Source organism: Salvelinus alpinus, chromosome 24 (genome assembly GCF_045679555.1).
Source record: "Salvelinus alpinus chromosome 24, SLU_Salpinus.1, whole genome shotgun sequence".
NCBI classification, from domain to species: domain Eukaryota; kingdom Metazoa; phylum Chordata; class Actinopteri; order Salmoniformes; family Salmonidae; genus Salvelinus; species Salvelinus alpinus.
Window position 1 is genome coordinate 47,874,272 of NC_092109.1, and position 71,336 is coordinate 47,945,607.

Sequence of the window (71,336 nt, forward strand, 5' to 3'; positions counted from 1 at the left end):
CCTTTTTACCCCTGAGGTGTGTGTGTTGTAGGCCAGACAGAGAGAGGAGACCATCAACATGCTACATCAACCTTTTTACCCCTGAGGTGTGTGTGTTGTAGGCCAGACAGAGAGAAGAGACCATCAACATGCTACATCAACCTTTTTACCCCTGAGGTGTGTGTGTTGTAGGCCAGACAGAGAGAGGAGACCATCAACATGCTACATCAACCTTTTTACCCCTGAGGTGTGTGTGTTGTAGGCCAGACAGAGAGAGAGACCATCAACATGCTACATCAACCTTTTTACCCCTGAGGTGTGTGTGTTGTAGGCCAGACAGAGAGAGGAGACCATCAACATGCTACATCAACCTTTTTACCCCTGAGGTGTGTGTGTTGTAGGCCAGACAGAGAGAGGAGACCATCAACATGCTACATCAACCTTTTTACCCCTGAGGTGTGTGTGTTGTAGGCCAGACAGAGAGAGGAGACCATCAACATGCTACATCAACCTTTTTACCCCTGAGGTGTGTGTGTTGTAGGCCAGACAGAGAGAAGAGACCATCAACATGCTACATCAACCTTTTTACCCCTGAGGTGTGTGTGTTGTAGGCCAGACAGAGAGAGGAGACCAACAACATGCTACATCAACGTTTTTACCCCTGAGGTGTGTGTGTTGTAGGCCAGACAGAGAGAAGAGACCATCAACATGCTACATCAACGTTTTTACCCCTGAGGTGTGTGTGTTGTAGGCCAGACAGAGAGAAGAGACCATCAACATGCTACATCAACGTTTTTACCCCTGAGGTGTGTGTGTTGTAGGCCAGACAGAGAGAGGAGACCATCAACATGCTACATCAACCTTTTTACCCCTGAGGTGTGTGTGTTGTAGGCCAGACAGAGAGAGGAGACCATCAACATGCTACATCAACGTTTTTACCCCTGAGGTGTGTGTGTTGTAGGCCAGACAGAGAGAGGAGACCATCAACATGCTACATCAACCTTTTTACCCCTGAGGTGTGTGTGTTGTAGGCCAGACAGAGAGAGGAGACCAACAACATGCTACATCAACCTTTTTACCCCTGAGGTGTGTGTGTTGTAGGCCAGACAGAGAGAGGAGACCATCAACATGCTACATCAACCTTTTTACCCCTGAGGTGTGTGTGTTGTAGGCCAGACAGAGAGAAGAGACCATCAACATGCTACATCAACCTTTTTACCCCTGAGGTGTGTGTGTTGTAGGCCAGACAGAGAGAGGAGACCATCAACATGCTACATCAACCTTTTTACCCCTGAGGTGTGTGTGTTGTAGGCCAGACAGAGAGAGGAGACCATCAACATGCTACATCAACCTTTTTACCCCTGAGGTGTGTGTGTTGTAGGCCAGACAGAGAGAGGAGACCATCAACATGCTACATCAACCTTTTTACCCCTGAGGTGTGTGTGTTGTAGGCCAGACAGAGAGAAGAGACCATCAACATGCTACATCAACGTTTTTACCCCTGAGGTGTGTGTGTTGTAGGCCAGACAGAGAGAGGAGACCATCAACATGCTACATCAACCTTTTTACCCCTGAGGTGTGTGTGTTGTAGGCCAGACAGAGAGAGGAGACCATCAACATGCTACATCAACCTTTTTACCCCTGAGGTGTGTGTGTTGTAGGCCAGACAGAGAGAGGAGACCATCAACATGCTACATCAACCTTTTTACCCCTGAGGTGTGTGTGTTGTAGGCCAGACAGAGAGAGGAGACCATCAACATGCTACATCAACCTTTTTACCCCTGAGGTGTGTGTGTTGTAGGCCAGACAGAGAGAGGAGACCATCAACATGCTACATCAACCTTTTTACCCCTGAGGTGTGTGTGTTGTAGGCCAGACAGAGAGAGGAGACCAACAACATGCTACATCAACCTTTTTACCCCTGAGGTGTGTGTGTTGTAGGCCAGACAGAGAGAGGAGACCAACAACATGCTACATCAATGTTTTTACCCCTGAGGTGTGTGTGTTGTAGGCCAGACTGTGAGAGGAGACCAACAACATGCTACATCAACCTTTTTACCCCTGAGGTGTGTGTGTTGTAGGCCAGACAGAGAGAGGAGACCATCAACATGCTACATCAACCTTTTTACCCCTGAGGTGTGTGTGTTGTAGGCCAGACAGAGAGAGGAGACCATCAACATGCTACATCAACCTTTTTACCCCTGAGGTGTGTGTGTTGTAGGCCAGACAGAGAGAGGAGACCATCAACATGCTACATCAACCTTTTTACCCCTGAGGTGTGTGTGTTGTAGGCCAGACAGAGAGAAGAGACCATCAACATGCTACATCAACGTTTTTACCCCTGAGGTGTGTGTGTTGTAGGCCAGACAGAGAGAAGAGACCATCAACATGCTACATCAACGTTTTTACCCCTGAGGTGTGTGTGTTGTAGGCCAGACAGAGAGAGGAGACCATCAACATGCTACATCAACCTTTTTACCCCTGAGGTGTGTGTGTTGTAGGCCAGACAGAGAGAGGAGACCATCAACATGCTACATCAACGTTTTTACCCCTGAGGTGTGTGTGTTGTAGGCCAGACAGAGAGAGGAGACCAACAACATGCTACATCAACCTTTTTACCCCTGAGGTGTGTGTGTTGTAGGCCAGACAGAGAGAGGAGACCAACAACATGCTACATCAACCTTTTTACCCCTGAGGTGTGTGTGTTGTAGGCCAGACAGAGAGAGGAGACCATCAACATGCTACATCAATGTTTTTACCCCTGAGGTGTGTGTGTTGTAGGCCAGACAGAGAGAGGAGACCAACAACATGCTACATCAACCTTTTTACCCCTGAGGTGTGTGTGTTGTAGGCCAGACAGAGAGAGGAGACCATCAACATGCTACATCAACCTTTTTACCCCTGAGGTGTGTGTGTTGTAGGCCAGACAGAGAGAAGAGACCATCAACATGCTACATCAACCTTTTTACCCCTGAGGTGTGTGTGTTGTAGGCCAGACAGAGAGAGGAGACCATCAACATGCTACATCAACCTTTTTACCCCTGAGGTGTGTGTGTTGTAGGCCAGACAGAGAGAGGAGACCATCAACATGCTACATCAACCTTTTTACCCCTGAGGTGTGTGTGTTGTAGGCCAGACAGAGAGAGGAGACCATCAACATGCTACATCAACCTTTTTACCCCTGAGGTGTGTGTGTTGTAGGCCAGACAGAGAGAAGAGACCATCAACATGCTACATCAACGTTTTTACCCCTGAGGTGTGTGTGTTGTAGGCCAGACAGAGAGAGGAGACCATCAACATGCTACATCAACCTTTTTACCCCTGAGGTGTGTGTGTTGTAGGCCAGACAGAGAGAGGAGACCATCAACATGCTACATCAACCTTTTTACCCCTGAGGTGTGTGTGTTGTAGGCCAGACAGAGAGAGGAGACCATCAACATGCTACATCAACGTTTTTACCCCTGAGGTGTGTGTGTTGTAGGCCAGACAGAGAGAGGAGACCATCAACATGCTACATCAACCTTTTTACCCCTGAGGTGTGTGTGTTGTAGGCCAGACAGAGAGAAGAGACCATCAACATGCTACATCAACCTTTTTACCCCTGAGGTGTGTGTGTTGTAGGCCAGACAGAGAGAGGAGACCATCAACATGCTACATCAACCTTTTTACCCCTGAGGTGTGTGTGTTGTAGGCCAGACAGAGAGAGGAGACCATCAACATGCTACATCAACCTTTTTACCCCTGAGGTGTGTGTGTTGTAGGCCAGACAGAGAGAGGAGACCATCAACATGCTACATCAACCTTTTTACCCCTGAGGTGTGTGTGTTGTAGGCCAGACAGAGAGAGGAGACCATCAACATGCTACATCAACCTTTTTACCCCTGAGGTGTGTGTGTTGTAGGCCAGACAGAGAGAGGAGACCATCAACATGCTACATCAACGTTTTTACCCCTGAGGTGTGTGTGTTGTAGGCCAGACAGAGAGAGGAGACCATCAACATGCTACATCAACCTTTTTACCCCTGAAGTGTGTGTGTTGTAGGCCAGACAGAGAGAGGAGACCATCAACATGCTACATCAACCTTTTTACCCCTGAGGTGTGTGTGTTGTAGGCCAGACAGAGAGAGGAGACCATCAACATGCTACATCAACCTTTTTACCCCTGAGGTGTGTGTGTTGTAGGCCAGACAGAGAGAGGAGACCATCAACATGCTACATCAACCTTTTTACCCCTGAGGTGTGTGTGTTGTAGGCCAGACAGAGAGAGGAGACCATCAACATGCTACATCAACCTTTTTACCCCTGAGGTGTGTGTGTTGTAGGCCAGACAGAGAGAGGAGACCATCAACATGCTACATCAACCTTTTTACCCCTGAGGTGTGTGTGTTGTAGGCCAGACAGAGAGAGGAGACCATCAACATGCTACATCAACCTTTTTACCCCTGAGGTGTGTGTGTTGTAGGCCAGACAGAGAGAGGAGACCATCAACATGCTACATCAACAGAGGAAGAAGAGGATCCAGGTGAAACACACACACACACACACACACACACACACACACAGTGTGGTATTACTATACTTGTGAGGACTTTTTGGCGACCAACAATTGATTCCCATTCAAAATCCTATTTTCCCGAACCCTAAACCTAACCTTAAACCTAACCCTAATTCTAACCCTAACCCCTAAGCTTAAAATATATATATTTTTTCTTGGTTTACTATTCTTGTGAGGACTTTTGTGAGGACTTTTTGTCCTCACAAGAATAGCACTAAAGTACACACACACGAACACACTACCACAACGTACAGCACATGAAATCACTGAATGTTCAGGTCACATGACCCTGTTTGCCTGCTGGGTGCAAAGCTTATGCAAGGCTTTAGGGCTCCAGACAGAATAACATAAACCTCTGTGTATGTGTATTTGTCTTTGTGTGTCCGTGTGTGTCCGTGTATGTCTCTGTATGTGTGTGTGTGTTTGTGTGTATGTGACAGAGGGAAACAGTCTCGCTCCTCTACAAGCCCAGGCAGAGGGACAGGAGTGAGAGGTACGTGACACTGTGTGTGTGTGTTTGTGTGTTTGTGTGTGTTTCGCTGAAGCTGCAGAGTAAATCAGTGTGTGTGTGTGTGTGTGTGTGTGTGTGTGTGTGTGTGTGTGTGTGTGTGTGTGACAGGCTGGCTCTTAACCCCCCAGAGGAAACAGACGTGGAGGAGGTCCGAAGGCTTCAGTAACACACAGACCTCGGCGTCAGTACAGAACCAGCTTCAGTAACACACAGACCTCAGCGTCAGTACAGAACCAGGTGGATCCATGCCTGCAGGACTTCCTGTTTTTATAAAGTCTGTCTGTCTATGATTAACTGGTGGGAAATATTTTTCTTTTTTGTATAAAGGAGATGTTATCTTTAAGAGAGAGGGATGTCCGTTCTTTAAATTGTCCGTTGTTTTAAAAGAGCGGGATGTCAAAAGTTTGGACACTGCAGACGTTTTCATGAGAAGACCGATTGTCGGGATGTCTCGTGGTCTGACAAATACCACTGTAGGTTGGCCACCTTTCACTGCAGATGCGGAAGTCCAACATAGACGGATGTGGTGGATTGAGACTCAGCCCATGAAAAAACAGATATCTCTAGCTCTAACTTACGAAAATGTCTGTCGTTCTCTGTTTCTCTGTCTGTCCATCTGGCAATTCAATTCAATAAATGCTTTGCCACTGTTACCAAAGCATTGTCTATGAAGTATAACATGAATTAACAATATGTTTGAGCAACTATAAAAATATACGCTACATGACCAAAAGTATCTGGACACCTGCTAGTCGAACATCTCATTCCAAATCATGGGCATTAATATGGAGTTGGTCCCCCCTTTGCTGCTATAACAGCCTCCACTCTTCTGGGAAGGCTTTCCACTAGATGTTGGAACATTGCTGCTATAACAGCCTCCACTCTTCTGGGAAGGCTTTCCACTAGATGTTGGAACATTGCTGCTGTAACAGCCTCCACTCTTCTGGGAAGGCTTTCCACTAGATGTTGGAACATTGCTGTCGGGACTTGCTTCCATTCAGCTACAAGAGCATTAGTGAGGCCGGGCACTGATGTTGGGTGATTAGGCCTGGCTCGCAGTCGGCGTTCCAATTCATCCCAAAGGTGTTCGATGTGGTCAGGGCTCTGTGCAGGCCAGTCAAGTTCTTCCACACAGATCTCGACAAACTATTTCTCTATGGACCTCGCTTTGTGCACTGTCATGCTGAAACAAGAAAGGGCCCCAAACTATTGCAACAGAGTTGGAAGCACTGAATTGTCTAGAATGTAATTGTATGCTGTAGCGTTAAGATTTCCCTTCATTGGAACTAAGGGGCCGAGCCCGAACCATGAAAAACAGCCCCAGACCTTTATTCCTCCTCCACCAAACTTTACAGTTGGCACTATGCATTCGGGCAGGTAGTGTTCTCCTGGCATCCACCAAACCCAGATTCGTCCGTCGGACTGCCAGATGGTGAAGCGGGATTCATCACCCCAGACAACGCGTTTCCACTGCTTCAGAGTCCAATGGCAGTGAGCTTTACACCACTCCAGCAGGGCAGAAAGGGCAGAAATTTGACAAACTGACTTTTGACGCAGGTATTCCCAAACTGGGGTATGGGGGTACGCGCAATGCCGTCGAGGGTACGCCACATAAAAATGCGATTCACTTTTTTTTTTAAACAAGTAGCCTCGTTTCACAGACAAATCTAGTGTTCAGCGAAATAACAAAACAATGTCAAATACAGGTAGCCTAGTCAAATAATTAACAGTCAAATAATTAACATCCAATCACATTAACCGTTACTCTCTCGGTCCATATGTCCATAGAGACACATACCAGCTCTACTGGTAGTACTTCTACTACCAGCAGTACTACACCTGCACCTGTCGACGACACAAGTTGTTCTGCTTCCACGAGCACAACCAACTCTAGCATCAGTAATCCTACTTTTGTTGTTAGCCCAGCTAGCATGGACACTGACAGTTGTGAATCTGATGCAGCCGAAGAGCTACTGCCCCCTTACCCAGGAAAGCACCGAACAACAGACAGGGACGTTGGACCATCGAAGAGGAGCAATAATGATGAGAACTACATTGATTTGGGGTTCCTTTATATTGGGAGTAGTGCCTTTCCTCAGACACAGTGTGTTATATGTGCAAAAGTACTATCTCACAACTTGATGAAACCTTCACTCTTGCGCAGACATTTAGAAACAAAACATGCCAATTTTAAAAATAAGCCACAGGAGTTTTTTGAGTGAGAATTAAGATGACTTCGAGTAGTAAGACATGTATAAAAGCAACAGATACCATTAATAAGAAGGGACTAGAAGTGTCTTATATGGTGAGCTACAGAGTGGCTAGGACAGACAAGCCCCATACTATTGTGGAGGACTTAATTATTCCTATTGTTGCGGATATGGCTGGGACAGTGCTGGGGGGGAAAAGGTCCAAAAAACTATACAGAGAATGCCTTCATCAAACAACACTGTTTCACGACGCATCAGTGACGTGGCAGGAGATGTTTTGAAACAATTACTGCGTCGCATACAAGCCAGTGAATTCTATGCGTTACAGCTGGATGAGTCAACAGACATGGCGGGCCTGGCACAGCTACTGGTATATGTCCGTTACGTTAATGGGGGGGTCAATTGAGGAAGACCTCTTCTGCAAACCACTGGAAACCTGGACAACAGGAGAGGATATTTTTAAAGTACTGGACAGCTTTGTGACATCAAATGGACTTTGGTGGTCAAGATGTGTTGGTATCTGTACTGATGGCGCAAAAGCCATGACAGGGAGACATATTGGAGTGGTAACGCGCGTATAAGCAGTAGCTCCCGACGCCCCTGGCGTTTTCATACTACTACTATCATTGGGTACACTGCAGCATCCACCGAGAGGCTCTTGCTGCCAAGGGAATGCCTGACAGCTTGAAAGACGTTTTGGACAGTTCAGTGAAAATGGTTAACTTTGTTAAAGCAAGGCCCCTGAACTCTCGTGTATTTTATGAGCTGCAATGATATGAACAGCGACCATGTAACGCTTTTACAACATACAGAAGTGCGCTGGTTATCAAGGGGCAAAGTATTGACACATTGTTTTAAAATTGAGAGACAAGCTTTTCTTTACTGACCATAATTTTCACTTGTCTGACCGCTTGCATGATGACAAGTTTCTCACACGACTGGCCTATCTGGGTGATGTTTTTTCTCGCCTGAATGATCTGAATCTAGGATTACAGGGACTCTCCGCAACTATATTCAATGTGCGCAACAAACTTGAGGCGATGATTAAGAAGTTGGAGCTCTTCTCCGTCTGCATTAACAAGGACAACACACAGGTCTTTCCATCATTGTATGATTTTTGTGTGTGCAAATGAACTCAAGCTTACGGACAATGCCAAATGTGATGTTGCGAAGCACCTGAGTGAGTTGGGTACGCAATTACGCAGGTACTTTCCCGAAACGGATGACACAAACAACTGGATTCGTTATCCCTTTCATGCCCTGCCTCTAGTCTACTCACCGATATCTGAACAAGAGAAACTCATCGAAATTGCAACAAACGGTTCTGTGAAAATTGAATTTAATCAGAAGCCAACTGAGTCAGGTTGCTCGCACAAGCTTTTTCAGTTCTGCCCACAAATTTTCTATAGGATTGAGGTCAGGGATTTGTGATAGCCACTCCAATAACTTGACTTTGTTGTCCTTAAGCCATTTTGCCACAACATTTTGGAAGTATGCTTGGGGTCATTGTCCATTTGGAAGACCCATTTGCGACCAAGCTTTAACTTCCTGACTGATGTCTTGAGATGTTGCTTCAATATATCCACATAATTTTCCTACCTCATTATGCCATCTATTTTGTAAAGTACACCAGTCCCTCCTGCAGCAAAGCATCCCCATAACATGATGCTGCCACCCCCGTGCTTCATAGTTGGGATGGTGTTCTTTGGCTTGCAAGCCTCCCCCTTTTTCTTCCAAACATAACAATGGTCATTATGACCAAACAGTTACATTTTTGTTTCATCAGACCAGTGGACATTTCTCCAAAAAGTACAATCTTTGTCCCCATGTGCAGTTGCAAACTGTAGTCTGGCTTTTTTATGGAGGTTTTGGAGCAGTGGCTTCTTCCTTGCTGAGTGGCCTTTCAGGTTATGTCGATATAGGACTCGTTTTACTGTGGATATAGATACTTTTGCACCTGTTTCCTCAAGCATCTTCACAAGGTCCTTTGCTGTTGTTCTGGGATTGATTTTCACTTTTCGCACCAAAGTACGTTCATCTCTAGGAGACAGAACGCATCTCCTTTCTGAGCGGTATGACGGTTGCGTGGTCCCATGGTGTTTATACTTGCGTACTATTGTTTGTACAGATGAACATGGTACCTTCAGGCGTTTTTGAAATTTCTTCCAAGGATGAACCAGACGTGTGGAGGTCTACAATTTTATTTCGGAGGTCTTGGCTGATTTCTTTTGATTTTCCCATGATGTCAAGCAAAGAGGCACTGAGTTTGAAGGTAGGCCTTGAAAGACATCCACAGGTACACCTCCAATTGACTCAAATGATGTCAATTAGCCTATCAGAAGCTTCTAAAGCCATGACATAATTTTCTGGAATTTTCCAAGCTGTTTAAAGGAAGGTGAAATAATCTGTCTGTAAACAATTGTTGGAAAATTACTTGTGTCATGCACAAAGTAGATGTCCTAACCGACTTGCCAAAACTATAGTTTGTTAACAAGAAATTTGTGGAGTGGTTGAAAAACGAGTTTTAATGAGTCCAACCTAAGTGTATGTAAACTTCCGACTTTAACTGTACATAAAAGTGGATCTTCGTGATTGTATTATCCTTATTTTTTAGACCGCATAGTCGTAATAAAATACATAAAATGGTAGGCTAACCGCTGAGTCTCTCTCTCTGTGGTGTTTTAAAGATGAGTAAAGTTAAGGCCTCAACATCTATCTGAATGTATCTGATCTAACATCTATCTGATCTAACATCTATCTGAATGTATCTGATCTAACATCTATCTGAATGTATCTGATCTAACATCTATCTGAATGTATCTGATCTAACATCTATCTGATCTAACATCTATCTGAATGTATCTGATCTAACATCTATCTGAATGTATCTGATCTAACATCTATCTGAATGTATCTGATCTAACATCTATCTGAATGTATCTGATCTAACATCTATCTGATCTAACATCTATCTGAATGTATCTGATCTAACATCTATCTGAATGTATCTGATCTAACATCTATCTGAATGTATCTGATCTAACATCTATCTGAATGTATCTGATCTAACATCTATCTGATCTAACATCTATCTGAATGTATCTGATCTAACATCTATCTGAATGTATCTATTCTAATATCTATCTGAATATATCTGATCTAATATCTATCTGAATATATCTGATCTAACACCTATCTGAATGTATCTGATCTAACATCTATCTGAATGTATCTGATCTAACATCTATCTGATCTAACATCTATCTGAATGTATCTGATCTAACATCTATCTGATCTAACATCTATCTGAATGTATCTGATCTAACATCTATCTGATCTAACATCTATCTGAATGTATCTGATCTAACATCTATCTGAATATATCTGATCTAACATCTATCTGAATGTGAATGTATCTGATCTAACATCTATCTGAATGTATCTGATCTAACATCTATCTGAATGTATCTGATCTAACATCTATCTGAATGTATCTGATCTAACATCTATCTGAATGTATCTGATCTAACATCTATCTGATCTAACATCTATCTGAATATATCTGATCTAACATCTATCTGAATGTATCTGATCTAACATCTATCTGAATATATCTGATCTAACATCTATCTGAATGTATCTGATCTAACATCTATCTGAATGTATCTGATCTAACATCTATCTGAATGTATCTGATCTAACATCTATCTGAATGTATCTGATCTAACATCTATCTGATCTAACATCTGAATGTATCTGATCTAACATCTATCTGATCTAATATCTATCTGAATGTATCTGATCTAACATCTATCTGAATATATCTGATCTAACATCTATCTGAATGTATCTGATCTAACATCTATCTGAATGTATCTGATCTAACATCTATCTGAATGTATCTGATCTAACATCTATCTGAGTGTATCTGATCTAACATCTATCTGATCTAACATCTATCTGAATGTATCTGATCTAACATCTATCTGAATGTATCTAATCTAACATCTATCTGAATATATCTGATCTAACATCTATCTGATCTAACATCTATCTGAATCTATCTGATCTAACATCTATCTGAATGTATCTGATCTAACATCTATCTGAATGTATCTGATCTAACATCTATCTGAATATATCTGATCTAACATCTATCTGAATGTATCTGATCTAACATCTATCTGATCTAACATCTATCTGATCTATCTGATCTAACATCTATCTGAATGTATCTGATCTAACATCTATCTGATCTAACATCTATCTGATCTAACATCTATCTGAATGTATCTGATCTAACATCTATCTGAATGTATCTGATCTAACATCTATCTGATCTAACATCTATCTGAATCTATCTGATCTAACATCTATCTGAATGTATCTGATCTAACATCTATCTGATCTAACATCTATCTGATCTAACATCTATCTGAATGTATCTGATCTAACATCTATCTGAATGTATCTGATCTAACATCTATCTGAATGTATCTGATCTAATACCTGTCTGAATGTATCTAATCTAATATCTGATCTAACATCTATCTAAATGTATCTGATCTAATATCTATCTGAATGCATCTGATCTAACATATATCTGAATGTATCTGATCTAACATCTGATCTAACATATATCTGAATGTATCTGATCTAACATCTATCTGAATATATCTGATCTAACATCTATCTGATCTAACATCTATCTGATCTAACATCTATCTGAATGTATCTGATCTAACATCTATCTGAATGTATCTGATCTAACATCTATCTGAATGTATCTGATCTAACATCTATCTGAATGTATCTGATCTAACATCTATCTGAATGTATCTGATCTAACATCTATCTGATCTAACATCTATCTGATCTAACATCTATCTGAATCTATCTGATCTAACATCTATCTGAATATATCTGATCTAACATCTATCTGAATGTATCTGATCTAACATCTATCTGATCTAACATCTTTCTGAATGTATCTGATCTAACATCTATCTGATCTAACATCTATCTGAATGTATCTGATCTAACATCTATCTGAATCTATCTGATCTAACATCTATCTGAATGTATCTGATCTAACATCTATCTGAATATATCTGATCTAACATCTATCTGAATGTATCTGATCTAACATCTATCTGATCTAACATCTATCTGATCTAACATCTATCTGAATATATCTGATCTAACATCTATCTGAATGTATCTGATCTTTTATTTTTTTATATTTTTTATTTCACCTTTATTTAACCAGGTAGGCTAGTTGAGAACAAGTTCTCATTTGCAACTGCGACCTGGCCAAGATAAAGCATAGCAGTGTGAACAGACAACACAGAGTTACACATGGAGTAAACAATAAACAAGTCAATAACATGGTAGAAAAAAAGAGAATCTATATACAATGTGTGCAAAAGGCATGAGGTAGGCAATAAATCGAATAATTACAATTTAGCAGATTAACACTGGAGTGATAAATCATCAGATGATCATGTGCAAGAAGAGATACTGGTGTGCAAAAGAGCAGAAAAGTAAATAAATAAAAGCAGTATGGGGGGTGAGGTAGGTAAATTGGGTGGGTAGTTTACAGATGGACTATGTACAGCTGCAGCGATCGGTTAGCTGCTCGGATAGCAGATTTTTAAAGTTGTTGAGGGAGATAAAAGTCTCCAACTTCAGAGATTTTTGCAATTCGTTCCAGTCGCAGGCAGCAGAGAACTGGAAGGAAAGGCGTCCAAATGAGGTTTTGGCTTTAGGGATGATCAGTGAGATACACCTGCTGGAGCGCGTGCTGCGGGTGGGTGTAGCCATCGTGACCAGTGAACTGAGATAAGGCGGCACTTTACCTAGCATAGCCTTGTAGATGACCTGGAGCCAGTGGGTCTGACGACGAACATGTAGCGAGGGCCAGCCGACTAGGGCATACAGGTCGCAGTGGTGGGTCGTATAAGGTGCTTTAGTAACAAAACGAATGGCACTGTGATAAACTGCATCCAGTTTGCTGAGTAGAGTATTGGAAGCTATTTTGTAGATGACATCGCCGAAGTCGAGGATCGGTAGGATAGTCAGTTTTACTAGGGTAAGTTTGGCGGCGTGAGTGAAGGAGGCTTTGTTGCGGAATAGAAAGCCGATTCTTGATTTGATTTTGGATTGGAGATGTTTGATATGAGTCTGGAAGGAGAGTTTGCAGTCTAGCCAGACACCTAGGTACTTATAGATGTCCACATATTCTAGGTCGGAACCGTCCAGGGTGGTGATGCTAGTCGGGCGTGCGGGTGCAGGCAGCGAACGGTTGAAAAGCATGCATTTGGTTTTACTAGCGTTTAAGAGCAGTTGGAGGCCACGGAAGGAGTGTTGTATGGCATTGAAGCTCGTTTGGAGGTTAGATAGCACAGTGTCCAAGGAAGGGCCGGAAGTATATAGAATGGTGTCGTCTGCGTAGAGGTGGATCAGGGAATCGCCCGCAGCAAGAGCAACATCATTGATGTATACAGAGAAAAGAGTCGGCCCGAGAATTGAACCCTGTGGTACCCCCATAGAGACTGCCAGAGGACCGGACAACATGCCCTCCGATTTGACACACTGAACTCTGTCTGCAAAGTAGTTGGTGAACCAGGCAAGGCAGTCATTAGAAAAACCGAGGCTACTGAGTCTGCCGATAAGAATATGGTGATTGACAGAGTCGAAAGCCTTGGCCAGGTCGATGAAGACGGCTGCACAGTAATGTCTTTTATCGATGGCGGTTATGATATCGTTTAGTACCTTGAGCGTGGCTGAGGTGCACCCGTGAACGGCTCGGAAACCGGATTGCATAGCGGAGAAGGTACGGTGGGATTCGAGATGGTCAGTGATCTGTTTGTTGATTTGGCTTTCGAAGACCTTAGATAGGCAGGGCAGGATGGATATAGGTCTGTAACAGTTTGGGTCCAGGGTGTCTCCCCCTTTGAAGAGGGGGATGACCGCGGCAGCTTTCCAATCCTTGGGGATCTCAGATGATACGAAGGAGAGGTTGAACAGGCTGGTAATAGGGGGTGCGACAATGGCGGTTTCAGAAATAGGGGGTCCAGATTGTCAAGCCCAGCTGATTTGTATGGGTCCAGGTTTTCCAGCTCTTTCAGAACATCTGCTATCTGGATATGGGTAAAGGAGAAGCTGGGGAGGCTTGGGCGAGTAGCAGCGGGGGGGGCGGGGCTGTTGGCCAAGGTTGGAGTCGCCAGGAGGAAGGCATGGCCAGCCATTGAGAAATGTTTGTTGAAGTTTTCGATTATCACGGACTTATCAGTGGTGACCGTGTTACCTAGCCTCAGTGCAGTGGGCAGCTGGGAGGAGGTGCTCTTGTTTTCCATGGACTTTACAGTATCCCAGAACTTTTTGGAGTTAGAGCTACAGGATGCAAATTTCTGCTTGAAAAAGCTGGCCTTTGCTTTCCTGACTGACTGCGTGTATTGGTTCCTGACTTCCCTGAACAGTTGCATATCGCGGGGGCTCTTCGATGCTATTGCAGTTCGCCACAGGATGTTTTTGTGCTGGTCGAGGGCAGTCAGGTCTGGAGTGAACCAAGGGCTATATCTGTTCTTGGTTCTGCATTTTTTGAACGGAGCATGCTTGTCTAATATGGTGAGGAAGTAACTTTTAAAGAATGACCAGGCATCCTCAACTGACGGGATGAGGTCAATATCCTTCCAGGGTACCCGGGCCAGGTCGATTAGAAAGGCCTGCTCGCAGAAGTGTTTTAGGGAGCGTTTGACAGTGATGAGGGGTGGTCGTTTGACCGCGGACCCGTGGCGGATACAGGCAATGAGGCAGTGATCGCTGAGATCTTGATTGAAGACAGCAGAGGTGTATTTGGAGGGCAGGTTGGTCAGGATAATGTCTATTAGGGTGCCCATGTTTACGGATTTAGGGTTGTACCTGGTGGGTTCCTTGATGATTTGTGTGAGATTGAGGGCATCAAGCTTGGATTGTAGGACTGCCGGGGTGTTAAGCATATCCCAGTTTAGGTCACCTAACAGAACAAACTCTGAAGCTAGATGGGGAGCGATCAATTCACAGATGGTGTCCAGGGCACAGCTGGGAGCTGAGGGGGGTCGGTAGCAGGCGGCAACAGTGAGAGACTTATTTCTGGAGAGATTAATTTTTAAAATTAGAAGTTCGAACTGTTTGGGCATAGACCTGGAAAGTATGACAGAACTTTGCAGGCTATCTCTGCAGTAGATTGCAACTCCTCCCCCTTTGGCAGTTCTATCTTGACGGAAAGTGTTATAGTTGGGTATGGAAATCCCAGAATTTTTGGTGGCCTTCCTAAGCCAGGATTCGGACACGGCAAGGACATCAGGGTTGGCAGAGTGTGCTAAAGCGGTGAGTAAGGCAAACTTAGGGAGGAGGCTTCTGATGTTGACATGCATGAGGCCAAGGCTTTTTCGATCACAGAAGTCAACAAATGAGGGTGACTGGGGACATGCAGGGCCTGGGTTTACCTCCACATCACCCGAGGAACAGAGGAGTAGTAGGATGAGGGTGCGGCTAAAGGCTATCAAAACTGGTCGCCTAGAGCGTTGGGGACAAAGAATAAAAGGAGCAGATTTATGGGCGTGGTAGAATAGATTCTGGGCATAATGTGCAGACAGGGGTATGGTGGGGCACGGGTACAGCGGAGGCAAGCCCAGGCACTGGGTGATGATAAGAGAGGTTGTATCTCTGGACATGCTGGTCTCAATGGGTGAGGTCACCGCATGTGTGGGGGGTGGGACAAAGGAGGTATCAGAGGTACGGAGAGTGGAACTACGGGGTCCATTGCAAACCAAAACAATGATAATGATAACTAGCCTGAACAACAGTATGCAAGGCATATTGATATTTGAGAGAGACATACAATAAGGCATAAAGTGATTGCAGGTCTTGATTGGGAGAGCTAGCTAAAACAACAGGTAAGATAACAGCAGCAATAACAGGGTGCTAGTCTAACACAGCAACAACAGGTAAAAATGGCGACGACTAGGCAGAGAGGGTCGGATTAACTACACACAGATCCTGAGTTAAAGCACAGAGCCGACAGATAAAACACAAATAAACAGAATGGAGTACCGTGAATTAATGGACAGTCAAGCAGGCATCAGCTATGTAGCCAAGTGATCATAGTGTCCAGGGGGCAGCCGTAGATGGAGCAGGGAGGCCTCCACTAAGCTAGCACGCGGCGTTTAAAGTTAGTAGCCCGGGGGGTGGTCTGCTCAGACGGAGGGGGTCTGCTCAGACGGAGGCCGGTTGAGGGCACAGCGGGTGGGGTATTCGTCTGCAGACCAGACGTGGTCGTGTCGACAGAGAATCCAAGCCGGATGGCGATGGCGAAAGAGAGGTTGTGAATTGTAGAATTGTGTTTGCTAACTGGTGCTAGCTTCGTGGCAGTGGCGCTAGCTGCGCTAGCTGCAAGCTAGCTGTGAGGATCAGAAGTAGTGGCTCAGGGATTACGGCAGGAATCCGGCGTTGTTGTCGAGAGACAGTCCGATGCTGGTAAATTGGTGAGTAATATCCAGGCTAATAACAGGGCTGGTGTCTGTGCAGAAGGTAAAAGCTGCTAGCAGCGGCAAAAAATGGCTAAATTAGCTTGTAGCTGATTTAGACCAGTTGTGATGGATAGGCAGGGCTCTGTGTCGGCAAAAAAAGGTCCAGGCCAATTGGCAAAATATGTATTGTAGCACAAGAATTAGCCGGAGGACCTCTTCGGCTAGCCGGGAGATTGGCCTAGCTCGAGGCTAGCTCAAGGCTAACTGTTGCTTGCTTCGGGACAGAGACGTTAGCCAGGAGTAGCGACTCAGATTGCAGCTAGCTATCTGATCCGGTGTAAAGGTCCAGAGCTTGCGGTAGTAATCTGGAGATTTGGTAGAGAAAAAGCAGTCCGATATTCTCTGGGTTGATATCGCGCTGTGCAGACTGGCATGTATTGACCAAGCTGAGAATGGCTGGTGTCCGAGTTAACGGTAAATGATCCATATCTTATATCCACTTGATGTTGGAACATTGCTGCAAAAACTTGCTTTCATTCAGCCACAAGAGCATTAGTGAGGTCGGGCACTGATGTTGGGCGATTAAGCCTGGCTCGAAGTCGGCGTTCCAATTCATCCCAAAGGTGTTCGATGGGATTAAGGTCAGGGCTTTGTGCAGGCCAGTCAAGTACTTCCACACCGATCTCTACAAACGATTTCTGCATTGACCACGCTTTGTGTCATGCTGAAACAGGAAAGGCCTTTCCCTAAACTGTGTTTTTTTTTTGGGGGGGGGGTAGATTGTAGCTTTCATCAATATAGTTGTCTGCATCATTACCAATCCCCAAAATATATTTTTGGATTAAGTGTGTATGTGTGTGTGTATACAGTTGAAGTCGGAAGTTTACATACACTTAGGTTGGAGCTGTTGTAGACTTCCAACCTGTGGCACCTCCCAGCGTATTGAGCTGTTGTAGACTTCCAACCTGTGGCACCTCCCAGCTTATTGAGCTGTTGTAGACATCCAACCTGTGGCACCTCCCAGCGTATTGGGCTGTTGTAGACATCCAACCTGTGGCACCTCCCAGCTTATTGAGCTGTTGTAGACTTCCAACCTGTGGCACCTCCCAGCTTATTGAGCTGTTGTAGACATCCAACCTGTGGCACCTCCCAGCTTATTGAGCTGTTGTAGACTTCCAACCTGTGGCACCTCCCAGCTTATTGGGCTGTTGTAGACATCCAACCTGTGGCACCTCCCAGCTTATTGAGCTGTTGTAGACTTCCAACCTGTGGCACCTCCCAGCTTATTGAGCTGTTGTAGACATCCAACCTGTGGCACCTCCCAGCTTATTGAGCTGTTGTAGACTTCCAACCTGTGGCACCTCCCAGCTTATTGGGCTGTTGTAGACATCCAACCTGTGGCACCTCCCAGCGTATTGAGCTGTTGTAGACATCCAACCTGTGGCACCTCCCAGCGTATTGAGCTGTTGTAGACATCCAACCTGTGGCACCTCCCAGCTTATTGAGCTGTTGTAGACTTCCAACCTGTGGCACCTCCCAGCTTATTGAGCTGTTGTAGACTTCCAACCTGTGGCACCTCCCAGCGTATTGAGCTGTTGTAGACTTCCAACCTGTGGCACCTCCCAGCTTATTGAGCTGTTGTAGACTTCCAACCTGTGGCACCTCCCAGCGTATTGAGCTGTTGTAGACTTCCAACCTGTGGCACCTCCCAGCTTATTGGGCTGTTGTAGACATCCAACCTGTGGCACCTCCCAGCGTATTGAGCTGTTGTAGACATCCAACCTGTGGCACCTCCCAGCGTATTGAGCTGTTGTAGACATCCAACCTGTGGCACCTCCCAGCTTATTGAGCTGTTGTAGACTTCCAACCTGTGGCACCTCCCAGCTTATTGAGCTGTTGTAGACTTCCAACCTGTGGCACCTCCCAGCGTATTGAGCTGTTGTAGACTTCCAACCTGTGGCACCTCCCAGCTTATTGAGCTGTTGTAGACTTCCAACCTGTGGCACCTCCCAGCGTATTGAGCTGTTGTAGACTTCCTGCCTGTGGCACCTCCCAGCTTATTGAGCTGTTGTAGACATCCAACCTGTGGCACCTCCCAGCGTATTGAGCTGTTGTAGACTTCCAACCTGTGGCACCTCCCAGCGTATTGAGCTGTTGTAGACTTCCAACCTGTGGCACCTCCCAGCGTATTGAGCTGTTGTAGACATCCAACCTGTGCCACCTCCCAGCTTATTGAGCTGTTGTAGACTTCCAACCTGTGGCACCTCCCAGCTTATTGAGCTGTTGTAGACTTCCAACCTGTGGCACCTCCCAGCGTATTGAGCTGTTGTAGACATCCAACCTGTGGCACCTCCCAGCTTATTGAGCTGTTGTAGACTTCCAACCTGTGGCACCTCCCAGCTTATTGAGCTGTTGTAGACATCCAACCTGTGGCACCTCCCAGCTTATTGAGCTGTTGTAGACTTCCAACCTGTGGCACCTCCCAGCTTATTGGGCTGTTGTAGACATCCAACCTGTGGCACCTCCCAGCGTATTGAGCTGTTGTAGACTTCCAACCTGTGGCACCTCCCAGCTTATTGAGCTGTTGTAGACTTCCAACCTGTGGCACCTCCCAGCTTATTGAGCTGTTGTAGACTTCCAACCTGTGGCACCTCCCAGCGTATTGAGCTGTTGTAGACTTCCAACCTGTGGCACCTCCCAGCTTATTGAGCTGTTGTAGACTTCCAACCTGTGGCACCTCCCAGCGTATTGAGCTGTTGTAGACTTCCTGCCTGTGGCACCTCCCAGCTTATTGAGCTGTTGTAGACATCCAACCTGTGGCACCTCCCAGCGTATTGAGCTGTTGTAGACTTCCAACCTGTGGCACCTCCCAGCGTATTGAGCTGTTGTAGACTTCCAACCTGTGGCACCTCCCAGCGTATTGAGCTGTTGTAGACTTCCTGCCTGTGGCACCTCCCAGCTTATTGAGCTGTTGTAGACATCCAACCTGTGGCACCTCCCAGCGTATTGAGCTGTTGTAGACTTCCAACCTGTGGCACCTCCCAGCGTATTGAGCTGTTGTAGACTTCCAACCTGTGGCACCTCCCAGCGTATTGAGCTGTTGTAGACTTCCAGCCTGTGGCACCTCCCAGCTTATTGAGCTGTTGTAGACTTCCAACCTGTGGCACCTCCCAGCGTATTGAGCTGTTGTAGACTTCCAACCTGTGGCACCTCCCAGCTTATTGGGCTGTTGTAGACTTCCAACCTGTGGCACCTCCCAGCTTATTGAGCTGTTGTAGACTTCCAACCTGTGGCACCTCCCAGCTTATTGAGCTGTTGTAGACATCCAACCTGTGGCACCTCCCAGCGTATTGAGCTGTTGTAGACATCCAACCTGTGGCACCTCCCAGCTTATTGAGCTGTTGTAGACTTCCAACCTGTGGCACCTCCCAGCTTATTGAGCTGTTGTAGACTTCCAACCTGTGGCACCTCCCAGCGTATTGAGCTGTTGTAGACTTCCAACCTGTGGCACCTCCCAGCGTATTGAGCTGTTGTAGACTTCCAACCTGTGGCACCTCCCAGCGTATTGAGCTGTTGTAGACTTCCTGCCTGTGGCACCTCCCAGCTTATTGAGCTGTTGTAGACATCCAACCTGTGGCACCTCCCAGCGTATTGAGCTGTTGTAGACTTCCAACCTGTGGCACCTCCCAGCGTATTGAGCTGTTGTAGACTTCCAACCTGTGGCACCTCCCAGCTTATTGGGCTGTTGTAGACTTCCAACCTGTGGCACCTCCCAGCTTATTGAGCTGTTGTAGACTTCCAACCTGTGGCACCTCCCAGCGTATTGAGCTGTTGTAGACGTCCAACCTGTGGCACCTCCCAGCTTATTGAGCTGTTGTAGACTTCCAACCTGTGGCACCTCCCAGCTTATTGAGCTGTTGTAGACATCCAACCTGTGGCACCTCCCAGCGTATTGAGCTGTTGTAGACGTCCAACCTGTGCGTGGCAGTAATGATTGATTTGACAAATAGGAATTTTTAAGGTTGCTTGTACAATTTGATTTTTTGACCGTAAGTAAATGAAAATAGTTGCTCAGCAAAACTTGATATTTGGTGATCAACTAACGTATTTTGACACTATAACGCAGAGCTGGTGAATGTGAGTTTAAGCCTGAGCTTTCTGAGGTCTCTAACACAAAGACATTGGTTCAAGTTAATTTCTATTTATACAACGGGTCTAATGCTGATTGGTTAAAAGTTCTAATCCCCAAGTTGCCACCGGCTAAATCTATGACGTTCAAATGCCCATTTACTCTCTTCCATCTGACTGCGCAATCCACTGTCTCATCAGCCCAGCCAGGCAATTTATAAACTTGATCTCCACTATAAAAAACATCTAGCCACTCACATTTCTTTTTGACTAACATTTAGTGTTCAACAGAGGAGATTTGTATATATATATATTATATATTTTATATTTATATATTGTATAAAACCGTCTGTCTCTGACATCTGCAACATTGTTCCAATATTCAGATTGGATCTCCAGCTGTTCCATAGTAATGAACATGTCGGGGTCGGGAGTCGGGACGAGACAGGCAGGCAGCGTATCTCAGACAGTCTAAATCATTCATTAGCTGGCATCATGTTTATGGACAAAGAAATGTATATTGAGAAAAGATCAAATGAAAAGAGGTGCAGCTAGTTTGCAGTCTTTCCAGCTTCAGTTTGAAGTGATTGTGTTAGCTGTGTGGTTGGCTGTGTGGTTGGCTAGCTCCTCTGAACAACAGTGTCCTGACGAGTGAGCACATTTTCTACGCCAGGTGAAATCACGCCTCATTAGCTCATTGTTATGGATTTATCCAAATAAATGTCACTAGAAAAAAGCTTAAACAAATGCAGCTCCTGTTGTTATTCTGTCGGCACTGTAAGTTAGCCGTAGTTGGCTAGCCTGTTACTGTTACTAGCCCGGGGCTGTAAAGGCTAGCTAGCAAGCAAGGGAGAAGAATGTTGCCAGCCAGTATGGCAACGGAACATGTAGAACGAACGACTGGGTCGCGTTTCAATATATCCTCCAAACACCGGCTTCTCGGATATTATCACATAAAGTATGATTAACGTTACAACTGAATATTTGTAACCAATAGCTTGTTTGTTTACATGTTCAGTGCTTATAATGTCATAACTTTACCAGCATATTACATCAGACGCTCGTTTTGTCCAAATGATCAGTGACAAAAAATCTCCTCCTCGTTAGTTGTCGCATCCCAGTCTGCTGACAGACGCTACAATAGCAGTTAAACTACTGTCAGTAGTGTGTCTGTAGTCTAGTCAGCGTTTAGAACCAGTAGCACTCTGCTGATTAGATCACTCCTTCTTCTCCGATCAATAACTAACATCCCCCTCCTCATCATTAAAACTACTCTTAAAAGATTACATCCACTCTCTCTCTACCAGTGGTTCAGTGTGTGTAGGGAGAGTCTCTCTGTAGTAAGCCTGGTCTCTTTTATCTTGAGTAGTTGGTAGCCTGTACAGTAGTGCGTTGTTAAAGCCTGTGTATCTGACTTCGGGGCTTCAGTTGGTCAGTTCTCTGATGGAGGTAAAGAAGAGAAGGAGGAAGGACCAGATGGTGAATCTGGTGGTTGTGTGTTTGCTCCAGTCTGCTGCGGCCAGCCTTATCACCGGTAAGTGAGACACACACACACCAAATCAAACTGTATTTGTCACATATGTTGAATACAACTGGTATAGACTTTATCGTGAAATGCTTGTTGAAGCGATGCAGAGTTTAAAAATAGTACTGAAAAAACTAAAAAAAATAGTAACACGAGGAATTAAAAAAAATACACAATGGATCTATATACAGAAAGTACTAGTACCAGATCAATGTAGAGCTATATACAGGAAGTACTATTACCAGATCAATGTAGAGCTATATACAGGAAGTACCAGATCAATGTAGAGCTATATACAGGAAGTACCAGATCAATGTGGAGCTATATACAGGAAGTACCAGATCAATGTGGAGCTAAAAACAGGGAGTACCAGATCAATGTGGAGCTATATACAGGGAGTACCAGATCAATGTGGAGCTATATACAGGAAGTACTAGTACCAGATCAATGTAGAACTATATACAGGGAATACCAGTACCATATCATTGTGGAGCTATATACAGGAAGTACTAGTACCAGATCAATGTAGAGCTATATACAGGAAGTACCAGTACCAGATCAATGTAGAGCTATATACAGGAAGTACCAGTACCAGATCAATGTGGAGCTATATACAGGGAATACCAGTACCATATCATTATGGAGCTATATACAGGGAATAACAGATCAATGTAGAGCTATATACAGGAAGTACTAGAACCAGATCAATGTAGAGCTATATACAGGACGTACCAGATCCATGTGGAGCTATATACAGGAAGTACTAGTACCAGATTAATGTAGAGCTATATACAGGAAGTACTAGTACTAGATCAATGTAGAGCTATATACAGGAAGTACTAGTACCAGATCAATGTAGAGCTATATACAGGTAGTACTAGTACCAGATCAATGTAGAGCTATACAGGGAGTACCAGTACCAGATCAATGTGGAACTATATACAGGGAGTACCAGCTCAATGTGGAGCTATATACAGGAAGTACCAGTACCAGATCAATGTAGAGCTATATACAGGGAGTACCAGCTCAATGTGGAGCTATATACAGGAAGTACCAGATCAATGTGGAGCTATATACAGGAAGTACCAGATCAATGTGGAGCTAAAAACAGGGAGTACCAGATCAATGTGGAGCTATATACAGGGAGTACCAGATCAATGTGGAGCTATATACAGGAAGTACTAGTACCAGATCAATGTAGAACTATATACAGGGAATACCAGTACCATATCATTGTGGAGCTATATACAGGAAGTACTAGTACCAGATCAATGTAGAGCTATATACAGGAAGTACCAGTACCAGATCAATGTAGAGCTATATACAGGAAGTACCAGTACCAGATCAATGTGGAGCTATATACAGGGAATACCAGTACCATATACAGGGAGTACCAGATCAATGTAGAGCTATATACAGGGAGTACCAGATCAATGTAGAGCTATATACAGGAAGTACCAGATAAATATAGAGCTATATACAGGGAGTGCCAGATCAATGTGGAGCTATATACAGGAAGTAGCAGTACCAGATCAATGTGGAGCTATATACAGGGAGTACCAGATCAATGTAGAGCTATATACAGGGAGTACCAGTACCAGATCAATGTGGAGCTATATATAGGAAGTACCAGATAAATATAGAGCTATATACAGGGAGTGCCAGATCAATGTGGAGCTATATACAGGAAGTACCAGATCAATGTGGAGCAATATACAGGAAGTACCAGATCAATGTGGAGCAATATACAGGAAGTACCAGATCAATGTGGAGCAATATACAGGAAGTACCAGATCAATGTAAAGCTATATACAGGAAGTACCAGATCAATGTGGAGCTATATACAGGGAGTACCAGTACCAGATCAATGTAGAGCTATATACAGGAAGTACCAGTACCAGATCAATGTGGAGCTATATACAGGAAGTACCAGATCAATGTGGAGCTATATACAGGAAGTACCAGATCAACGTAGAGCTGTATACAGGAAGTACCAGTACCAGATCAATGTGGAGCTATATACAGGGAATACCAGTACCAGATCAATGTGGAGCTATATACAGGAAGTACCAGTACCAGATCAATGTGGAGCTATATACAGGGAATACCAGTACCAGATCAATGTGGAGCTATATACAGGGAATACCAGTACCAGATCAATGTAGAGCTATATACAGGAAGTACCAGATCAATGTGGAGCTATATAAAGGGAGTACCAGTACCAGATCAATGTAGAGCTATATACAGGAAGTACCAGTACCAGATCAATGTGGAGCTATATACAGGAAGTACCAGATCAATGTGGAGCTATATACAGGGAGTACCAGATCAATGTGGAGCTATATACAGGAAGTACCAGATCAATGTAGAGCTATATACAGGGAGTACCAGATCAATGTAGAGCTATATACAGGAAGTACCAGATCAATGTAGAGCTATATACAGGGAGTACCTGTCACGATCGTCGTAGTGAGGAGACCAAGGCGCAGCGTGAGAGAAATACATTCTTCTTTTTAATAACGAAGAACACTTAACAAACAATACAAAATAACAAACCGTGACCACTATAATACTGAGTGCAAACATGCAACATCACGTAGACAATTACCCACAACAGCCCAATGCCTATGGCTGCCTTAAATATGGCTCCCAATCAGAGACAATGAATGACAGCTGTCTCTGATTGAGAACCATTCAGGCAACCATAGACATACCTAGACACCTACACTCAACACAACCCTATACACTCTACCAAAACAACCCTAGACACTACAACCACCCAAGACAAGACACATACACACAAACATCCCCCCTGTCACACCCTGACCTAACCAAAATATTACAGAAAACAAAGATAACTAAGGCCAGGGCGTGACAGTACCAGATCAATGTGGAGCTATATACAGGGAGTACCAGATCAATGTGGAGCTATATACAGGAAGTACCAGTACTAGATCAATGTGGAGCTATATACAGGGAGTACCAGATCAATATGGAGCTATATACAGGAAGTACCAGTACCAGATCAATGTGGAGCTATATACAGGAAGTACCAGTACTAGATCAATGTGGAGCTATATACAGGGAGTACCAGATCAATATGGAGCTATATACAGGAGGTACCAGTACTAGATCAATGTGGAGCTATATACAGGAAGTACCAGTACTAGATCAATGTGGAGCTATATACAGGGAGTACCAGATCAATATGGAGCTATATACAGGGAGTACCAGTACCAGATCAATGTGGAGCTATATACAGGGAGTACCAGATCAATGTGGAGCTATATACAGGGAGTACCAGTACCAGATCAATGTGGAGCTATATACAGGGAGTACCAGATCAATGTACAGCTATATACAGGGAGTACCAGTACCAGATCAATGCGGAGCTATATACAGGGAGTACCAGATCAATGTACAGCTATATACAGGGAGTACCAGTACCAGATCAATGCGGAGCTATATATAGGGAGTACCAGATCAATGTGGAGCTATATACAGGGAGTACCAGATCAATGTACAGCTATATACAGGGAGTACCAGTACCAGATCAATGCGGAGCTATATACAGGGAGTACCAGATCAATGTGGAGCTATATACAGGGAGTACCAGATCAATGTGGAGCTATATACAGGAAGTACCAGTACTAGATCAATGCGGAGCTATATACAGGGAGTACCAGTACCAGATCAATGTGGAGCTATATACAGGAAGTACCTGTACCAGATCAATGTGGAGCTATATACAGGGAGTACCAGATCGATGTGGAGCTATATACAGGAAGTACCTGTACCAGATCAATGTGGAGCTATATACAGGGAGTACCAGATCGATGTGGAGCTATATACAGGAAGTACCTGTACCAGATCAATGTGGAGCTTTACACAGGGAGTACCAGATCAATATGGAGCTATTTGCAGGGAGTACCAGTACCAGATCAATGTGGAGCTATATACAGGAAGAACCAGATCAATGTGACGCTATTTACAGGAAGTACTCGTACCAGATCACCGTTGAGCTATATACAGGAAGTAGCAGATCAATATGAAGCTATATACAGGAAGTAGCAGATCAATATGAAGCTATATACAGGGAGTACCAGATCAATATGGAGCTATTTACAGGGAGTACCAGTACCAGATCAATGTAGAGCTATATACAGGAAGTACCAGATCAATGTGGAGCTATATACAGGGAGTACCTACACTCAACACAACCCTATACACTCTACCAAAACAACCCTAGACACTACAACCACCCAAGACAAGACACATACACACAAACATCCCCCCTGTCACACCCTGACCTAACCAAAATATTACAGAAAACAAAGATAACTAAGGCCAGGGCGTGACAGTACCAGATCAATGTGGAGCTATATACAGGGAGTACCAGATCAATGTGGAGCTATATACAGGAAGTACCAGTACTAGATCAATGTGGAGCTATATACAGGGAGTACCAGATCAATATGGAGCTATATACAGGAAGTACCAGTACCAGATCAATGTGGAGCTATATACAGGAAGTACCAGTACTAGATCAATGTGGAGCTATATACAGGGAGTACCAGATCAATATGGAGCTATATACAGGAGGTACCAGTACTAGATCAATGTGGAGCTATATACAGGAAGTACCAGTACTAGATCAATGTGGAGCTATATACAGGGAGTACCAGATCAATATGGAGCTATATACAGGGAGTACCAGTACCAGATCAATGTGGAGCTATATACAGGGAGTACCAGATCAATGTGGAGCTATATACAGGGAGTACCAGTACCAGATCAATGTGGAGCTATATACAGGGAGTACCAGATCAATGTACAGCTATATACAGGGAGTACCAGTACCAGATCAATGCGGAGCTATATACAGGGAGTACCAGATCAATGTACAGCTATATACAGGGAGTACCAGTACCAGATCAATGCGGAGCTATATATAGGGAGTACCAGATCAATGTGGAGCTATATACAGGGAGTACCAGATCAATGTACAGCTATATACAGGGAGTACCAGTACCAGATCAATGCGGAGCTATATACAGGGAGTACCAGATCAATGTGGAGCTATATACAGGGAGTACCAGATCAATGTGGAGCTATATACAGGAAGTACCAGTACTAGATCAATGCGGAGCTATATACAGGGAGTACCAGATCAATGTACAGCTATATACAGGGAGTACCAGTACCAGATCAATGTGGAGCTATATACAGGAAGTACCTGTACCAGATCAATGTGGAGCTATATACAGGGAGTACCAGATCGATGTGGAGCTATATACAGGAAGTACCTGTACCAGATCAATGTGGAGCTATATACAGGGAGTACCAGATCGATGTGGAGCTATATACAGGAAGTACCTGTACCAGATCAATGTGGAGCTATATACAGGGAGTACCAGATCAATGTGGAGCTATATACAGGGAGTACCAGATCAATATGGAGCTATTTGCAGGGAGTACCAGTACCAGATCAATGTGGAGCTATATACAGGAAGAACCAGATCAATGTGACGCTATTTACAGGAAGTACTCGTACCAGATCACCGTTGAGCTATATACAGGAAGTAGCAGATCAATATGAAGCTATATACAGGAAGTAGCAGATCAATATGAAGCTATATACAGGGAGTACCAGATCAATATGGAGCTATTTACAGGGAGTACCAGTACCAGATCAATGTAGAGCTATATACAGGAAGTACCAGATCAATGTGGAGCTATATACAGGGAGTACCAGATCAATGTAGAGCTATATACAGGAAGTACCAGATCAATGTGGAGCTATATACAGGGAGTACCAGATCAATGTGGAGCTATATACAGGGAGTACTAGATCAATATGGAGCTATATACAGGGAGTACCAGTACCAGATCAATGTGGAGCTATATACAGGAAGTACCAGATCAATGTTCAGAGGTACGAGGTATTTCAGGTAGATATGTACATGAAGGCAGGGTAAAGTGACTAGATATCAGGATAGATAATAATAAGGTATTAGAGGTAGATATGTACATGAAGGCAGGGTAAAGTGACTAGGCATCAGGATAGATAATAATAAGGTATTAGAGGTAGATATGTACATGAAGGCAGGGTAAAGTGACTAGGCATCAGGATAGATAATAATAAGGTATTTGAGGTAGATATGTACATGAAGGCAGGGTAAAGTGACTAGGCATCAGGATAGATAATAATAAGGTATTTGAGGTAGATATGTACATGAAGGCAGGGTAAAGTGACTAGATATCAGGATAGATAATAATAAGGTATTTGAGGTAGATATGTTCATGAAGGCAGGGTAAAGTGACTAGATATCAGGATAGATAATAATAAGGTATTTGAGGTAGATATGTTCATGAAGGCAGGGTAAAGTGACTAGATATCAGGATAGATAATAATAAGGTATTTGAGGTAGATATGTTCATGAAGGCAGGGTAAAGTGACTAGATATCAGGATAGATAATAATAAGGTATTTGAGGTAGATATGTTCATGAAGGCAGGGTAAAGTGACTATGCATCAGGATAGATAATAATAAGGTGTTTGCGGTAGAAATGTACATGAAGGCAGGGTAAAGTGACTAGGCATCAGGATAGATAATAATAAGGTATTTGAGGTAGATATGTACATGAAGGCAGGGTAAGGTGACTAGGCATCAGGATAGATAATAATAAGGTATTTGAGGTAGATATGTGCATGAAGCCAGGGTAAAGTGACTAGGCATCAGGATAGATAATAATAAGGTATTTGAGGAATATATGTACACGAAGGCAGGGTAACATGACCTCATGTTACTTTACCCTGCCAGAATAATAGTAGAGAGAATGATTTATTTCAGCTTTTATTTCTTTCATCACATTCCCAGTGCGTCAGAAGTTTACATACACTCAATTAGTATTTGGTAGCATTGCCTTTAAATTGGTTAACTTGTGTCAAACATTTCAGGTAGCCTTCCACAAGCTTCCCACAATAAGTTGGGTGAATTTTGGCCCATTCCTCCTGACAGAGCTGGTGTAACTGAGTCAGGTTTGTAGGCCTCCTTGCTCGCACACGCTTTTTCAGTTCTGCCCACACATTTTCTATGGGATTGAGGTCAGGGCTTTGTGATGGCCACTCCAATACCTTGACTTTATTGTCCTTAAGCCATTTTGTTACAACTTTGGAAGTATGCTTGGGGTCATTGTCCATTTGGAAGACCCACTTGCAACCAAGCTTTAACTCCCTGACTGATGTCTTGAGATGTTGCTTCAATATATCCACATAATTTCCCCCCCTCATGATGCCATCTATTTTGTGAAGTGCACCAGTCCCTCCTGCAGCAAAGCACCCCCACAACATGATGCTGCCACCCCCGTGCTTCACGGTTGGGATGGTGTTCTTCGGCTTGCAAGTGGTAGTGATGGGGAAACTGAGGTTACTGGTGGTGATGGGGAAACAGAGATTACTGGTAGTGATGGGGAAACTGATGTTACTGGTAGTGATGGGGAAACTGAGGTTACTGGTGGTGATGGGGAAACAGAGATTACTGGTAGTGATGGGGAAACTGATGTTACTGGTAGTGATGGGGAAACAGAGGTTACTAGACTGATGGGGAAACAGAGATTACTGGTAGTGATGGGGAAACAGATGTTACTGGTAGTGATGGGGAACAGAGGTTACTGGACTGATGGGGAAACAGAGGTTACTGGTAGTGATGGGGAAACTTAGGTTACTGGTAGTGATGGGGAAACAGAGGTTACTGGACTGATGGGGAAACAGAGGTTACTGGACTGATGGGGAAACAGAGGTTACTGGACTGATGGGGAAACAGAGGTTACTGGTAGTGATGGGGAAACTTAGGTTACTGGTAGTGATGGGGAAACAGAGGTTACTGGACTGATGGGGAAACAGAGGTTACTGGACTGATGGGGAAACAGAGGTTACTGGACTGATGGGGAAACAGAGGTTACTGGTAGTGATGGGGAAACTGAGGTTACTGGTAGTGATGGGGAAACAGAGGTTACTGGTAGTGATGGGGAAACAGAGGTTACTGGTAGTGATGGGGAAACAGAGGTTACTGGTAGTGATGGGGAAATAGATGTTACTGGTAGTGATGGGGAAATAGAGGTTACTGGTAGTGATGGGGAAACTGATGTTACTAGACTGATGGGGAAACAGAGGTTACTGGTAGTGATGGGGAAACAGAGGTTACTGGTAGTGATGGGGAAACAGAGGTTACTGGTAGTGATGGGGAAATAGATGTTACTGGTAGTGATGGGGAAATAGAGGTTACTGGTAGTGATGGGGAAACTGATGTTACTAGACTGATGGGGAAACAGATGTTACTGGTAGTGATGGGGAAACAGATGTTACTGGTAGTGATGGGGAAACAGATGTTACTGGTAGTGATGGGGAAACAGATGTTACTGGACTGATGGGGAAACAGATGTTACTGGTAGTGATGGGGAAACTTAGGTTACTGGACTGATGGGGAAACAGATGTTACTGGTAGTGATGGGGAAACTTAGGTTACTGGTAGTGATGGGGAAACAGAGGTTACTGGTAGTGATGGGGAAACAGATGTTACTGGTAGTGATGGGGAAACAGAGGTTACTGGTAGTGATGGGGAAACTGAGGTTACTGGTAGTGATGGGGAAACAGAGGTTACTGGTAGTGATGGGGAAACAGAGGTTACTGGTAGTGATGGGGAAACAGATGTTACTGGTAGTGATGGGGAAACAGAGGTTACTGGACTGATGGGGAAACAGAGGTTACTGGTAGTGATGGGGAAACAGATGTTACTGGTAGTGATGGGGAAACAGATGTTACTGGTAGTGATGGGGAAACAGAGGTTACTGGACTGATGGGGAAACAGAGGTTACTGGTAGTGATGGGGAAACAGAGGTTACTGGACTGATGGGGAAACAGAGGTTACTGGTAGTGATGGGGAAACTTAGGTTACTGGTAGTGATGGGGAAACTTAGGTTACTGGTAGTGATGGGGAAACTTAGGTTACTGGTAGTGATGGGGAAACAGAGGTTACTGGTAGTGATGGGGAAATAGATGTTACTGGTAGTGATGGGGAAACTGATGTTACTAGACTGATGGGGAAACAGAAGTTACTGGACAGATGGGGAAACAGATGCTACTGGTAGTGATGGGGAAACAGAGGTTACTGGTAGTGATGGGGAAACAGATGTTACTGGTAGTGATGGGGAAACAGAGGTTACTGGACTGATGGGGAAACTGAGGTTACTGGTAGTGATGGGGAAACAGAGGTTACTGGACTGATGGGGAAACAGAGGTTACTGGACTGATGGGAAAACTGAGGTTACTGGTAGTGATGGGGAAACAGAGGTTACTGGACTGATGGGGAAACAGAGGTTACTGGTAGTGATGGGGAAACAGAGATTACTGGTAGTGATGGGGAAACAGAGGTTACTGGACTGATGGGGAAACAGAGGTTACTGGTAGTGATGGGGAAACAGAGGTTACTGGACTGATGGGGAAACAGAGGTTACTGGTAGTGATGGGGAAATAGATGTTACTGGTAGTGATGGGGAAACAGATGTTACTGGTAGTGATGGGGAAACAGAGGTTACTGGTAGTGATGGGGAAACAGAGGTTACTGGTAGTGATGGGGAAACAGAGGTTACTGGACTGATGGGGAAACAGAGGTTACTGGACTGATGGGGAAACAGAGGTTACTGGACTGATGGGGAAACAGAGGTTACTGGTAGTGATGGGGAAACAGATGTTACTGGTAGTGATGGGGAAACAGAGGTTACTGGACTGATGGGGAAACAGAGGTTACTGGTAGTGATGGGGAAATAGATGTTACTGGTAGTGATGGGGAAACAGAGGTTACTGGTAGTGATGGGGAAACAGAGGTTACTGGACTGATGGGGAAACTGAGGTTACTGGTAGTGATGGGGAAACAGAGGTTACTGGACTGATGGGGAAACAGAGGTTACTGGACTGATGGGAAAACTGAGGTTACTGGTAGTGATGGGGAAACAGAGGTTACTGGACTGATGGGGAAACAGAGGTTACTGGTAGTGATGGGGAAACAGAGATTACTGGTAGTGATGGGGAAACAGAGGTTACTGGACTGATGGGGAAACAGAGGTTACTGGTAGTGATGGGGAAACAGAGGTTACTGGACTGATGGGGAAACAGAGGTTACTGGTAGTGATGGGGAAATAGATGTTACTGGTAGTGATGGGGAAACAGATGTTACTGGTAGTGATGGGGAAACAGAGGTTACTGGTAGTGATGGGGAAACAGAGGTTACTGGTAGTGATGGGGAAACAGAGGTTACTGGACTGATGGGGAAACAGAGGTTACTGGACTGATGGGGAAACAGAGGTTACTGGACTGATGGGGAAACAGAGGTTACTGGTAGTGATGGGGAAACAGATGTTACTGGTAGTGATGGGGAAACAGAGGTTACTGGACTGATGGGGAAACAGAGGTTACTGGTAGTGATGGGGAAATAGATGTTACTGGTAGTGATGGGGAAACAGAGGTTACTGGTAGTGATGGGGAAACAGATGTTACTGGTAGTGATGGGGAAACAGAGGTTACTGGTAGTGATGGGGAAACAGAGGTTACTGGACTGATGGGGAAACAGAGGTTACTGGACTGATGGGGAAACAGAGGTTACTGGTAGTGATGGGGAAACAGAGGTTACTGGTAGTGATGGGGAAACAGATGTTACTGGTAGTGATGGGGAAACAGAGGTTACTGGACTGATGGGGAAACAGAGGTTACTGGTAGTGATGGGGAAACTTAGGCTACTGGTAGTGATGGGGAAACAGAGGTTACTGGTAGTGATGGGGAAATAGATGTTACTGGTAGTGATGGGGAAACTGATGTTACTAGACTGATGGGGAAACAGAAGTTACTGGACAGATGGGGAAACAGAGGTTACTGGTAGTGATGGGGAAACTGAGATTACAGGTAGTGATGGGGAAACAGAGTATACTGGACTGATGGGGAAACAGAGGTTACTGGTAGTGATGGGGAAACAGAGGTTACTGGACTGATGGGGAAACAGAGGTTACTGGTAGTGATGGGGAAACAGAGGTTACTGGACTGATGGGGAAACAGAGGTTACTGGTAGTGATGGGGAAACAGAGATTACTGGTAGTGATGGGGAAACAGAGGTTACTGGTAGTGATGGGGAAACAGAGGTTACTGGTAGTGATGGGGAAACTGATGTTACTAGACTGATGGGGAAACAGAAGTTACTGGACAGATGGGGAAACAGAGGTTACTGGTAGTGATGGGGAAACAGAGTATACTGGACTGATGGGGAAACAGAGGTTACTGGTAGTGATGGGGAAACAGAGGTTACTGGACTGATGGGGAAACAGAGGTTACTGGTAGTGATGGGGAAACTGAGGTTACTGGTAGTGATGGGGAAACAGAGGTTACTGGTAGTGATGGGGAAACTGAGGTTACTGGTAGTGATGGGGAAACAGAGGTTACTGGACTGATGGGGAAACAGAGGTTACTGGACTGATGGGAAAACTGAGGTTACTGGTAGTGATGGGGAAACAGAGGTTACTGGACTGATGGGGAAACAGAGATTACTGGTAGTGATGGGGAAACAGAGGTTACTGGTAGTGATGGGGAAACAGAGGTTACTGGACTGATGGGGAAACAGAGGTTACTGGTAGTGATGGGGAAACAGAGGTTACTGGACTGATGGGGAAACTGAGGTTACTGGTAGTGATGGGGAAACAGAGGTTACTGGTAGTGATGGGGAAACTGAGGTTAGGGTTAGAGGGTTTCTGTACCAAATATTAAGTTTTGCTTTTCTGATGTATCAAATACTTATGTCATGCAATAAAATGCAAATTAATTACTTAAAAATCATACAATGTGATTTTCTGGATTTTTGTTTTAGATTCCGTCTCTCACAGTTGAAGTGTACCTATGATAAAAATTACAGACCTCTACATGCTTTGTAAGTAGGAAAACCTGCAAAATCGGCAGTGTCTCAAATACTTGTTCTCCCCACTGTATATACCATAAACACGCACCAATTTATATCCACTAAATTATATAAATTCACCTATAGACCGATAAGCATGACCAATCAAATAGATTTACAGTTCTGTGCAAATGTTTTAGGCGGGTGTGAAAAAATGCTGTTAAGTAAGAATGCTTTCAGAAATAGGCACGTTAATAGATTATATTTATCAATTACCACCCTTTGCCTTCAAAACAGCATAAATTATTCTAGGTATATTTGCACACAGTTTTTGAAGGAACTCTTCAGGCAAGCCCAAACATCTTGGCTAACTAACCACAGTTCCTCTGTGGATTTAGGCAGCCTCAGGTGCTTCTCTTTCTCCATGTAATCCCAGACAGACTCGACGATGTTGAGATCAGGGCTCTGTGGGGGGGCCGTACCATCACTTCCAGGACTCCTTCTTCTTCTTTATGCTGAAGATAGTTCTTAATGACTTCGCTGTATGTTTGGGGTCGTTGTCATGCTGCAGAATACATTTGGGGCCAATCAGATTCCTCCCTGATGGTATTGCATTTTTTAAAGATGATGATTTAAAGATGATCTTTTAAACCTTTTTTTAACTAGGCAAGTCAGTAAAGAACAAATTCTTATTTACAATGACGGCCTAGGAACAGTGGGTTAACTGCCTTGTTCAGGAGCAGAACGACTGATTTTTACCTTGTCAGCTCGGGGATTCAATCTAGCAACCTTTCGGTTACTGGCCCAACGCTCTAACCACTAGGCTACCTGCCGCCCCTCCACTCTAACCACTAGGCTACCTGCCGCCCCTCCACTCTAACCACTAGGCTACCTGCCGCCCCACTAGTCTACCTGCCGCCCCTCCGCTCTAACCACTAGGCTACCTGCCGCCCCACTAGCCTACCTGCATGATGGATAAGTATCTACCTGTACTTCTTAGCATTGAGGAGACCATTAATTCTGACCAACCTCCCCAACTCCATTTGCAGAAATGCAGCCCCAAATTTGCAAGGAACCTCCACCATGCTTCACTGTTGCCTACAGACACTCATGTGTGTACCACTCTCCAGCCCTTCGGCGAACAACCTGCCTTCTGCTACAGCCAAATATTTCAAATTTTGACTTATCAGTTCAGAGCACCTGCTGCCATTTTTCTGCACCCCAGTTCCTGTGTTTTCGTGCATAGTTGAGTCGATTGGTCTTGTTTCCACGGAGATATGGTCTTTTGGCTGCGGGTCTTCCATGAAGGCCACTTCTGACCAGACTTCTCTGGACAGTAGATGGGTGTTACCAGGGTCCCACTGTTTTCTGCCAATTCTGAGCTGATGGCACTGCTGGACATCTTCAGATTGCAAAGGGAAGTAAGCATGATGTGTCTTTCATCTGCTGCAGTAAGTTTCCTTGGCCGACCACTGTGTCTACGGTACTCAACGTTGCCCGTTTCTTTGTGCTTCTTCAAGAGCTTGGACAGCACATCTGGAAACCCCTGTCTGCATTGTAATGTCTGCCTGGGAGAGACCTTGTTGATGCAGTATAACTACTCTGTGTCTTGTTGCTGTGCTCAGTCTTGACTTTTGACAGTAAACTGTCTTCAGCAACCTCACCATGTTAGCTGAGTTTGGCTGTTCCTCACCTAGTTGTATTCCTCCTACACAGCAGTTTCTGTTTCAGTTAATGATTGTGTTTCAACCTACATATTGAATTGAGGATCATTAGCACCTGTTTGGTATAATTGTTTAATCATACACCTGACTATATGCCTACAAAACCTCTGACTTTGTGCAAGTGTACCTACAGGAATAGATGCTGTTTTGAAGGTAAAGGGTGGATTTGATGTAGATGTTTCTTCTGTTCACTCACTTTGCATTTAATTCATTGATAAATATAATCTATTAACACGTCTATTTTTGAAAGCATTCTTAATTTACAGCATTTTTTCACACGTGCCTTAACCTTTTGCACAGTACTGTACATTGACTGGTATTGCCATCAGTGAAGAGGCTGGGATGTTTTCTTCTCCAGGGCAACTTGCCTGCGCCAATTTTATCAATTGGCTTTTCTATTTTTTTATCGGCCAAAAACCAGCTATCAAAAACCCTGCCTCACACACACACACACACACTTTTTATATGGCCTTGTAAGCGTAACAAGCCTCACTATACAGACAGTGGTGTTACAGTACGCTGTTAATTAATCCAGACAGTGATTCTGCTGTAGCCTCATCATCCTATACGTTTTGCCAGAGCAGAAATGCTGCATTAAGCTCATCACAGACAGCTATGGTTGACAGTGAGGCTGCTGCAGTATCCTAGAGACTCTTCCTCAGATACAGACAATGGTTGGTTCTCTATAATCAGATACAGACAGTGGTTGGTTCTCTATAATCAGATACAGACAGTGGTTGGTTCTCTATAATCAGATACAGACAGTGGTTGGTTCTCTATAATCAGATACAGACAGTGGTTGGTTCTCTATAATCAGATACAGACAGTGGTTGGTTTTCTATCATCTCTGTTAATTTTAGTCATTTAGCAGACACTCTTATCCAGAGTGATTTACAGTAGTGAGTGTCTACAGTACATTTTCATACTGGTCCCTCGTGGGAATCAAACCCACAACCCTGGCGTTACAAGTGCCATGCTCTACCAACTGAGCAACTCTGCCTCAGATGCAGATTGTGGTTGGTTCTCAATCATGTCTGTTCCTCAGATAAAGACATTGGTTGGTTCTCTATCACGTCTGCTCCTCAGATACAAACAGTGATTGGTTCTCTAGCATCTCTGCTCCTCAGATACAGATAGTGGTTGGTTCTCTAGGATCTCTGTTCCTCAGATACAGATAGTGGTTGGTTCTCTAGGATCTCTGTTCCTCAGATACAGATAGTAGTTGGTTCTCTATTATCTAAGTCCCTCAGATACAGACTGTGGTTGGTTCTCTCTTAGGCTTGTGAGGGACACCATATATACTGGGTATATCCACGGGATGGTTTTTTTAATACCATTGAAACTATTTCTTTGAATTTTTTTAAACAATTAGAATATTTTTTGCTACTTTTTAAGTGTTGTGCAGCATGCGCTAGGTGATCTAATTACAGTATGGAATTCGTAATTAAATGTTTGCCAGCTAGATATCTTGTAGCTATTAAGATAACGGTCTAAAATGTGCAAAATGTTCTGCAGTTGTGGATTTGGTTTGCTAATTTACAGTGTCGTAGCTATTTAGCTATCTTCCAAAATCAAGCATTCGCTTGGTAACAGCAGATAATCCCCTCCTGGATCAGGAGCCTTCATGTCTAATATTAGTTATGTGCAGCAAAATGTGAGTAGCATTTTTGAGTTAATTGTATACTTGTATAGTTTAGGTCAGACACTATAAAATGTTCACTATACACACATTAGCATTTAGGTAGCATTCTCTATGGGATTATACATGCACTTGTTAGCATTGCTAACCTTTGGATTACAGATGATCAGTGGGGTTTTAAAACAGCACCCCTTGTGTCCAGTGCCGGTAGTACTGAATATCCCGGTATGGCACAAGGTCGGTATGAAGATATGACAATCTGGGTACCGCCCTAGCCCAGTCTCTCTCATCTACATCAGAATGTTGTTGATGTTATTATATTGGAAGGCTGTGTAAGTGATGTCACTGTGGATGGGGTTTCATTTAACACAGAAATATAACATAAAATAACATGACATTAACTGGCCCCTCTCTCTCTCTCTCTCTCTCTCTCTCTCTCTGTCTGTCTGTCTGTCTGTCTGTCTGTCTGTCTGTCTGTCTGTCTGTCTGTCTGTCTGTCTGTCTGTCTGTCTGTCTGTCTGTCTGTCTGTCTGTCTGTCTGTCTGTCTGTCTGTCTGTCCCTCCCTCCATAGCGGAGTTGTTTGAAGTCAGAGGTGAGGTGCACGGTTGTTTATTAACCAGTATGAATAAAAAATGGCTGGCCCAGTTTAGCTAGTTATTACTAGTGTAAATTTCCCCATCGATGTACGTAGCATTAGTAACAGTGTGTGTGTGTGCGTGTGTAGGCCAGCGTGTGTGTAGGGTGGATCGGGGCCGGCCCTGCTATAAGCTGGCGTATTTTTCTGACCCTGGACGGCGGCTCAGCTTCCTGGAGGCGAAGCTAGCGTGTCGCCGTGACGGAGGGGAGCTGCTGAGCGTTGAGTCACCGGCCGAGCAGCGAATCATAGAGCAGCTAGTCACGGAGCTCCGTCCTTCCGACGGAGACTTCTGGATTGGCCTACGTCGTAACCATGGTGACACGGAAAACGTCGACGACTGTCCCTCACAGTACTACTGGACCGACGGGAGCCACGCCTCCTTCAGGTGGGTCTGCTCTAAGCCACACCTCCTTCAGGTGGGTTTACTTTAAGCCCCGCCTCCTTCAGGTGGGTTTACTTTAAGCCCCGCCTCCTTCAGGCGGGTCTACTTTAAACCCTGCCTCCTTCAGGTGGGGCTGCTCTAAGCCCCGCCTCTTTCAGGTGGGTCTACTTTAAGCCCCGCCTCTTTCAGGTGGGGCTGCTCTAAGCCACACCTCCTTCAGGTGGGTCTGCTTTAAGCCCCACCTCCTTCAGGTGGGGCTGCTCTAAGTCCCGCCTCCTTCAGCTGGGTCTGCTTTAAGCCCCCTCAAAGCACACACATCCCTGGGTCGCTCCTCTTTTCAGTTCGCTGCAGCCAGCGACTGGAACGAGCTGCAACAAACACTCAAACTGGACAGTTTTATCTCCATCTCTTCATTCAAAGACTCAATCATGGACACTCTTACTGACAGTTGTGGCTGCTTCGTGGGATGTATTGTTGTCTCTACCTTCTTGCCCTTTATGCTGTTGTCTGTGCCCAATAATACCTCATTGCCTGCATCTGTAATGGGTCAGCGGTCAAACGACCTCCACTCATCACTGTCAAACGCTCCCTGAAACACTTCAGCGAGCAGGCCTTTCTAATCGACCTGGCCGAGGTATCCTGGAAGGATATTGATCTCATCCCGTCAGTAGAGGATGCCTGTTTTTTTTTTTTAAATGCCTTCCTCACCATCTTAAATAAGCATGCCCCATTCAAGAAATTTAGAACCAGGAACAGATATAGCCCTTGGTTCTCTCCAGACCTGACTGCCCTTGACCAGCACAAAAACATCCTGTGGCGTTCTGCATTAGCATCGAATAGCCCCCGTGACATGCAACTTTTCAGGGAAGCTAGAAACCAATATACACAGGCAGTTAGAAAAGCCAAGGCTAGCTTTTTCAAGCAGAAATTTGCTTCCTACAACACAAACTCAAAAAACTTCTGGGACACTGTAAAGTCCATGGAGAATAAGAACATCTCAATAAGAACAACTCAACAAACTGGATGCAGTTTATCACAGTGCCATCCGTTTTGTCACCAAAGCCCCATATACTACCCACCACTGCGACCTGTACGCTCTCGTTGGCTGGCCCTCGCTTCATCCTCGTCGCCAAACCCACTGGCTCCAGGTCATCTACAAGACCCTGCTAGGTAAAGTCCCCCCTTACTCAGCTCGCTGGTCACCATAGCAGCACCCACCTGTAGCACGTGCTCCAGCAGGTATATCTCACTGGTCACCCCCAAAACCAATTCTTCCTTTGGCCGCCTCTCCTTCCAGTTCTCTGCTGCCAATGACTGGAATTAACTACAAAAATCTCTGAAACTGGAAACACTTACAGTGGGGCAAAAAAGTATTTAGTCAGCCACCAAAAGTGCAAGTTCTCCCACTTAAAAAGATGAGAGAGGCCTGTAATTTTCATCATAGGTACACTTCAACTATGACAGACAAAATGAGAAAATAAATCTAGAAAATCACATTGAAGGATTATTTATGAATTTATTTGCAAATTATGGTGGAAAATAAGTATTTGGTCACCTACAAACAAGCAAGATTTCTGGCTCTCACAGACCTGTAACTTCTTCTTTAAGAGGCTCCTCTGTCCTCCACTCGTTACCTGTATTAATGGCACCTGTTTGAACTTGTTATCAGTATAAAAGACACCTGTCCACAATCTCAAACAGTCACACTCCAAACTCCACTAGGGCCAAGACCAAAGAGCTGTCAAAGGACACCAGAAACAAAATTGTAGACCTGCACCAGGCTGGGAAGGCTGAATCTGCAATAGGTAAGCAGCTTGGTTTGAAGAAATCAACTGTGGGAGCAATTATTAGGAAATGGAAGACATACAAGACCACTGATAATCTCCCTTGATCTGGGGCTCCACGCAAGATCTCACCCCGTGGGGCCAAAATGATCACAAGAACGGTGAGCAAAAATCCCAGAACCACACGGGGGGACCTAGTGAATGACCTGCAGAGAGCTGGGACCAAAGTAACAAAGCCTACCATCAGTAACACACTACGCCGCCAGGGACTCAAATCCTGCAGTGCCAGACGTGTCCCCCTGCTTAAGCCAGTACATGTCCAGGCCCGTCTGAAGTTTGCTAGAGAGCATTTGGATGATCCAGAAGAAGATTGGGAGAATGTCATATGGTCAGATGAAACCAAAATAGAACTTTTTGGTAAAAACTTAACTCGTCGTGTTTGGAGGACAAAGAATGCTGAGTTGCATCCAAAGAACACCATACCTACTGTGAAGCATGGGGGTGGAAACATCATGCTTTAGGGCTGTTTTTCTGCAAAGGGACCAGGACGACTGATCCGTGTAAAGGAAAGAATGAATGGGGCCATGTATCGTGAGATTTTGAGTGAAAACCTCCTTCCATCAGCAAGAGCATTGAAGATGAAACGTGGCTGGGTCTTTCAGCATGACAATGATCCCAAACACACCGCCCGGGCAACGAAGGAGTGGCTTCGTAAGAAGCATTTCAAGGTCCTGGAGTGGCCTAGCCAGTCTCCAGATCTCAACCCCATAGAAAATCTTTGGAGGGAGTTGAAAGTCCGTGTTGCCCAGCAACAGCCCAGCAACAGCCCCAAAACATCACTGCTCTAGAGGAGATCTGCATGGAGGAATGGGCCAAAATACCAGCAACAGTGTGTGAAAACCTTGTGAAGACTTACAGAAAACATTTGACCTCTGTCATTGCCAACAAAGGGTATATAACAAAGTATTGAGATAAACTTTTGTTATTGACCAAATACTTATTTTCCACCATAATTTGCAAATAAATTCATAAAAAAATCCTACAAAGTGATTTTCTGGATTTTTTTTTCTCATTTTGTCTGTCATAGTTGAAGTGTACCTATGATGAAAATTACAGGCCTCTCTCATCTTTTTAAGTGGGAGAACTTGCACAATTGGTGGCTGACTAAATACTTTTTTGCCCCACTGTATCTCCCTCACTAGCTTTAAGCACCAGCTGTCAGAGCAGCTCACAGATTACTGCACCTGTACATAGCCCATCTATAATTTAGCCCAAACAACTACCTCTTCCCATACTGTATCTATTTATTCATTTTGCTCCTTTGCACCCCATTATTTCTATCTCTACTTTGCACATTCTTCCACTGCAAATCAACCATTCCAGTGTTTTACTTGCTATGTTGTATTTACTTCGCCACCATGGCCTTTTTTTTGCTTTTACCTCCCTTATCTCACCTCATTTGCTCACATTGTATATAGACTTATTTTTCTACTGTATTATTGACTGTATGTTTGTTTTACTCCATGTGTAACTATGTGTTGTTGTATGTGTCGAACTGCTTTGCTTTATCTTGACCAGGTCGCAATTGTAAATGAGAACTTGTTCTCAACTAGCCTACCTGGTTAAATAAAGGTGAAATAAATAAAAATAATGTTTGTACAATGTTTTGTGCTGCTGTAATGTTGTGTTGCTACCATGTTGTGTTGTCATGTGTTGCTGCCATGTTATGTTGTTGTCTTAGGTCTCTCTTTATGTAGTGTTGTGGTGTCTCTCTTGTCGTGATGTGTGTTTTGTCCTATATTTAGATTTTTAATGCCAGCCACGTCCCCACAGGAGATCTTTTGCCTTCTGGTAGGCCATTATTGTAAATAATAATGTGTTCTTAACTGACTTGACTAGTTAAATAAAGGTTAAATAAAAAATACAATTAAACTTCACTTCCTTCACGTGAGTCTGCTATTAGCCACGCCTCCATCGGCTGGGTCTGCTTTAAGCCACGCCTCCATCGGCTGGGTCGGCGTTAAGCCACGCCTCCTCTGCTTACATGGAATAGTTAATATAATAAAAGATAGCGGTGTGTAACTTTACGTTTGTGTGTTACTGTGTGTTACTGTGTGTTACTGTGTGTTACTGTCTGTTACTGTGTGTTACTGTGTGTTACTGTGTGTATTACTGTGTGTGTTACTGTGTGTTACTGTGTGTTACTGTGTGTTACTGTCTGTTACGGTGTGTTACTGTGTGTATTACTGTGTGTATTACTGTGTGTCTTACTGTGTGTTACTGTGTGTGTTACTGTGTGTTACTGTGTGTGTTACTGTCTGTTACTGTGTGTTACTGTGTGTTACTGTCTGTTACGGTGTGTTACTGTGTGTTACTGTGTGTTACTGTGTGTATTACTGTGTGTGTTACTGTGTGTGTTACTGTGTGTGTTACTGTGTGTTACTGTGTGTTACTGTGTGTTACTGTGTGTATTACTGTGTGTTACTGTGTGTTACTTTGTGTTACTGTGTGTTACTGTCTGTTACGGTGTGTTACTGTGTGTATTACTGTGTGTATTACTGTGTGTATTACTGTGTGTGTTACTGTGTGTTACTGTGTGTGTTACTGTGTGTTACTTTGTGTGTTACTGTGTGTGTTACTGTGTGTGTTACTGTGTGTTACTGTGTGTTACTGTGTGTGTTACGGTGTGTTACTGTGTGTGTTACGGTGTGTTACTGTGTGTTACTGTGTGTTACTGTGTGTTACTGTGTGTGTTATGGTGTGTTACTGTGTGTTACTGTTTGTGTTACTGTGTGTGTTACTGTGTGTTACTGTGTGTGTTACTGTGTGGTACTGTGTGTTACTGTGTGTGTTACTGTGTGTTACTGTGTGTGTTACGGTGTGTTACTGTGTGTGTTACGGTGTGTGTTACGGTGTGTTACTGTGTGTTACTGTGTGTTACTGTGTGGTACTGTGTGGTACTGTGTGTTACTGTGTGTGTTACTGTGTGTGTTACTGTGTGTTACTGTGTGTTACGGTGTGTTACGGTGTGTTACGGTGTGTTACTGTGTGTGTTACGGTGTGTTACTGTGTGTTACTGTGTGTTACTGTGTGTTACTGTGTGTGTTACTGTGTGTTACTGTGTGTTACTGAGTGTGTTACTGTGTGTGTTTGTTCCTGCGTGTGTGTGTGTGTTAGGAACTGGCACTGGGACGAGCCGTCCTGTGGTTACGAGGTGTGTGTGGTGATGTACCACCAACCGTCCGCCCCGCCCGGCCTCGGAGGACTCTACATGTTCCAATGGAACGATGATAACTGTGACACCAAGAACAATTTCATCTGCAAGTACACTGCAGGTACACACACACACACACACACACACACACACACACACACACACACACACACACACACACACACACACACACACACACACACACACACACACACACACACACACACACACACACACACACACACACTCAAATCAAATGTATTTACTGTATATAGCCCTTCTTACATCAGCTGATATCTCAAAGTGCTGCACAGAAACCCAGCCTAAAACCCCAAACAGCAAGCAATGCAGGTGTAAAAGCACACACACACGGATGATAGTACACAGCAGTTACCCCTCAGAGCCTGGTTCCTCTCTACCCAGTACAGTCAGTAGAGGACTGGTCACCCCTCAGAGCCTGGTTCCTCTCTACTCAGTACAGCCAGTAGAGGACTGGTCACCCCTCAGAGCCTGGTTCCTCCCTACCCAGTACAGCCAGTAGAGGACTGGTCACCCCTCAGAGCCTGGTTCCTCTGGTCTACCCAGTACAGCCAGTAGAGGACTGGTCACCCCTCAGAGCCTGGTTCCTCTCTACCCAGTACAGTCAGTAGAGGACTGGTCACCCCTCAGAGCCTGGTTCCTCTGGTCTACCCAGTACAGCCAGTAGAGGACTGGTCACCCCTCAGAGCCTGGTTCCTCTCTACCCAGTACAGTCAGTAGAGGACTGGTCACCCCTCATAGCCTGGTTCCTCTGGTCTACCCAGTACAGCCAGTAGAGGACTGGTCACCCCTCAGAGCCTGGTTCCTCTGGTCTACCCAGTACAGCCAGTAGAGGACTGGTCACCCCTCAGAGCCTGGTTCCTCTGGTCTACCCAGTACAGCCAGTAGAGGACTGGTCACCCCTCAGAGCCTGGTTCCTCTGGTCTACCCAGTACAGCCAGTAGAGGACTGGTCACCCCTCAGAGCCTGGTTCCTCTGGTCTACCCAGTACAGCCAGTAGAGGACTGGTCACCCCTCAGAGCCTGGTTCCTCTGGTCTACCCAGTACAGCCAGTAGAGGACTGGTCACCCCTCAGAGCCTGGTTCCTCTCTACCCAGTACAGTCAGTAGAGGACTGGTCACCCCTCAGAGCCTGGTTCCTCTGGTCTACCAGTACAGTCAGTAGAGGACTGGCCACCCCTCAGAGCCTGGTTCCTCTCTTGGTTTCTTCCTAGGTTCCTTCCTTTCTTGGGAGTTTTTCCAGAGCCACCGTGCTTCTACATCTGTATTGTCTGCTGTTTGGGGTTTTAGGTTGGGTTGTTGTATAGCACTTTGTGACATCTGCTCATGTAAAAAGAGCTTTATAACTGATTGATTGTGTTGTGTTCCAGAGAAGGCTCCTGAACCCTCCCCCAACACTGCACACCCAGGTAACAACACTACTTATAGGGTCTGAATATTCATGTTAATGAGGTCTGAATATTCATGGTATTAATGAGGTCTGAATATTCATGGCATTAATGAGGTCTGAATATTAATAGGTACACTACATGACCAAAAGTATGTGGACATCTGCTCGTTGAACATCTCATTGCAAAATCATGGGCATTAATATGGAGTTGGTCCCCCTTTTGCTGCTATAACAGCCTCCACTCTTCAGGGAAGGCTTTCCACTAGATGTTGGAACATTGCTGCTATAACAGCCTCCACTCTTCTGGGAAGGCTTTCCACTAGATGTTGGAACATTGCTACTATAACAGCCTCCACTCTTCTGGGAAGGCTTTCCACTAGATGTTGGAATATTGCTGCTATAACAGCCTCCACTCTTCTGGGAAGGCTTTCCACTAGATGTTGGAACATTGCTGCTTTAACAGCCTCCACTCTTCTGGGAAGGCTTTCCACTAGATGTTGGAACATTGTTGCTATAACAGCATCCACTCTTCTGGGAAGGCTTTCCACTAGATGTTGGAACATTGCTGCTATAACAGCCTCCACTCTTCTGGGAAGGTTTTCCACTAGATGTTGGAACATTGCTGCTATAACAGCCTCCTCTCTTCTGGGAAGGCTTTCCACTAGATGTTGGAACATTGCTGCTATAACAGCCTCCACTCTTCTGGGAAGGCTTTCTACTAGATGTTGGAACATTGCTGCTATAACAGCATCCACTCTTCTGGGAAGGCTTTCCACTAGATGTTGGAACATTGCTGCTATAACAGCCTCCTCTCTTCTGGGAAGGCTTTCCACTAGATGTTGGAACATTGTTGCTATAACAGCATCCACTCTTCTGGGAAGGCTTTCCACTAGATGTTGGAACATTGCTGCTATAACAGCCTCCACTCTTCTGGGAAGGCTTTCCACTAGATGTTGGAACATTGCTGCTATAACAGCCTCCACTCTTCTGGGAAGGTTTTCCACTAGATGTTGGAACATTGCTGCTATAACAGCCTCCTCTCTTCTGGGAAGGCTTTCCACTAGATGTTGGAACATTGCTGCTATAACAGCCTCCACTCTTCTGGGAAGGTTTTCCACTAGATGATGGAACATTGCTGCTATAACAGCCTCCACTCTTCAGGGAAGGCTTTCCACTAGATGTTGGAACATTGCTGCTATAACAGCCTCCTCTCTTCTGGGAAGGCTTTCCACTAGATGTTGGAACATTGCTACTATAACAGCCTCCACTCTTCTGGGAAGGCTTTCCACTAGATGTTGGAACATTGCTGCTATAACAGCCTCCACTCTTCTGGGAAGGTTTTCCACTAGATGTTGGAACATTGCTGCTATAACAGCCTCCACTCTTCTGGGAAGGTTTTCCACTAGATGTTGGAACATTGCTGCTATAACAGCCTCCTCTCTTCTGGGAAGGCTTTCCACTAGATGATGGAACATTGCTGCTATAACAGCCTCCACTCTTCTGGGAAGGCTTTCCACTAGATGTTGGAACATTGCTGCTATAACAGCCTCCACTCTTCTGGGAAGGCTTTCCACTAGATGTTGGAACATTGCTGCTATAACAGCCTCCACTCTTCAGGGAAGGCTTTCCACTAGATGTTGGAACATTGCTGCTATAACAGCCTCCAGTCTTCTGGGAAGGCTTTCCACTAGATGATGGAACATTGCTGCGGGGACTTGCTTCCATTCAGCCACAAGAGCATTAGTGAGGTTGGGCACTGATGTTGGGTGATTAGGCCTGGCTCACAGTCGGCGTTCCAATTCATCCCAAAGGTGTTCGATGAGGTTGAGGTCAGGGCTCTGTGCAGGCCAGTCAAGTTCTTTCACACCGATCTTGACAAATGATTCCTGTATGGACCTCGCTTTGTGCACAGAGGAAACTGTTGCCACAAAGTCGTCTAGAATGTCATTGCTGTAGAATTACAATTTCCCTTCCCTGAAACTAAGGGGCCCGAAACATGAAAAACAGCCCCACACCATTATGTCTATAAATAGACATAACTAAATGACTATGAGTATAGATATATATAACTAAATGACTATGTATATATGAGTATAGATATATATAACTAAATGACTATGAGTATAGATAGATATAACTAAATGACTATGTATAGATAGATTCAGCTAAATTAATGAACATTAATGTTCCTGTCTACAGAGGCTCCTCCCCTGTCTCTGTCACCCCTGCCCACGACCTTTGACACTGAAGAGAAGAGACAGACCCCAGGTAACCTGACCTCTAACCTATTATTACCCTCAACTTCTTTCCGTGTGTGTTTTATGTTGCATGTCTCTGAACTGTGTGTGTCTGTTTCAGCTCTGAACATGGTTTACATAGTTCTGCCCACCATCCCGTTGTTGATGGTGTTACTAATAGCAACTGTGGTCTTCTGCTTCAAGCTGCTGGCTCGACGGTGAGGGGCAACTACTAACTAGCATGAGATAGACTGGTAGTATGGATAGCATTCATTATGTTTGGAGGAAAAAGGTGGAGGTCAACCGTGAAGCACGGGGGTGACAGCATCATGTTGTAGGGGTGCTTTGCTGCAGGAGGGACTGGTAGTATGGATAGCATTCATTATGTTTGGAGGAAAAAGGGGGAGGCTTGCAAGCCGAAGAACACCATCCCAACCGTGAAGCACGGGGGTGACAGCATCATGTTGTAGGGGTGCTTTGCTGCAGGAGGGACTGGTAGTATAGATAGCATTCATACTACCAGATTGAGAATAATGCATTGACTGATTTAGTGACTGTCTGTTTATTCCAGATGCTCATAGTTTGTCTCTGTGTGTAGAAGGAAGCGGCGTGAGCAGCAGACAGAGGTGTGTCCTAGCGACCCAGGGTCCTGTCCAAGCCAAGCCCAGCCGCCTGACGTCTACAACGTGATTCGCTCCCAGCAGGAGGCCGACCTGGCTGGGACACGCCCCCACACCAAGAACACTTCCTTCTTAGGTGAAAATGTGTTGTTTTACAGGGTCAGCCATAGAAGTACGATAGCTGCAGTGAAATGTGTTGTTGTACAGGGTCAGTGTAATGTGTTGTTGTACAGGGTCAGTGTAATGTGTTGTTGTACAGGGTCAGTGTAATGTGTTGTTGTACAGGGTCAGTGTAATGTGTTGTTGTACAGGGTCAGTGTAATGTGTTGTTGTACAGGGTCAGTGTAATGTGTTGTTGTACAGGGTCAGTGTAATGTGTTGTTGTACAGGGTCAGTGTAATGTGTTGTTGTACAGGGTCAGTGTAATGTGTTGTTGTACAGTGTCAGTGTAATGTGTTGTTGTACAGGGTCAGTGTAATGTGTTGTTGTACAGGGTCAGTGTAATGTGTTGTTGTACAGGGTCAGTGTAATGTGTTGTTGTACAGGGTCAGTGTAATGTGTTGTTGTACAGGGTCAGTGTAATGTGTTGTTGTACAGGGTCAGTGTAATGTGTTGTTGTACAGGGTCAGTGTAATGTGTTGTTGTACAGGGTCAGTGTAATGTGTTGTTGTACAGGGTCAGTGTAATGTGTTGTTGTACAGGGTCAGTGTAATGTGTTGTTGTACAGGGTCAGTGTAATGTGTTGTTGTACAGGGTCAGTGTAATGTGTTGTTGTACAGGGTCAGTGTAATGTGTTGTTGTACAGGGTCAGTGTAATGTGTTGTTGTACAGGGTCAGTGTAATGTGTTGTTGTACAGGGTCAGTGTAATGTGTTGTTGTACAGGGTCAGCCGTAGTAGTACGGTGCCCCTGGAGAAAATTAAAGGGTTAAATGTGCTTTCAATTCTGTTTCTACAGATTGTAAATTAAAGATAAACATTTTTGCTAAGAGTTTTATTATATTATTGATTGATTGACTATGATTTTTTTTTATCACCCAGCAGTGCTATTTGCAGAGTCAGCCATTCCTGAACCTTTTACCAAAAGCATGCCACATATGGACAGTGTTACGAACTGGCTCATAGCCCAAAAACAAAGAGGGAGACAATGCAGAGATAAAGAAATAACAAAAATATATTTATTAAATGAAGTTAAATGACTGCAGATGGTGATAATGAGGGGTGTTGAGAGGTGCCAAAACAAATCATAACAAATTAACACAAAGAAGCCCCAAAATGCAATTCCAAAAACCGAAAGTGTGACTAGGTGGAGAGTCTTCTCGATGTAATGGGGAAGGTGTATTCATCCCCAGGACACACCCGAGCCCGGGTGTGTTCCATTTCCCTGACAACCCTCTCAGCTCCGCCCACCGACATCCTATTAAGGAAAACAAGAGCAGAGAGAAAAATAATTTGGCAGACAGAGTGGGAGGGTCGTCACAACAGTACCAAAACATATGATCTAATGATTCTGTCTCTTTGCAGCAAAATCTGCGGAGTTGGGATGGTTTAATCCCCCATATATATATAACATTCTATTGGTTGCAAGAATTTTGCATAATAATAGTTTTGAAACCGGTGGCGTTTTGTGGATCATAAACCATGTACCATTGAATCGGTACATCGAAAATCTCTTCCCAACTATTTTGCAAAGAGCAGTTATGTAGGCTGTTGCTATCCTCATCACCTCTCTACACATCACCATGTAGTGTCAAACAGCAGTTATGTAGGCTGTTGCTATCCTCATCACCTCTCTACACATCACCATGTAGTGATATCATCGAGCCAAGTTTGCGTCAAACTTTTTTGTTAATAAGGAAAAAACTGTTAAAATGCATGTGACGAAGTGGATTATAAAAATAATGATAATTGTAACGGCTTTTCCTCCTCCTCTTCATCCGAAGAGGAGGAGCAGGGATTGGACCAAAACGCAGCATTGTGATATGACATATTTATTAAACAAGGAACGAAAACGAACTTCACTTGAATAACTAACAAAATAACAAAACGGAGTAGACAGACCTGGACATGCGAACTTACATACAACGAAGAACTCACGAACAGGAAAAATGACTACACAAAAGAACGAACGGACAAACAAACCGAAACAGTCCCGTGTGGCGCGACAAACACAGACACAGGAGACAACCACCCACCACAAACAATGTGAAACCACCTACCTTAATATGGCTCTCAATCAGAGGAAACGTAAACCACCTGCCTCTAATTGAGAACCATATCAGGTCACCCATTAACCAACATAGAAACACATAACATAGACTGCCCACCCAAACTCACGCCCTGACCGACTAACACATACAAAATAACAGAAAACAGGTCAGGAACGTGACATAACCCCCCCCCTCAAGGTGCGTACTCCGGACGCACCACCAAAAGTCTAGGGGAGGGTCTGGGTGGGCATCTGACCACGGTGGTGGCTCAGGCTCTGGGCGAGGTCCCCACCCCACCATAGTCAATCCCAGCTTCCGTATTCCCCTCTGAATGACCACCCTCCTATTCCACCCACTTAATTTAAAGGGTAACGTCGAGATAAGGGGCAGCACCGGGACAAGGGGCAGCGCCGGGATAAGGTAGCTCAGGACAGAGAGGTAGCTCAGGACAGAGAGGTAGGTCAGGATAGAGAGGAAGCTCAGGATAGAGGGGCAACTCTGGACTGAAGGGCAGCTCCGGACAGAGAGACAGCTCTGGACTGAGGGGCAGTTCTGGATTACTGGCAGCTCCGGGCTGGCTGACGGCTCTGGACGCTCATGGCTGGCTGACGGCTCTGGACGCTCATGGCTGGCTGACGGCTCTGGACGCTCATGGCTGGCTGACGGCTCTGGACGCTCATGGCTGGCTGACGGCTCTGGACGCTCATGGCTGGCTGACGGCTCTAGACGCTCATGGCTGACTGACGGCTCTGGCAGATCCTGTCTGGTTGGCGGCTCTGGCAGATCCTGTCTGGTTGGCGGCTCTGGCAGATCCTGTCTGGTTGGCGGCTCTGGCAGATCCTGTCTGGTTGGCGGCTCTGGCAGATCCTGTCTGGTTGGCGGCTCTGGCAGATCCTGTCTGGTTGGCGGATCTGGCAGATCCTGACTGACGAATGGCTCTAGCGGCTCCTGACTGACTAACGGCTCTGACGGCTCGGGACAGACGGGCGGCTCTAATGGCTCTGGACAGACGGATGGCTCAGACGGCCCTGGGCAGACGGATGGCTCAGATGGCGCTGGGGAGACGGATGGCTCAGATGGCACTGGGCAGACGGATGGCTCAGATGGCACTGGGCAGACGGATGGCTCAGATGGCACTGGGCAGACGGATGGCTCAGATGGCACTGGGCAGACGGATGGCTCAGATGGCACTGGGCAGACGGATGGCTCAGATGGCACTGGGCAGACGGATGGCTCTGGCCGGATGAGGCGCACTGTAGGCCTGGTGCATGGTGCCGGAACTGGAGGCACCGGGCTAAGGACACGCACCTTCAGGCTAGTGCGGGGAGCAACAACAGGGCACACTGGACTCTCAAGGCGTACTATAGGCCTGGTGCGTGGTACCGGCACTGGTGGTACCGGGCTGAGGGCACACACATCAGGGCGAGTACGGGGAGAAGGAACAGTGCGTACAGGGCTCTGGAGACGCACAGGAGGCTTGTTGCGTGGTGCCGGAACTGGAGGCACTGGGCTGGAGACACGCACCATAGGGAGAGTGCGTGGAGGAGGAACAGGGCTCTGGAAACGCACTGGAAGCCTGGTGCGTGGTGTAGGCACTGGTGGTACTGGGCTGGGGCGGGGAGGTAGCGCCGGAAATACCCGACCGTGCAGGCGTACTGGCTCCCTAGAGCACTGAGCCTGCCCAACCTTACCTGGTTGAATGCTCCCCGTCGCCCGACCAGTGCGGGGAGGTGGAATAACCCGCACCGGGCTATGTAGGCGAACCGGGGACACCATGCGTAAGGCTGGTGCCATGTATGCCGGCCCGAGGAGACGCACTGGAGACCAGACGCGTTGAGCCGGCTTCATGGCACCTGGCTCAATGCCCAATCTAGCCCTACCAGTGCGGGGAGGTGGAATAACCCGCACCGGGCTATGAACACGTACAGGAGACACCGTGCGCTCTACTGCGTAACACGGTGTCTGCCCGTACTCCCGCTCTCCACGGTTAGCCTGGGATGTAGGCGCAGGTCTCCTACCTGCCCTCGGCCCACTACCTCTTAGCCCCCCTCAATAATTTTTGGGGGTTTCTTCACGGGCTTCCGTGCTAGCCGTGTACCTTCATATCTCCGGTTCCTCTCTCCGGTTGCCTCCGCTCTCCTCACTGCCTCCAGCTGTTCCCATGGGAGGCGATCCCTTCCAGCCAGGATCTCCTCCCATGTGTAACAACCCTTGCCGTTTAACACGTCCTCCCATGTCCATTCCTGTTTAGTATTCCACTGCTCGAACTTACGCTGCTTGGTCCTGGTTTGGTGGGTGGTTCTGTAACGGCTTTCCTCCTCCTCTTCATCCGAAGAGTGTGTGGCGCGACAAACACAGACACAGGAGACAACCACCCACCACAAACAATGTGAAACCACCTACCTTAATATGGCTCTCAATCAGAGGAAACGTAAACCACCTGCCTCTAATTGAGAACCATATCAGGTCACCCATTAACCAACATAGAAACACATAACATAGACTGCCCACCCAAACTCACGCCCTGACCGACTAACACATACAAAATAACAGAAAACAGGTCAGGAACGTGACAATAATTATAATAACAATAATTATTATTATTATTATAATAATAATAATTATTATTATTATTATTATTATAATAATACTAATACTACTAATATTTACAATTATAATAATAATAATAATAATAATTATTATTATTATAATTATAATAACAATAATAATTATTATAATATGTATAATTATACTTATAATTATTATAATAAATATTATAATAATAATAATGCATGCATGATAAAACATTGTAGGCCTGCATAAGAATATACTAATGACATCCAAGTGTCTTCCTGACTGTAGATGAATGCAGTACTGCAGGATGATAATGAGAGACTATTTCTAATGTACACTGTGGATCATCCTTGTACTAAAGACTCAGCAGAGTAACCTCAGGAAAGTAACCTCAGCAGAGTAACCTCAGCAGAGTAACCTCAGGCGAGTAACCTCAGGCGAGTAACCTCAGCAGAGTAACCTCAGCAGAGTAACCTCAGGCGAGTAACCTCAGCAGAGTAACCTCAGGAAAGTAACCTCAGCAGAGTAACCTCAGCAGAGTAACCTCAGGCGAGTCACCTCAGGCGAGTAACCTCAGCAGAGTAACCTCAGCAGAGTAACCTCAGGCGAGTAACCTCAGCAGAGTAACCTCAGGAAAGTAACCTCAGCAGAGTAACCTCAGCAGAGTAACCTCAGGCGAGTCACCTCAGGCGAGTAACCTCAGCAGAGTAACCTCAGCAGAGTCACCTCAGCAGAGTAACCTCAGGCGAGTCACCTCAGCAGAGTAACCTCAGCAGAGTAACCTCAGGCGAGTCACCTCAGCAGAGTCACCTCAGCAGAGTCACCTCAGCAGAGTCACCTCAGCAGAGTCACCTCAGCAGAGTCACCTCAGCAGAGTCACCTCAGCAGAGTCACCTCAGCAGAGTCACCTCAGCAGAGTCACCTCAGCAGAGTCACCTCAGCAGAGTAACCTCAGCAGAGTAACCTCAGGCGAGTAGTGAGGGCCGGGCTACACCATGCATAGACTTGACTAGATTCATTAGTACAACGACACAGAACGTTCTTCAGTAAGCCCAACATTTCTCTTGTTCCCCACCATCAGTCACCTCCTCCTGTTCCCCACCATCAGTCACCTCCTCTTGTTCCCCACCATCAGTCACCTCCTCCTGTTCCCCACCGCCAGTCACCTCCTCTTGTTCCCCACCATCAGTCACCTCCTCTTGTTCCCCACCATCAGTCACCTCCTCTTGTTCTCCACCATCAGTCACCTCCTCTTGTTCCCCTCCATCAGTCACCTCCTCTTGTTCCCCACCATCAGTCACCTCCTCTTGTTCTCCACCATCAGTCACCTCCTCTTGTTCTCCCCTATCAGTCACCTCCTCTTGTTCCCCTCCATCAGTCATCTCCTCTTGTTCCCCTCCATCAGTCACCTCCTCTTGTTCCCCACCATCAGTCACCTCCTCTTGTTCTCCACCATCAGTCACCTCCTCTTGTTCTCCCCCATCAGTCACCTCCTCTTGTTCCCCACCATCAGTCCCCTCCTCTTGTTCTCCACCATCAGAGTCCTCCTCTTGTTCTCCCCCATCAGTCACCTCCTCTTGTTCTCCACCATCAGTCACCTCCTCTTGTTCTCTACCATCAGTCCCCTCCTCTTGTTCTCCACCACCAGTCACCTCCTCTTGTTCTCCACCATCAGTCACCTCCTCTTGTTCTCCACCACCAGTCACCTCCTCTTGTTCTCCACCACCAGTCACCTCCTCTTGTTCTCCACCATCAGTCACCTCCTCTTGTTCTCCACCACCAGTCACCTCCTCTTGTTCTCCACCATCAGTCACCTCCTCTTGTTCTCCACCATCAGTCCCCTCCTCTTGTTCTCCACCATCAGTCACCTCCTCTTGTTCTCCACCATCAGTCACCTCCTCTTGTTCTCCACCATCAGTCACCTCCTCTTGTTCTCCACCACCAGTCACCTCCTCTTGTTCTCCACCATCAGTCACCTCCTCTTGTTCTCCACCATTAGTCACCTCCTCTTGTTCTCCACCACCAGTCACCTCCTCTTGTTCTCCACCATCAGTCACCTCCTCTTGTTCTCCACCATCAGTCACCTCCTCTTGTTCTCCACCATCAGTCACCTCCTCTTGTTCTCTATGAAATTATCCACCTTGGCAACAAATCCCTAAATGGCATCGGACCCATCTACCTGTCAGACCTACTCTCCCATATTAAAGCCTTAAGACCCATCTCTACTGGATGGTCTACCTTCCTGCTACACGTTGATCTATTAATGCCTTAAGACTCATCTCTACCGGATGGCCCACCTTCCTGCTACACGTTGATTGTTGCTCTCATGATATGGTTACATATATTTGTTTCTATTTTATTTGATGCACTTTGAGATAATTATTGTATAATGAAAAACGCTTTTCAAATGTAATAAATTGTTATTATTTTGCAACCTAGCATACAGAACAACTCTTTAAAATGTGGCCTACCTCGTCTGACAACAGTGACGATAACAAAACGCACCAACAGGCATGTGGGGGAGGGGTCTTGAAATGTAACATCTTATCAACATGTAGCCACTGGGAGCCAGCGGTCCATTCACACCAATTTTGCTAAAACAAAATTCCCCAGACCTCAAAGGGAGGCGTGACAACAGCTTCACCAGACTTTCGCCACACCCACTGGTGTTGATCCTCCCACTTTCAGACAAACTCTTTGTATGCAGTTACCCATGACTCATTCAAAGGGGAAGGGAAACACTGATCCTGTTGTTTCTCCATAGTAACGGCCTGTGTTCTTTCTCCTAGGCTCCTCCCCTGACATGTCCCCTGGTGACTATGACAACATGGGAGGCCTGCGAGACACGGAGAGTGGTTTCGTCACGCTGGCCAGCACAGAGAGCAACTTCCTGTTGACCTCTGAACTCTACGACCTTAGTCTGGGGCGACGCCAAGACAACTCAGACATTTACCACAAGAGTCTGGATCGGCAAGGCAACGGAGAGGTTTATAACAACAGTCTGGGTCGTCATGGCAACAGAGAGACGAGCGATAACGGTCTGGGTTGTCATGGCAACGGAGGGACGTACAACAACAGACTGGGTATTCATGGCTGCGTGGTGAAGAGCAGTGAGCTGTACAACACTAGTCACTATAGAGACAGTCTTTACCAAACCAGCCTGGATCGCTATGGTAACCCTGAACATCACGAGAGAAGCCTGGGTCGTCATGGGAACGATGCCAGTGTAGATTGCTACGGGAAGGAAGCCACTGTGGGTTACTATGGCAACGAGGGCAGTCTGGGTGGGAAGTGCTACAAAGAGTGGTTGGACAGTGACAGCAACTGACAGCTACTGACAGTGACAGCTACTGACAGTGACACCTACTGACAGCTACTGACAACTACCAACAACTGACAGCTACTGACATTGACAGCTACTGACAGTGACAGCTACTGACAGTGACAGCTACTGACAGTGACAGCTACTGACAGCTACTGACAGTGACAGCTACTGACAGTGACAGCTACTGACAGTGGCAGCTACTGACAGTGACAGCTACTGACAGTGACAGCTACTGACAGTGACAGCTACTGACAGTGACAGCTACTGACAGTGACAGCTACTGATAGTGACAGCTACTGACCGTGACAGCTACTGACAGTGACAGCTACTGACCGTGACACCTACTGACTGAAACAGCTACTGACTGAAACAGCTACTGACAGTGGCAGCTACTGACTGTAACAGCTACTGACTATAACAGCTACTGACAGTGACACCTACTGACTGTAACACCTACTGACAGTGGCAGCTACTGACTGAAACAACTACTGACTTTAACAGCTACTGACAGAAACAGCTACTGACAGTGACACCCACTGACAGTGACAGCTACTGACAGAAACAACTACTGACTATAACAGCTACTGACAGTGGCAGCTACTGACTGTAACAGCTACTGACAGCTACTGACAACTACGGACAACCACTGACGGCTACTGAGAGTGATAGCTGTTGTGACAGCTACTGACAGTGACAACTACTGACTGTAACAGCTACTGACAGTGACAGCTACTGACTGAAACAGCTACTGACTGTAACAGCTACTGACAGTGACACCTACTGACTGTAACACCTACTGACAGTGGCAGCTACTGACTGAAACAACTACTGACTGTAACAGCTACTGACAGTGGCAGCTACTGACTGAAACAGTTACTGACTGTAACAGCTACTGACTGTAACAGCTACTGACTGTAACAGCTACGGACAGTGACAACTATTGACATCTATTGACAGCTACTGACTGTGTGTGTGCATGGCCCTGTTATGCTGCCCTCCCCTGAGGGGTCACTGTCAGGTCATGAACCTTGACCCCAGCTGTGCCAGAGACACCAAAGCCTGGTCCTGTCCTCCTCCTGTCTCGTCCTCCTCCTGTTCTTCCCTTGCTGCCTGACCACAACATGACAACAACAATCTAGACATAATAGGCTCGATTCAGAACACACCCCTTCAATTCGCACTTCTCAGTAGTTGGTATTCAGACTAACCTTGTGCAGTTGCGTAACGAGCTTTGCACGCATGGTTCCCTTGAAATCCCTCCCACTTGCTGGCCAACAGATTTACTCGTGGAGTTTTCATTGAATCGGGTTTTTCAGTGCTTTTATCTAAAGCCGTCCCTTTAAATTTGGTGTACCTTTAATTCTCTACAGACTCTAATACATGGAGAGGACGGTTCAGAATGTTAGGGATCACTGAAATACATGCAAAATATACTCTGATCTTGTTTATTATTTAGGGATAGGAATGTTTTTACAAATAATAAATATATAAACAGCGTTGGAGAGCCTTTATGCACGAAATATATGTGAATAAAAAATGCAATGGTTTGATTTTATTGTGAAAGTTGCCATAGGGGCGGCAGGTAGCCTAGTGGTTAGAGCAGGTAGCCTAGTGGTTAGAGCAGGTAGCCTAGTGGTTAGAGCAGGTAGCCTAGTGGTTAGAGCAGGTAGCCTAGTGGTTAGAGCAGGTAGCCTAGTGGTTAGAGCAGGTAGCCTAGTGGTTAGAGCAGGTAGCCTAGTGGTTAGAGACAGGTAGCCTAGTGGTTAGAGCAGGTAGCCTAGTGGTTAGAGCAGCGTAGCCTAGTGGTTAGAGCAGGTAGCCTAGTGGTTAGAGCAGGTAGCCTGGTGGTTAGAGCAGGTAGCCTGGAGGTTACAGCAGGTAGCCTAGTGGTTAGAGCAGGTAGTCTAGTGGTTAGAGCAGGTAGCCTAGGGGTTAGAGCAGCGTAGCCTAGTGGTTAGAGCAGGTAGCCTAGTGGTTAGAGCAGGTAGCCTAGTGGTTAGAGCAGGTAGACTAGTGGTTAGAGCAGGTAGCCTAGTGGTTAGAGTTGGACTAGTAACTGAAAGGTTGCGAGATCAAATCCCAGAGCTGACAAGGTAAAGAAAATCTGTCGTTCTGCCACTGAACAGACAGTTAACCAACTGTTCTTAGGCCGTCATTGAAAATAAGAATTTGTTCTTAACTGACTTTCCTAGTTAAATAAAGGTTAAATAAAAAATAAAAAATACACTGCTCAAAAAAATAAAGGGAACACTTAAACAACACAATGTAACTCCAAGTCAATCAAATCACACTTCTGTGAAATCAAACTGTCCACTTAGGAAGCAACACTGATTGACAATAAATTTCACATGCTGTTGTGCAAATGGAATAGACAAAAGGTGGAAATTATAGGCAATTAGCAAGACACCCCCAATAAAGGAGTGATTCTGCAGGTGGTGACCACAGACCACTTCTCAGTTCCTATGCTTCCTGGCTGATGTTTTGGTCACTTTTGAATGCTGGCGGTGCTCTCACTCTAGTGGTAGCATGAGACGCAGTCTACAACCCACACAAGTGGCTCAGGTAGTGCAGCTCATCCAGGATGGCACATCAATGCGAGCTGTGGCAAGAAGGTTTGCTGTGTCTGTCAGTGTAGTTTCCAGAGCATGGAGGCGCTACCAGGAGACAGGCCAGTACATCAGGAGACGTGGAGGAGGCCGTAGGAGGGCAACAACCCAGCAGCAGGACCGCTACCTCCGCCTTTGTGCAAGGAGGAGCACTGCCAGAGCCCTGCAAAATGACCTCCAGCAGGCCACAAATGTGCATGTGTCTGCTCAAACGGTCAGAAACAGACTCCATGAGGGTGGTATGAGGGCCCGGCAGAAGCCGACAGAAGCCAGTCTTTTGTTGTCAAATAGTCTGCATTTTTAAGTATTATTTTCTATATAATGTCAAACACTGTCATTCCGCTACTACTGCAGATAACTGTATATCACATTTTCTGAAATTACAATGCGAACATGTTACATGTATCTCCTTTAAAGTGTGTGTGTGTACTCCCTAAATAAAAACCTCTGACCTCATTCTCTTTCTTCAGAAGGTTTTTATTCTCCAGGTTTTGTAATGACCAGTTGACCTCTGACCTGGCCCTGTCTCTATGGTGATGATATCAGAGACAGGACCAGGTCAGAGGTTAACTGGTCATTACACTCTACATTAAACTGATATCATCACCATAGAGACAGGGCCAGGTCAGAGGTTAACTGGTCATTACACTCTACATTAAACTGATATCATCAGTTATCTGTCGGAAAGATATCAGTTTGTCTCTGTGAATGGTTTGTCCTCTGACAAATCAACATTTACATTTACATTTAAGTCATTTAGCAGACGCTCTTATCCAGAGCGACTTACAAATTGGTGCATTCACCTTATGATATCCAGTGGAACAACCACTTTACAATAGTGCATCTAACTCTTTTAAGGGGGAGGGGGGTTAGAAGGATTACTTTATCCTATCCTAGGTATTCCTTAAAGAGGTGGGGTTTCAGGTGTCTCCGGAAGGTGGTGATTGACTCCGCTGACCTGGCGTCGTGAGGGAGTTTGTTCCACCATTGGGGTGCCAGAGCAGCGAACAGTTTTGACTGGGCTGAGTTGAGAACGACAGGGTGTTGTCCAGGATCACGCCAAGGTTCTTAGCACTCTGGGAGGAGGACACAATGGAGTTGTCAACCGTGATGGCGAGATCATGGAACGGGCAGTCCTTCCCCGGGAGGAAGAGCAGCTCCGTCTTGCCGAGGTTCAGCTTGAGGTGGTGATCCGTCATCCACACTGATATGTCTGCCAGACATGCAGAGATGCGATTCGCCACCTGGTTATCAGAGGGGGGAAAGGAGAAGATTAATTGTGTGTCGTCTGCATAGCAATGATAGGAGAGACCATGTGAGGATATGACAGAGCCAAGTGACTTGGTGTATAGCGAGAATAGGAGAGGGCCTAGAACAGAGCCCTGGGGGACACCAGTGGTGAGAGCACGTGGTGCGGAGACAGATTCTCGCCACGCCACCTGGTAGGAGCGACCTGTCAGGTAGGACGCAATCCAAGCGTGGGCCGCGCCGGAGATGCCCAGCTCGGAGAGGGTGGAGAGGAGGATCTGATGGTTCACAGTATCAAAGGCAGCCGATAGGTCTAGAAGGATGAGAGCAGAGGAGAGAGAGTTAGCTTTAGCAGTGCGGAGCGCCTCCGTGACACAGAGAAGAGCAGTCTCAGTTGAATGACTAGTCTTGAAACCTGACTGATTTGGATCAAGAAGGTCATTCTGAGAGAGATAGCAGGAGAGCTGGCCAAGGACGGCACGTTCAAGAGTTTTGGAGAGAAAAGAAAGAAGGGATACTGGTCTGTAGTTGTTGACATCGGAGGAATCGAGTGTAGGTTTTTTCAGAAGGGGTGCAACTCTCACTCTCTTGAAGACGGAAGGGACGTAGCCAGCGGTCAAGGATGAGTTGATGAGCGAGGTGAGGTAAGGGAGAAGGTCTCCGGAAATGGTCTGGAGAAGAGAGGAGGGGATAGGGTCAAGCGGGCAGGTTGTTGGGCGGCCGGCCGTCACAAGACGCGAGATTTCATCTGGAGAGAGAGGGGAGAAAGAGGTCAAAGCACAGGGTAGGGCAGTGTGAGCAGAACCAGTGGTGTCGTTTGACTTAGCAAACGAGGATCGGATGTCGTCGACCTTCTTTTCAAAATGGTTGACGAAGTCATCCGCAGAGAGGGAGGAGGGGGGATGAGGGGGAGGAGGATTCAGGAGGGAGGAGAAGGTGGCAAAGAGCTTCCTAGGGTTAGAGGCAGATGCTTGGAATTTAGAGTGGTAGAAAGTGGCTTTAGCAGCAGAGACAGAAGAGGAGAATGTAGAGAGGAGGGAGTGAAAGGATGCCAGGTCCGCAGGGAGGCAAGTTTTCCTCCATTTCCGCTCGGCTGCCCGGAGCCCTGTTCTGTGAGCTCGCAGTGAGTCGTCGAGCCACGGAGCAGGAGGGGAGGACCGAGCCGGCCTGGAGGATAGGGGACATAGAGAGTCAAAGGATGCAGAAAGGGAGGAGAGGAGGGTTGAGGAGGCAGAATCAGGAGATAGGTTGGAGAAGGTTTGAGCAGAGGGAAGAGATGATAGGATGGAAGAGGAGAGAGTAGCGGGGGAGAGAGAGCGAAGGTTGGGACGGCGCGATACCATCCGAGTAGGGGCAGTGTGGGAAGTGTTGGATGAGAGCGAGAGGGAAAAGGATACAAGGTAGTGGTCGGAGACTTGGAGGGGAGTTGCAATGAGATTAGTGGAAGAACAGCATCTAGTAAAGATGAGGTCAAGCGTATTGCCTGCCTTGTGAGTAGGGGGGGAAGGTGAGAGGGTGAGGTCAAAAGAGGAGAGGAGTGGAAAGAAGGAGGCAGAGAGGAATGAGTCAAAGGTAGACGTGGGGAGGTTAAAGTCACCCAGAACTGTGAGAGGTGAGCCATCCTCAGGAAAGGAACTTATCAGGGCGTCAAGCTCATTGATGAACTCTCCAAGGGAACCTGGAGGGCGATAAATGATAAGGATGTTAAGCTTGAAAGGGCTGGTAACTGTGACAGCATGGAATTCAAAGGAGGCGATAGACAGATGGGTCAGGGGAGAAAGAGAGAATGTCCACTTGGGAGAGATGAGGATCCCAGTGCCACCACCCCGCTGACCAGAAGCTCTCGGGGTGTGCGAGAACATGTGGGCAGACGAGGAGAAAGCAGTAGGAGTAGCAGTGTTATCAGTGGTAATCCATGTTTCCGTCAGTGCCAAGAAGTCGAGGGACTGGAGGGAAGCATAGGCTGAGATGAACTCTGCCTTGTTGGCCGCAGATCGGCAGTTCCAGAGGCTGCCGGAGACCTGGAACTCCACGTGGGTCGTGCGCGCTGGAACCACCAGGTTAGAGTAGCGGCGGCCACGCGCTGTGAAGCGTTTGTATGGTCTGTGCAGAGAGGAGAGAAGAGGGATAGACAGACACATAGTTGACAGGCTACAGAAGAGGCTACGCTAATGCAAAGGAGATTGGAATGACAAGTGGACTACACGTCTCGAATGTTCAGAAAGTTAAGCTTACGTTGCAAAAAATAAATAAAATAAAAAATACTAAAATGATATAGTACTGCTGGCTGGTGAAGTAGGCTGGCTAGCAGTGGCTGCGTTGTTGACTTTGTTTGAAAGTGTAGCTGGCTAGGTAACCTCGACAATTATCTTGGATACAAGGACAGCAAAGACAACTATGTAGCTAGCTAACACTACGCTAATCAAGGCGTTCCGTTGTAATGTAAGTTTCTACAGTGCTGCTATTCGGTAGGAGTTGGCTAGCTAGCAGTGTTAGCAGTGTTGACTAGGTAGGAGAACGGCGGCGCGGCGGACGAAAATAGCTGGCTAGCTAACCGATAATTACTCTAAACTACACAATTATCTTAGATACAAAGATAGCAAAGACAACTATGTAGCTAGCTAACACTACACTAATCAAGTCGTTCCGTTGTAATGTAATCGTTTCTACAGTGCTGCTATTCGGTGGCTAGCTGGCTAGCTAGCAGTGTTGACTACGTTACGTTACGTTAGGACGAAAATAGCTGGCTAGCGAACCTCAATAATTGCTCTAAACTACACAATTATCTTTGATACAAAGACGGCTATGTAGCTAGCTAAGATCAAACAAATCAAACCGTTGTACTGTAATGAAAATGAAATGGTAATACTACCTGTGGAGCGAAGCGGAATGCGAAATGCGACTACTCGCTCCAACCCGGAAGTCACAAAAAGGGCTACATTTCGGTGTTCCACAAGGTTCCGTTTTAGGACCACTATTGTTTTCACTATATATTTTACCTCTTGGGGATGTTATTCGAAAACATAATGTTAACTTTCACTGCTATGCGGATGACACACAGCTGTACATTTCAATGAAACATGGTGAAGCCCCAAAATTGCCCTCGCTAGAAGCCTGTGTTTCAGACATAAGGAAGTGGATGGCTGCAAACTTTCTACTTTTAAACTCGGACAAAACAGAGATGCTTGTTCTAGGTCCCAAGAAACAAAGAGATCTTCTGTTAAATCTGACAATTAATCTTGATGGTTGTAAAGTCGTCTCAAATAAAACTGTGAAGGACCTCGGCGTTACTCTGGACCCTGATCTCTCTTTTGACGAACATATCAAGACTGTTTCAAGGACAGCTTTTTTCCATCTACGTAACATTGCGAAAATCAGAAATTTTCTGTCCAAAAATGATGCAGAAAAATTCATCCATGCATTTGTTACTTCTAGGTTAGACTACTGCAATGCTCTACTTTCCGGCTACCCGGATAAAGCACTAAATAAACTTCATTATATTAGCATTATAAACTTCAGTTAGTGCTAAATACGGCTGCTAGAATCCTGACTAGAACCAAGAAATTTGATAATATTACTCCAGTGCTAGCTTCCCTACACTGGCTTCCTGTTAAGGCAAGGGCTGATTTCAAGGTTTTACTGTTAACCTATAAAGCGTTACATGGGCTTGCTCCTACCTATCTTTCCGAGTTGGTCCTGCCGTACATACCTATACGTACGCTACGGTCACAAGACGCAGGCCTCCTAATTGTCCCTAGAATTTCTAAGCAAACAGCGGGAGGCAGGGCTTTCTCCTATAGATCTCCATTTTTATGGAACGGTCTGCCTACCCATGTGAGAGACGCAGACTCGGTCTCAACCTTTAAGTCTTTACTGAAGACTTATCTCTTCAGTAGGTCATATGATTGAGTGTAGTCTGGCCCAGGAGTGTGAAGGTGAACGGAAAGGCTCTGGAGCAACGAACCGCCCTTGCTGTCTCTGCCTGGCCGGTTCCCCTCTCTCCACTGGGATTCTCTGCCTCTAACCCTATTACAGGGGCTGAGTCACTGGCTTACTTGGTGCTCTTTCATGCCGTCCCTGGGAGGGGTGCGTCACTTGAGTGGGTTGAGTTACTGACGTGATCTTCCTGTCTGGGTTGGCGCCCCCCCTTGGTTTGTGCTGTGGTGGAGATCTTTGTGGGCTATACTCGGCCTTGTCTCAGGACTGTAAGTTGGTGGTTGAAGATATAGTGGTGTGGGGGCTGTGCTTTGGCAAAGTGGGTGGGGTTATATCCTTCCTGTTTGGCCCTGTCCGGGGGTTTCTTCTGATGGGGCCACAGTGTCTCCTGACCCCTCCTGTCTCAGCCTCCAGTATTTATGCTGCAGTAGTTTATGTGTCGGGGGGCTAGGGTCAGTTGGTTATACCTGGAGTACTTCTCCTATCTTATCCAGTGTCCTGTGTGAATTTAAGTATGCTCTCTAATTCTCTCGTTCTCTCTTTCTTTCTCTCTCTCGGAGAACCTGAGCCCTAGGACCATACGTCACGGCAAACCGGGCATGATGACTCCTTGCTGTCCCCAGTCCGCCTGATCTTGCTGCTATTCCAGTTTCAGCTGTTCTGCCTGCGGTTATGGAACCCCTACCTGTCCCAGACCTGCTGTTTTCAACTCTTAATGATCGGCTATGAAAAGCCAACTGATATTTATTCCTGATTATTATTTGACCATGCTTGTCATTTATGAACATTTTGAACATCTTGGCATAGTTCTGTCATAATCTCCACCCGGCACAGCCAGAAGAGGACTGGCCACCCCTCATAGCCTGGTTCCTCTCTAGGTTTCTTCCTAGGTTTTGGCCTTTCTAGGGAGTTTTTCCTAGCCACCGTGCTTCTACACCTGCATTGCTTGCTGTTTGGGGTTTTAGGCTGGGTTTCTGTACAGCACTTTGAGATATCAGCTGATGTACGAAGGGATATATAAAATAAACTTGATTTGATTTGATGTAGAGTGTAATGACCAGCCAACCTCTGACCTGGCCCTGTCTCTATGGTGATGATGATGATATCAGTTTAATGTAGAGTGATGATGATGATATCATGTGGTAGGGCAGCATTATATACCTGTGGTAGGGCAGCATTATATATCTGTGGTAGGGCAGCATTATATACCTGTGGTAGGGCAGCATTATATATCTGTGGTAGGGCAGCATTATATACCTGTGGTAGGGCAGCATTATATACCTGTGTGTAGGGCACCGTTATATACCTGTGGTAGGGCAGCATTATATACCTGTGGTAGGGCACCGTTATATACCTGTGGTAGGGCAGCATTATATACCTGTGGTAGGGCAGCATTATGTATCTGTGGTAGGGCAGCATTATATACCTGTGGTAGGGCAGCATCATATACCTGTGGTAGGGCAGCATTATATACCTGTGGTAGGGCAGCATTATATACCTGTGGTAGGGCAGCATTATATAACTGTGGTAGGGCACCGTTATATACCTGTGGTAGGGCAGCATTATGTATCTGTGTTAGGGCAGCATTATATACCTGTGGTAGGGCAGCATTATATACCTGTGGTAGGGCAGCATTATATACCTGTGGTAGGGCAGCATTATGTATCTGTGGTAGGGCAGCATTATATACCTGTGGTAGGGCAGCATTATGTATCTGTGGTAGGGCAGCATTATATTCCTGTGGTAGGGCAGCATTATATTCCTGTGGTAGGGCAGCATTATATACCTGTGGTAGGGCAGCATTATGTATTTGTGGTAGGGCAGCATTATATACCTGTGGTAGGGCAGCATTATGTATCTGTGGTAGGGCACCGTTATGTACCTGTGGTAGGGCAGCATTATATTCCTGTGGTAGGGCAGCATTATATACCTGTGGTAGGGCAGCATTATATACCTGTGGTAGGGCACCGTTATATACCTGTGGTAGGGCAGCATTATATATCTGTGGTAGGGCAGCATTATATACCTGTGGTAGGGCACCGTTATATACCTGTGGTAGGGCAGCATTATATATCTGTGGTAGGGCAGCATTATGTACCTGTGGTAGGGCAGCATTATATACCTGTTGTAGGGCAGCATTATATACCTGTGGTAGGGCAGCATTATATAACTGTGGTAGGGCACCGTTATATACCTGTGGTAGGGCAGCATTATGTATCTGTGGTAGGGCAGCATTATATACCTGTGGTAGGGCAGCATTATATACCTGTGGTAGGGCAGCATTATATACCTGTGGTAGGGCAGCATTATGTATCTGTGGTAGGGCAGCATTATATACCTGTGGTAGGGCAGCATTATGTATCTGTGGTAGGGCAGCATTATATTCCTGTGGTAGGGCAGCATTATATTCCTGTGGTAGGGCACCGTTATGTACCTGTGGTAGGGCAGCATTATATTCCTGTGGTAGGGCAGCATTATATACCTGTGGTAGGGCACGTTATATACCTGTGGTAAGGCAGCATTATATAACTGTGGTAGGGCACCGTTATATACCTGTGGTAGGGCAGCATTATGTACCTGTGGTAGGGCAGCATTATATACCTGTGGTGGGGCAGCATTATATACCTGTGGTAGGGCAGCATTATATACCTGTGGTAGGGCAGCATTATGTATCTGTGGTAGGACAGCATTATATACCTGTGGTAGGGCAGCATTATATTCCTGTGGTAGGGCACCGTTATGTACCTGTGGTAGGGCAGCATTATATACCTGTGGTAGGGCAGCATTATGTATCTGTGGTAGGGCAGCATTATATACCTGTGGTAGGGCAGCATTATGTATCTGTGGTAGGGCAGCATTATATTCCTGTGGTAGGGCAGCATTATATTCCTGTGGTAGGGCACCGTTATGTACCTGTGGTAGGGCAGCATTATATTCCTGTGGTAGGGCAGCATTATATACCTGTGGTAGGGCACGTTATATATACCTGTGGTAAGGCAGCATTATATAACTGTGGTAGGGCACCGTTATATACCTGTGGTAGGGCAGCATTATGTACCTGTGGTAGGGCAGCATTATATACCTGTGGTGGGGCAGCATTATATACCTGCGGTAGGGCAGCATTATATACCTGTGGTAGGGCAGCATTATGTATCTGTGGTAGGACAGCATTATATACCTGTGGTAGGGCATGTTATATACCTGTCGTGTCTTTGGCTATGCCGGATTAAGTGTTATGACATGCTATTCTATAAAATATTTTCTCCGCACTTATTATTACCTGATTGAACTAATCATGTAAATGTAATTAACTAGAGAGGGGCACCACAAAATAATATTTATAGAGCTGTTATCTTCTGAATAAACTCTTAAAGACCTAATAATATTTTACATCAATAGCAGTCAATATTAATCGTCACATTACTTCAGTCTCATCTGAAAGTTGTAAATTCTTGGTTATCTTCACGAACCCTGGCTAACAAGTTGAATCAGCACTACAAAATTGGGTTTAATTATTTATTTACTAAATACCTAACTAATCACACATACACAATTAAATCATAACTTGATTACAAATTGCCGTCATAAAGGAAAACGTCCCTAGCGGGCGGAACAGATATGACAGCTTGTTACACAAAGGAAAATGGCCGGGCTTGAGTGAAAGAGCGGGAGACTGGAACAGAGGCGAAGCTGTGCTATCGTAAATACAGTATCTTATGCATTCTAAATTACCGCCCATTTGGAAAAAGAAAATGCAATAAATATTTACTCTGAGCTGCGCTTCAGTAGGTTGGTGGTAGATGGAAGACCGTCTTGCCAAACCGAGTCCTCTGTCCTTTGAAGAATGTCTCTGGTGGTCACTTGGATAAGTTGTAGTAACGTCGTTGTGTGGTAGATGGGATACTTTGTCTGTTCCTTCCAAACCTGCGTTTGCAGCTGCGGTCGCTAACTCAACGGCTAGGAGGTATCACTTCTGTTGTGAATAAGAGTTTAAAGTTCATACCATTCGCAACCAAAGCTCATGCTGATGTTGGCTTCGTCCTGTAGTTTTATCTGAACCATTCTGACATGGGATCGTCATCCTAATGGGTTATATGCTTCCTGTTTGGCCCTGTCCAGGGGTATAGTCAGACAGGGCCACAGTGTCTCCCAACCCCTCCTGTCTCAGTCTCCAGTAATTATGCTGCAATATTATATGTGTCGGGGGGCTAGGGTCAGTCTGATATATCTGGAGTGTTTCTCGTGTCTTATCTGGTGTCCTGTGTGAATTTATGTATGCTCCCTCTAATTCTCTCTCTTTCTCTTCTCTCCGAGGACCTGAGGCCAAGAACCATACCTCAGGACTACCTGGCCTGATGACTCCTTGCTGTCCCCAGACCACCTGGTCGTGCTGCTGCTCCAGTTTCAACTGTTCTGCCTGCGGCTATGGAACCCTGACCTGTTCACCGGATGTGCATTTACTCCTGAGGTGCTGACCTGTTGCACCCTCTACAACCACTGTGACAACTACTGTGATTATTATTATTTGACCCTGCTGGTCATCTATGAACGTTTGAACATCTTGGCCATGTTCTGTTATAATTTCCACCCGGCACAGGCAGAAGAGGACTGGCCACCCCTCATAGCCTGGTTCCTCTCTAGGTTTCTTTCTAGGTTCCTGCCTTTGTCACGTGCGTCGTATGAATCGGACCATGCGTACATTCTTATTTATTTTAACGAATGAACACTGAACAAACTAACAAAATAAAAAACGAACCGTGAAGCTATATAGATAGTGCAGAACAGGCAACTAAACATAGAACAAGAACCCACAAACACCAAAGGGAAAATGGCTACCTAAATATGATCCCCAATCAGAGACAACGATAAACAGCTGCCTCTGATTGGGAACCATATCAGGCCACCATAGACATACAAATCAACTAGACCTACAAAAACCCTAGACATACAAAAAAAACTAGACAATATGAAACTAATGTACCCACCCTAGTCACACCCTGACCTAACCAAAATATAAAGAAAACAGATATCTCAGGTCAGGGCCTTTCTAGGGAGGTTCTGTACAGCACTTTGTGACATCAGCTGATGTAAAAAAGGCTTTATAAATACATTTGATTGATTGATTATTGGTTAGGATCCAGTAAAACGGCAGCCATCCCCTCCGGCTCCATTGTGGTATATGCTCCAGAGCACTCAGGACCTCAGACTGGGGTGAAGGTCCACCTTCCAACAGGTCAACGACCCTAAGCACACAGCCAAGACAACGCAGGAGTGGCTTCGGGACACGTCTCTGAATGTCCTTGAGTGGCCCAGCCACCGGACTTGAACCTGATCGAACATCTCTGGAGAGACCTGAAAATAGCTGTGCAGCGACACTCACCATCCAACCTGACAGAGTTTGAGGGGATCTGCAGAGAAGAATGGGAGAAACTCCCCAAATACATGTGTGCCAAGTTTGTAGTGTCATACCCAAGAAGACTCAAGGCTGTAATCGCTGGCAAAGGTGCTTCAACAAAGTACTGAGTAAAGGGTCTGAATACTTATGTAAATGTAATATTTTATATGTGTAGACATTTCTAAAAACCTGTTTTTTATTCTTTGTCGTCATGGGGTATTGTATGTACATTGATGAGGGGGAAAAAACTATTTTTTGTTTTTATATTTTTTTTTCTCTAAAATTTTTATCCCATTTTCTCCCCAATTTTCGTGGTATCCAATCGCTAGTAATTACTATCTTGTCTCATCGCTACAACTCCCGTACGGGCTCGGGAGAGACGAAGGTCGAAAGCCATGCGTCCTCCGAAGCACAACCCAACCAAGCCGCACTGCTTCTTAACACAGCGCGCCTCCAACCCGGAAGCCAGCAGCACCAATGTGTCGGAGGAAACACCGTGCACCTGGCGACCTTGGTTAGCGTGCACTGCGCCCGGCCCGCCACAGGAGTCGCTGGAGCGCGATGAGACAAGGATATCCCTACCGGCCAAACCCTCCCTAACCCGGACGACGCTATGCCAATTGTGCGTCGCCCCACGGACCTCCCGGTTGCGGCCGGCTGCGACAGAGCCTGGGCGCGAACCCAGAGACTCTGGTGGCGCAGCTAGCACTGCGATGCAGTGCCCTAGACCACTGCGCCACCCGGGAGGCTAGAAAAAACTATTTAATACATTTTCGACACCATGTAACAAAATGTGGAGAAAGTCAAAGGGTCTGAATAGTTTCCAAATGCACTGTACATGTTTTGAACATGACAGTTTACAATCTAAACACCAAGTAAGTTACTCTCCTTCAACTTGCTCAACAGCCACACTATTCATTACCAAATTCAATTGCGGCCTAAGGCTCAGAGAATGGTTAGCACCAAATACAACGCTCTAAACTGTAGAGATGTTCAGGACCAGTTTATTACTGGCCACCCATTCCTATGGGACTCCCAATCACGTCCGGGTGTAATAAAGCCTAGATTCAAACCAGAGACTGTAGTGACAATTCTAGCGTTGAGATGCAGTCCCTTAGACCGCTGCACCACCAGGGAGCCCTCTAGCGATGAGATGCAGTCCCTTAGACCGCTGCACCACCAGGGAGACCTCTAGTGTTGAGATGCAGTCCCTTAGACCGCTGCACCACCAGGGAGACCTCTAGCGTTGAGATGCAGTCCCTTAGACCGCTGCACCACCAGGGAGCCCTCTAGTGTTGAGATGCAGTCCCTTAGACCGCTGCACCACCAGGGAGCCCTCTAGCGTTGAGATGCAGTCCCTTAGACCGCTGCACCACCAGGGAGCCCTCTAGCGTTGAGATGCAGTCCCTTAGACCGCTGCACCACCAGGGAGCCCTCTAGCGATGAGATGCAGTCCCTTAGACCGCTGCACCAGCCAGGGAGCCCTCTAGTGTTGAGATGCAGTCCCTTAGACCGCTGCACCACCAGGGAGCCCACTAGCGTTGAGATGCAGTCCCTTAGACCGCTGCACCACCAGGGAGCCCTCTAGCGATGAGATGCAGTCCCTTAGACCGCTGCACCACCAGGGAGACCTCTAGTGTTGAGATGCAGTCCCTTAGACCGCTGCACCACCAGGGAGCCCACTAGCGTTGAGATGCAGTCCCTTAGACCGCTGCACCACCAGGGAGCCCTCTAGCGATGAGATGCAGTCCCTTAGACCGCTGCACCACCAGGGAGCCCTCTAGCGTTGAGATGCAGTCCCTTAGACCGCTGCACCACCAGGGAGCCCTCTAGTGCTTGAGGGATGCAGATCCCTTAGACCGCTGCACCACCAGGGAGCCCTCTAGTGTTGAGATGCAGTCCCTTAGACCGCTGCACCACCAGGGAGCCCTCTAGCGTTGAGATGCAGTCCCTTAGACCGCTGCACCACCAGGGAGCCCTCTAGCGATGAGATGCAGTCCCTTAGACCGCTGCACCACCAGGGA

At 45.8% G+C, this 71,336-nt stretch overlaps 2 protein-coding genes across 2 annotated transcripts in view; both read left to right on the forward strand.

Annotated features, from left to right (window-relative positions):
* hoatz (HOATZ cilia and flagella associated protein) overlaps positions 1-5,697 on the forward strand; it is a 17,679-nt gene extending 11,982 nt beyond the window's left edge. Inside the window, exons 3-5 of the mRNA XM_071362924.1 lie at positions 4,441-4,500; positions 4,974-5,026; positions 5,153-5,697. Of these exons, the coding sequence (XP_071219025.1) occupies positions 4,441-4,500; positions 4,974-5,026; positions 5,153-5,210 (171 nt within the window). The 3' untranslated portion in view covers positions 5,211-5,697. The remainder of the gene's footprint in view (positions 1-4,440; positions 4,501-4,973; positions 5,027-5,152) is intronic.
* Positions 5,698-21,921: 16,224 nt separating this feature from the next.
* layna (layilin a) lies at positions 21,922-59,189 on the forward strand. The gene is made up of 9 exons (XM_071362925.1): positions 21,922-22,428; positions 38,290-38,310; positions 38,443-38,740; positions 43,699-43,856; positions 45,144-45,182; positions 47,363-47,431; positions 47,522-47,618; positions 47,999-48,156; positions 55,592-59,189. Exons 1-9 carry the CDS (start codon positions 22,338-22,340, stop codon positions 56,128-56,130), a joined length of 1,470 nt encoding a protein of 489 aa, XP_071219026.1. The 5' UTR covers positions 21,922-22,337; the 3' UTR covers positions 56,131-59,189.
* The last annotated feature ends 12,147 nt before the right edge of the window (positions 59,190-71,336 follow it).

Bases quoted from the DNA above. Each gene is read 5' to 3' on its own strand.
- layna (XM_071362925.1), top strand. From the start codon at position 22,338: ATGGAGGTAAAGAAGAGAAGGAGGAAGGACCAGATGGTGAATCTGGTG. The intron at 45,183-47,362 runs GTAACAACACTA...TCCTGTCTACAG, and splicing joins CCCCAACACTGCACACCCAG to AGGCTCCTCCCCTGTCTCTG. The intron at 47,619-47,998 runs GTGAGGGGCAAC...CTCTGTGTGTAG, and splicing joins TTCAAGCTGCTGGCTCGACG to AAGGAAGCGGCGTGAGCAGC.